Raw genomic sequence first — 60,948 nt, 5'->3', positions numbered from 1 at the left:
TTTGTGTATAACTTTAAGTTATGAACTATTCATTTTATAGCTTCCGACTATAATATTATTTTGTATAACTTCCACTTATACTGTATAATTAAAAATAAATAATTAGAGATCATATACATAACTTTTGGTTATGTATTTATAATTTTGTAATTTTCCCATAACTTTTGGTTATAGGGATTGCACATATTTTTCATAATTTCTGGTTATTAATTTACCCTATAATTTATAATTTATCCCATAACTTCTGGTTATAGAAATTGTACATATTTATGCATTTGAATAAAATAAGTGAAAATAGAGAGTCAAATGATAATAAAGTAGAAAATTATGATATAAATTTATCACATACCTTTTATGAGAAAGAAGAGAAAATGGCATTTTCTAAATAAAGAAAAATCTTTCTATTATTTTTATAGAAACTATTCGTACTTGTTGGCAGATCGGAGGGTTGGCCGCGTCCATCAACTCCTTTTGTATTCGCTCGTGGGCGCTTGGGTGAATGCACTATAAGGTTAGGGTATGCGCATTTCCTACAAGCAATTGCTTTTAGGAGAGTTGGTAGCACCTGAGGTCCTACAAGTGGTATCAGAACCGAGGTCACGAGTTCGAACCCCAGGGGTGTCGCTGGAGGGGAGATTGTTGGCAGATCAGAGGGTTGGCCCGTGGAGCCTTTAAGGGTTCTTCCATTTTATAGGGAGTTATACAAGATATTTATGAATGATCATCCACAAGTTACCATAGTGGTACAAAATCTCATATTTTATAACAATTTAAATTTAATAAATTATTTTTATATATTTTTTAATTTTATTTTACTTATTTCTCTTTATTATATAAAAATAAAATAATTTAAGTATATATAATTTTTTTTTTTACAAATGTTAATTATATTTGATTTTCTTTTGCATTTTTTTTTATGGTGAAACAAAAATAATTTTCCTTAGCACTTTTTTTTTTCCTTAATACTTTTTAAGGATGAAAATATCAGTATTGATAGATATAATAGTAATTTGATTTTACGGATGTGTCGGGAGGTGAATATTTTGACACAAAAATATTGGTGGTTGACAGTTGATTAAAACTTGTGAAAAACATTAATAAATGATATAAAAAGTAATAATAGATATTTTGAAATTGTTTTGTTAAAAAATTGATATATATATATATATATATATATATATGATATAATTTATCATATTCGATAATAATGTGTTGATAAAAAATATGAATTTTATAAATATACATTCATTATTAAGTTATATTAAATATTATTTGAAAATAATATTGTAAGATTTGATTATAATATATCTAATTTTAAAATATATTTAATATTAAAAATTCTACTTAAATAAAAATTTTAATATGATATATGTATAATTTTTTAAAATATTTTTTATATTTAATAAATATATAAATGATATAAAAAATACCAATTAAAAAATTATCATGATAAGCTTTATATTTTTTGTAATCAATTAAATACAATTTAAAAATAAAATAATTAGAATTAATTAATTTATTAATGTACTCTTTTAATATTTTTTAAGAATGAAATTTAATATATATATTGTTTGATCATATATAACATAGAAGGTAATCTTGCTAGAGTGGTTGTCATGGATCACTTGGAACCTTTTGATGATTACATTTGGTTGATGTGAAATGATAGAATAAGAAATGCATATTCTACATATCATATTCCATTGAAGAAATATGTAGGATATAGTTTCTAATGGAATATGATATTCTTAAATATATATGTATCTTATAAACATGATATTTAAAGGTAGTATATCTAATGAAATATATTATATTATATTATGTTTGTATTTAATATGTGAAATGAATAAAAAATATGAAATATATATTATTTTTAATATTTAAAATAAAAATTATATCACATTCAAATTTTGATTTTTGAGGCTTGACTAGGTTTGGCTAATCAACGAAAATATGGATATATGACCAATCAATGAAAATATTGATATAATATTGATAAAACTTCAACAATATTTCACAATTTTTTCTTGAAATGTCTTTGATACTTTCCAAAAACCAAATACAACATAAAACAAAAAGTGATTTTTTTCTACTAAATTTCATATTTATCTTTTTTGGTTCTTTTGGCTTCTTTGTTGTATTTATGAAATCCATTTTCACCAACTATTTTTACAATAAAATTTTGTATATTTAAAATTATGTATAATAAACAAAAATTTCAAATATACAAAAAAATCTCAATAATTATGTTACAATGGTGAAGACTCTCATTCTCTTATCAATTATGGTTTCTCTTTAACAAAACTCTAAATCATAAGAGGGGTTAAATATAATAGGGATAAACACATTATTCAATAAACAAATAAATAAAAATATCTTGAATATGTTGCCCTCTTCAACCCTTCCGGGCTTGATTCCGATATCCTTTACATTGCACAACAAAACTGATTGAAACTTTACAATCCCACACTTTCACCATATTCCTAAAAGCACCAAATTCTCTCATTATTAGTGAGACTCAACATTCTCCGCATTGGCACCCAACAACGTGTGTTGAACCATTGCGTTGTAGTCAAATGGATTTGCGAAGCATCTCCATTAAGTTCAATGGGATTAGACTCTTCAATGAAATGAATATATTCTTAAACTTTTATCATTATAAATATTTTTTTAATGAATTAAAATTGTGTATTTATTATTTTTGTAATTATCTTATAAGCATTATTGGATTTACACGAGGGCCGAGGAGGCTTTTGCCCCTATCCAACCTTCACTGCACCTTCATCGCTTGGAAGAAACCATGCTCCCAACCTTGAAAAGCTAAGTGAGTTATGAATTAATGATTTGATATATACAATCAATATTAAAATTATTGATAGATTTTTAACGAATTTTTTTTATCGGTATTTTAAATCTTTTCAAACTATTGGAATTGAATTTGGGTGTTAAGTGAGTTGAAAATTTACATATGATACACATAACACGATAAGATTTTCTTGGAACTATTTAAATATGATTGAATGAACTTAACAAACATAGAATAGACTCGAATAATTTACAGAGACAAATTACCAGTCATTTATTGTAATCAATTACTAAGATGCCACCCATACCCGAAATGAGAAGGTGAAGAACAATGACTGTTTGGGTTAGAATAGTAATGGAATGGTATGATTTGACAAATCAATAGTCTCCGAGGAATATTTTTTTGTACAAAGGGAAGGAGGGCCAAGCAGCTGGCAGGCATACAAGGAGCCATAGCCATAGACCCATCTTGTAGCAGGCCGGGTGATAGTAACTGTGGGCTAAAGAACAATGTTGTACAATGCCAGACTGGAAATTCTGTGATCCAAATGAAGGGTTGCAGAGGGGTGGAGCCTTTTCCACACCAGTTTGCCATCAAACTTAACCCCAAATCCAAATAAACAAGGGGTCTCTTCTTAACTTCATCATGGTGGGTCGGGTCCTACAGCCATCAATTGAATTGGGATCAAGTACCAACATTTACCTTTTACTCGAAAAGTGAAAACAGAGGTTTACAATTTAGGCCGATGGTTCATTTCGAGTTGACCTATGAAAAATTAAAAGCTATTTATCAAGTTAATAACACAAAAAGTTCATTAATTTTTATAATATCAAACATCATAAGGTAAATGGCCCGTACCTATTGTTTGTACATATTTTTAGATTGCATTATTTATATTGTTCTACTTCGAACGTATTAGTTTGTCATTGTACATATTCAACGGTCTGAATCTTTTGTTCATTAGATATCATTATATTACCTTAGCATTTTCAAAAGATAAAATATGATAGGATGGTTTGCTACACATTTTCACAACATTTGCCCTGTAAAATCCTTGGCATGGTTGAACATGCTAGGGTAGCATCCAAAAAACCTTAGAAACAAGTCAGGATTCATGATGTTGTGTTGTGTTTTAGCCCCCATTCAGTTTGGTGGACTATCCTATCAAACATTTGGGTCTCATTTGAAGTGAAGTTGCACTTGAGAGAAGAATCAGCAAAGGAACTCCTCGTAGATTTCCTCAATGACTTTGCTTTTTGATTTGATTTATTTTTATTTTTGTTGGGGATGGATGAGCCCACAGACTGATGAAAGTTAACAGCAAAAGGGAAGCTTCCCTCTAATCCAAAGGCAACACCAGGACATTCAATCAAATCCAATCACATTCATCTTTACACACTTTTTGATTGGCCCAAATGCAGCACAGATGTGTCAAATCAAACAAAAACAACTCCTCATTCCTCATGGCTTTCAGCCTTTTGAAAGACAACAGGAAGCATCCCAAGCTCCCCCATCAAAGGCCATGGGGTCTCAACTGGTGCTTACACAAATATAAATATATTCCCCCCATTCACAAACAAAAGAAAACAATACAACAGACTGAAAAAGTGGATGGGCAATACTAGCATTCATGAACGCAAAACAACTGCTAGAATAGGAATGAGATAAACAGTCCTGATCTTCAATCTCCTTCCACTTCAGTCAGCTTCTTACCTCCTTACTTACTGTAGGCTAAAGTGATCCTTCTTTATTTATTTACTTTCCCTTTTCTCTATCTGCATGGTTGTCACTGGCTGAGACTTTTGTTAGGTATTGGAAAATGGAAACAATTCCCCAATCAAATTCCAAATCATACCATGAATTGGCAGACAACACTCATTTCATCTATAATCCAATCTATAACCAAGAATCATTTTTCCAGTAAAGAACTTCCTATATTCCAATCAATTAACACAAATCAACCTTTACTAAACAAATCAAATTCTCGCCTAATCATCGATGACAAATTTTAGCAGACTGGCAAACTTCATCACAGTCATTGTATATAAGTCTCCTCTTAGAACCAACAGCAGAGGTGAAAGAACTCTCATCAACATCAATAGAGCTGGAATTATCTGATAATGACAAATTTGGGGATATCAGTTGTTTGGGTGTCTTGGATTTTCCCATCTCTATTTCCTGCAGAAGACTATAACAGGAAAAGATGTGCTCCTGTTCCAATGCAGTAAAAGATGAAAATCAGAGAAAATGACATTCTTCTTTAATATCTAAGCCATGATTACATTCTTCCATAAACAAAGATGCATTGCCTGCTGATTAACAAGAAAGAAAAAACTCACATTTTCTCGAGAACCCCATAATGAGATCACACTCATCTTGCAATCCATTGTTTTCCTAGTTAATTGACCATCAAAGGCAACTAACACTGCAGCTGCAGCAATCACTGAAGGCCGATGATCCATCAAGTTAACCTCTGCACAAAATATGAAAAAAAAAAAAAAAAAAAGTTAGTTTCTCCACTGATAAGCAAACATAATCATTCATAACTGAATCAGAAATCAATCCGTGTTCTGTTGATTACCTCTTGTTATAGCCAGAAGGAGTTCCATGGTTCTAGATACCAATTCTTTTGATTTGGATTCACCACAAAATTTGTTGATGAAGCATGGGATAAAATCAAAAGGAGTGATGGAAAGCATTTTCCATTCCAAAGTCTCCAAAACCATCAACTCCATTCTCCGAATCACCTTGTTATCGAAATAGTAGCCTTCAACCGGAAATTCAGACAGGTTTGGTACTCTGAGCTCTTCCATTTTGGCCGCCAATGATAAACATGCCACTGATAACAGTCTAGTAGCCCAAAACTTCTCGTTCTATCAACATTCATAACATCTCAAAATCACCATACACAATGAAATATAAGAAAGAAAAAAATACAAATTGATAGGGAATATCGGTTTGCTTACATCAATGGATCGCCTAGAAAGAAAGAGATCGAAATAAGCCACACATAGGTATGCTGTACGGTACTGAAACCCAAAGAACGCTCTAGTCTGGATCAAAACACACAACTCTTAGCAACCCAATCAAAATACATATTAGAGGAATATAGCAGATATGCAGGGAAGAAGAGGAACAAACATTGAGAACCCATTTGATGGAGTCCAGGCGAGCCCGTTTCAGCCAGCTTTGGTTGGTGATTGAGCGATTATCAGAAGACATAGTGCTTTTAGTTTCTCTTTTGACCAAACTTTGTATATATTCATCCTCTGACTGTGAGAAAAGACATGGGTCCAAGTTCATATACTGGTCCTGTTCTTCCTCCCCAAAGCAAGCTTCATTTTCCTGGCACAAGAGACTGGGGAGAGAATATGAAGTCTCTGAAGTGTCTGAGTTTTCCATTGCTCTTCCCTCTGCGTCCACCGAGGGAAAAAACAGAACCTTCAACTGAGGATGGTATTTCAAGATTTGAACCGCTGATTCCGGGGTTTGAGATTGAGAAAATGGAGAGAGATAGAGAAGACGACTCTGGCGTGATATGGTAAAGGCTTACTGATGTGTGGCGGTTTGGGGGGCGCCAAATTTAACGGAAGAGATATAGAGAGGCGCTTTTTAGCGGTTACACAGTATCTACAGTTGCACCCACGTACTTGCCCCTAAATTTCTCCAAATGTTTCGAGATTCTGGTATTTGGGGTGTGTACTGTTAAGGTAGAATCGTAGATAGTGTGGCCCCTAAAGATTGCAACCTTATGGGAGGGTATTTTTATTGTCTCATCTCATCCCTTGACCCGAATGCCATTCTACAAAGAAGATCATGGGAATTGCCCAAATTACATGTTCAATTAAAGATTTAATAGGGTTTAATTCAATTTGGCCTTGAAAACAGCAGAGTCTGTTTTATTTTTTTGGGCATGGGGATTGTGTTTGGGGAGATAGAAAATATTGGAGCGCGTAGGGTTCCCAACAAGAAAACAGAGGCCATCTGCTTGTGTTGCATGTGACATGCCTGGTAAATTGTTTTTAACTTTTTACTGAATTTAGTTCTTTGGGTTTCACAATATTGGACCGTTGTATTGTTTTCGTGGTGGGGAAAGCTCCCAGAAACTCAAAACAAACATAGTCAGTCGTAGTATGTTTTTACGTACCAGTGTTGCAATGTCAGTGTTGGTGAGCTCCTAGAAGCTCAGTAAATTGGAACTTTCCAATAACATTCTTGATCTCTCTTGTACTCTGCAATACTTCTGTTCCTCAAACTATGTACTTGATTTTTATGGAAAGAGACGTATCTCAATCTTATATTGACATCTTTCTCTCTTATCATTTAGCTAATTATTCTTTACCACAAGCCAGTCAATTAGGTAAGTAGTACTTTTTGGGACCAACAACTTGCACAGCCACAAACTTAAATCATATGACTGGAAAATTTTAGCAAGTTTTGTAGAGTTGGGTGCTGCTTTGCTGGCCATTACATTGGTCATTTATTATCAGAGCAGTGGATTTCTGCAAATTCATAGAGAAGACAAAGTGGGGTAATTCTAAATGGAGCAGTGAGGGTCTAAAGCTAATGCATTACTCCAAAGGGGAGCTGATGAACTGTAAGAAAGAAAATAAATGATGAATGGGATCCTATTATTGATTAAATATGGGCTATGAGTGATCCCCTTTTCTAATAATTTTGATGGTCAGTCATGATTATATACCATAATAATACCCATGGAATGAATATGGTGTTTAATATGAACTAGGTGTAACATCAGTAGAAGTGAGTGGTGGAATGAAAGGGAGGCAAAATGTTGAGGTGGATGGATGAGATGTGTCATCACTCCATGGGAGAATTTGGGAAGAAAAGGCTTGGCCCACGGCATAGAAGCTAAGAAAAGAATTGATGATGGTGTGTAAAGACACGTGAACATGATTGCTGGGAGGAGCGTCTTCACGTGTGGAAAGGCTGGACCACCCCAGGTTGTGTGTGTGAGGAAGAAGACGCTCCTCCTGTAAACAAAAGTTGCAGGTTTCAGATTAAATAATGAGAAATGGGAACATGTGTATTCAAAGTTGGAGAAGTGGGGGTCTAAGATATGTGGCTTGGGGCTGAGTGCAGCCACTGGAACCTTTGACTCGAAAACCCCATATGGTCAGCAGCTTTGACTGTAGTGCTCCATTACAATTTACACACAACCTAGGCTAGGGTGGTGGGTTGAATCATGGTTTGAATCCACTGCCAAAATTCCAAATTTCCAAACATGGGTTTATGAGCAATAAGAAGATGGCTTCCTTTTCTCTGCAATTTGGTTAGCAGTTCAGCAGAGATGCCCATGAGATTTGAAGGTACCACTTTCAGAAGTTTCAATTCTATTTGAATACCCATTTAGATTTCTGTAGAAATGTCTCTCTTTTTTAGGCCTTGTTTGCATATAAGAGGCCAAGACCTCCTTTTTAATCATTCATACATGTACTAAAACTTTTACGATATTAATATTATTGTTTAAAAATTATGACTTTAACTTCAACTTTAACTTTGATTTAGGATTACATAACTCCACAGTCTAAAATCCCTCATGCCCCTGTGTCAAGGCTGGACTTCAAAAACTAATGAAATCAACTCCAAGTTTCAGGTCTCAAAAAAATAAAGAAATTGGGGGAGTTAGGTTTGGCTCCTTTTTGTTCTTGCAGTCCAAGAATGAGATGGGGGGTTTTTAAATGTAGTGCGAGATCTATGCTGACCATGCTTCCATAAAATAATAAAAAGAATCACTCAAATAGATATTATTGCTCTTTTTGTTTCTTCTTTTTGCCTTTGAGCATGCTGTAGACAGCGCCCATTTGCAGGACAAATAGGATCAGAATTGGCCCAAACTGAACCTTCACAACTCCATTGCAATGCATGCTTGCATCTGGCCAAACCGGATTTAAAAAATATATAGCTTAAATATGACATCTAAAATATAACCATATGATATAAAATTTGTATGAATTGGTCAATGCACATGTCCTGGGTTCGGATCGAGATCGGGCCGATGGACCTTAAACCAAGCCCAAAGAATTCATGGGTGGGTTGAGATTTCTGAATCCAAAACAGGCACTTGTTTTTATGGGTTGGGCCTGAATCTGGCTCTAGCCATGAAATGATGTATTGGAATGCAGACACCCAGGCTATTTTGCACTGAGTTCAATTATTTCACCTCATGTACAAAGGAAAATCAAGATTTTCTTCCGACTAAATACCCCAATTGTTAAGTAATGTAATTAGTTACATTTCCTGAGTATACTTAGTTATATAAAATATTCTTTTGTCTCTACCTTTGACACTCGTATAGTCTGCCTCCATGCTTGTTTTACTTTGAGTTGGAATTTCTAAAGCCTTCTCTATTCTATTTGTTTTTCTTCCCTTTCTTGCCTGCAACTCAATTTTGGTATCAAACCCGAAGATGTCCAATATAGTTTCTTCTACTCTAGAAACCCTAACTACAAATCCCCAAAATTTTAACTCAACTCCAACTCTTAATTTGAATATTACCTAAACCAATTACCTATCTCTTTCTTAACCACTCGCTATCAAATGTGATGAGATGAATTTGCTACTCTAGAAAAACCAACTTTTGAATGTGATAATAGCCAATGAGTTTGAGGATTTCATTAAAGGAGATATGCTTATTCTAGCAAATTTTTGGATGATGCCTACCTCCAAAAAAAAAATATACTCTTCATGTAATGGAAACAAACTTGTCATGAATTGAATTTATGTTTCACTAACTCTTGTCATGGTGGGAAGAATAGTAGAATACAAAACTACACGGGAAATAAGGGTAACTCTTAACAGAGTTTATTAATTTCCTTCAATTACTATTATGCCTGAGATAAACTCTCATCCTTTCTACGGATATTACTCTATTAAGGAAGTCCTTAATCTAGTATGGGTGAGCCATTATCTTACAGAGATAAGTTCATATATACACTTTGAATAGAGGACTAAGGAACATGTTAAGACTTGTGATCTTTATCTATAATAGATGAAGAGGTTCATAGTCTTTTTTACACATGAATACTAGTTGGAACAAAGGAATATTGTCCAACAATTCAATTTTCCGCAAGCTAACCTTATTGTTTATCCACCAAAACAAATTTCAAAAAAATCAGCATCCAAATTTTCCTAGATATGCACAAAGTCCATATCCATCCTCTCCAAACAAGCTCACTAATTCTTATCAACCTTTTTGCAGAAACTCTTAACCTAACATCCTTGAGGTTTCTCAAGGACAACCACAATCATCTTTTAAATTATTTAAGAAAGAAGGTGAAAATTTTGGACTAGAGCCGCAATGTCTAATTTATTTTCAATTGTTATCATCAAGTCAACTTAAGCTATCAGTCACAGTTTTCAAACTCTTAACTTAAGTTCTAATCTAAATCAAAATCTCATTATGCAATGCTCACCACTTTAGCAACTCTTACTATGCCCTCTAATTATTGTAATAATTCTTAATATATGGATTCCGAAGCAACAAATCATTTTTCACCAAAGTTTGACAACCCGACAAATCTATTTGTATTCTTCCGTGATGAAAGACAAACATGTCTTGTACACTCGTCATATTTTTTTTCTTCCTTCTTTAACATATTTGAACTATTTTTTGGTATTCATAAACACTAAAGTACAATCTTTTTTTAAAGGAACTTTTAGAAAATCGTACTTCAAAAAATAATCTTAAAATCAAATTGAATTTCACATGAAATTAGCATTAAAAAAAATGAACTCTGAATTAATAAATGAACTCACAACAAATAAATTCAATATAAAACGAACTCATTTTCACTGTCAGTTCAGACCTCAAATCATTTTCACTGGCAGCTCAGACCTCAAATCAACTAGTGGGAATAATCCCTAATTTTTTCACCTTATTAAAAGCAAGCTTTTCATTAGATTAAATATACTAATACCCCCTATTCTTGTCCCTTGGAATAATTCTTCTATTTGTGGCCCCCTACATAGACCCCATTTCTGACTCCGCCAACGGTGTAAATGCGCAGGAAAGAGTACTGGACCCAGAAAAGGTTATATTTTTGTATTTATTCTTCAAATAATCCTTTTTTAAATGGGCAGTCGGGGGTCCCAGCGTTCTCTTAATCAGGCCGCAATGATGCTAAACTGCCTTCATACACTAACCTATTGCCGTCTCTCCTTATCTTGAAGCTTGCCACGATGCTCAAACGTTTCTCCTTATCGCCGCGTGTTGACGATGAATTCGCCACATCGGATACACGTCAGATGATCAAATTTGTTTTCTCTTTCCTAATAAAAATACTCATGGGCAAGTTAGAAAAGGTAATCTCGAATTCTCCACTCCCCACGAGAAGCCAAAAGGGAAATTGACTAGTTTCGAACCATCTTTTCTTAGGATTTCAGGCTCCGTTAATGTCATGTCTGTGTCTGGCGTGGACAGGTAGAAGCTGAATCCGGTGCGGAGATCACGAATGGTTTTCTAAAAATCAAAATAACAAATCATTTTAAGAGTAGTAGAGTACTTACTGATTATTTCTCCCTCTCCATGGACTGGTTGGTTAAATTGACTGGCTATTCACTGGCTGGCGGCTACCTGTTGCCACGCTTTGCCAACTAAAAAAAACACATGAAATGGTAGCCAGAAAAAATACAGCTGGATATGGGTTTCCATTTTTGTTGGGAATCGTAAAGAGGAGAGAAGATAAATTATGAGTCTGTTCACTGCCCAATCCATGGACGGTCCTCCTTCAACTGAACGGCAGTTGGACGACTCATGCGTACGCGGGAAAGCGCGTGAACACATTTGCATGCCGATATTTTCGTATCTATATTTTTTTAAAGCTTATAGCCGCACGTTCTTCATTTCTTCTATCGCTAGTCCCATCTTGTGATAAGGACAGAAGAGTTGGGGTTGTTTTAAAGTTCTTATTCTTCTTCATCTTGCTCAACAATCTCATCCTTTCTCAAGTCTCAATTCTCGACTCTATTTTCTGTTAGTCTTCCCTGTTTCTTTCTTTCTTGTGTTTGATCGAGGAAGTTAAGTGGGTCTCGCTCGAATCCGGGTTCTCATTTCGGGTTTCTGTTCATCTTTGCTTCGGAAAGGTGTGTCTTTGTTCTTCGTTTCTGTTCTTAATTTGCATTTGATCTTGATTGTTGCCGAACCCTGCTGAGATTATAGGAAGAGGGCGTCGCCGTAATTTTCAAATATCGGCTCTTTGAAATGTTGTCGGTGTGGAATTTCAGATACTTAATAGAATGTAATAAATGAACAGGAATTGAATTATGAAGATTTTGATTCTAAGTTTTATTTGTTGGGATTTGGTTTCGGATATGTAGAAGTGCTAATCAAAGGATATATCTTCTACCAGAGTTGCATTGGTGAATTTTTTAACAACTGACAAGTACCTTTCACTGTCGAAGCTATTAGCACTTGGGTCTCCCTTGATCTGACTTTTTGCATTTGGGTGATCTAATGCACTGTCTGATCTAGTAAGATCATCATGGGAAAGTTAAAATTGGAGCAATTCTTTCGGTCTGAAGATGATAGGTTTATGATGTGTACTTATTGCATGAGACCAAACTTTTTTTTTTCTCCCTTCGAGGTTGTTTAGGTGCGAGAATGTGAAAGGCATTTCTAGGGTTTCTTGGATTTAAGCACCATGATTTCTCATGGATACCTTCCTTCCAGTAACTGGGTTTTGAAGAAAAAGACCATTTTGAGTTGTTGATCAAGTTGGAAACAAAAAAACCAAAGGGATCTTTTCTAGTTTACATGATTCATATTCTTTCTTTTTCATTTTTTAATTGCCCCTGATCTAAGCTAGAAACTGAATTCTTCTGATTTCATGCATTTCTTCACATCCATTTCCACCCATTTGTCATCATACAATGAACACTAACTAGATGGGATCAGAGAGGAACTGATGAAAATTTAGCATTATTTAAGAGATATAAAAAAGGGAAAAAGAAGGGTTCCATCCAAATCTTTTTCTTTGAATTTAAGATCTAAGAAATTTAAAAGCTTCTATATCCATGTTGTGGATGTAAAAAGGTGCTGATTTTGATTTTTGTATTAACTCTGCAGAAGAGGACCTAGAAACTGATGGGAAAGGCGGACAGCATCTCAGAGGGATCTCCTCTGCTTGCCAATGGAGTTCCCCCAGTGGCACCTCCATTACCAGGTCCTGCAACAACCAGTTATCGCCAAAAGGGGCTGGTGAAGGATGGAAGATGCAGCTGTGTCAATGCAGCAGTAAGGGATTTGTGGGATCGCCTCTTCGATGAAGCTTGCGGAGCAGATGTCACTATTAATACTGATAATGGTGGCATCCTCTATGCACATGCTAGCATTCTTGTAAGTTCCTCCATTACATCTCAGTTATATGAAGTAAAAGCTTTTCTCCCTGACTAATGGCATTCCTCACTAAGTAAAAAATACGATAGTAGCACAATTTTAGCTGAGGATAGAAGAAAACATAGAAGAATCATGTCATGTGCCATTGTACTGTCTTATTCATGTTATTAAACATTAAAATGCCAGATATGGGGAAATTTGATTGATTGGGCATGTAGGCACAGTATGTTTACAAATAGATTATATTCTTTACTCACTGGATGTTTGCCAACAGGGAATGTCCTCTCCAGTGATGAAAGGCATGTTAAAGCAAACGAGAGGCCGTGGCCGCTGGCAATCGATCTCCATTCGTGGTGTTCCACATGATGCTGTTCGGGTTTTCATTAGATTCTTGTATTCATCCTGGTAAATACTCTCTCTTTGTTTGTGCTCATTTTGAAACATAAAAAAAATTGTTCCCAAATTTAATTATTGGAAATAGATTTAACTTGCCACTTTGCGAGGGTTATGGAGATTCATCCTATTAGTTTCTTAGCGAGTGGATTGATCAATCTCCCATGGATGCAGCATTTTCTACATCCCTGGAAGAACATAAAATCATAAGAAGAAACTGTTGTTAATGCCACAATGATATACCTGCTCTGTACTAATGAATCGGTGCTTATCCATGCAGCTATGAGCAAGAAGATATGGACGAATTTGCAGTTCCTCTGTTGGTTTTATCGCACGTGTTTGTGATTCCCCATTTGAAGCGAGTGTGTGAGCACCACCTAGAGCATGGTTTGCTAACCATAGACAATGTAATAGATGTTTTTCAGCTTGCATTATTATGTGATGCTCCTCGCCTTACCCTCATCTGTCACCGCATGATCCTGAAGAACTTTAAGGCTGTTGCTAATAATGAAGGGTGGAAAGCAATGAAAAAGAGCCATCCAATCCTAGAAAAAGAAATTCTTGAGTCAGTCACTGAAGCAGATACAGTAAGTTTCTGAGACTGTATCCAGCAATTCATTTTAAAAGCCCAACCCCAATTTGCATAATTATCTGGTGTAACTCTTTCACGCCACTTGCAGAGGCAAAAGCAGAGGGTCAGAAGATTAAACGAGAAGAAGATCTATTTACAACTATATGAAGCAATGGAGGCCCTTGTTCATATATGTAGAGATGGTTGCCGGACAATTGGTCCATATGACAAGATTTTGAAAGAAGACCAGGCACCGTGTAAATATGAAGCCTGTAAAGGACTGGAATTGCTCGTCAGACACTTTGCTGGTTGCAAACTCAGAGCTCCTGGTGGTTGCACACATTGCAAGAGAATGTGGCAGCTCTTGGAATTACACTCCCGTCTCTGTGCCGATTCAGATATATGCAGGGTTCCTTTATGCAGGTGAATCTCTTTACCTTTAGCTCTCTTGTTTTCTCGTCATGTGTCACTTGAATTCGTAAGGTTCCCCATTGGTGGATTCCATATGCCAATTATCTCTATGTTGTCCATATTGGTAGACAGCATGCTGTTCTTTTACTTTCCATCAGAATAATGCTACTTAACTTTCCACTTACGAAAATTCTACCATTTTTCAGGAATTTTAAGGACAGAATCAAGAAACAGAGCAAGAAAGATGAGATGAAGTGGAGAATACTAGTGAGAAAAATCTTGAGAGCAAAGGGCATTGGGAAAGCACCATTGTTTTAAACAGCAATTGCTGGGTTTTGATGACAAAGAGTTGTAAATGTGCAGTTACCCATTTGTAGAGAGAATCCCACCAAGAGGCCGTGGTGGGTGTTCCTTTTGTATCTCAATTTGAAATTATGAAGCAGAGGATCAATTCCATTTCCATATCTTTGATTTTGCAAGTCCCAGGGAACTTCCCAAATAATGCTATGGATGCTAAACCATTTTCACCCTACCTTTTCTTTTTTTCTGTTTCCATTTGCCTAAAAAATCTCGTGAAAATGATTTTTTAATGGGCCTTTTGGGAAATGTGCTTCTCCAAAAATTGCCAAAAAAAATCTGCTTTTGGTGGATGGGAGATTGGTCTGCTTATGAAGCAGACCCCCTAAATATATGGTCCTCCACCATCACCTTGAAAGTTTTATTTTATTTACTAACCCCACATTGGTGGAGCTTTGGTTTGCTTTTTGCAGTAGACAGTAGTCTTTTTTTTAAAAAAAAATTCAAAACCATTTCTACCAAGAATATTTCTACTACATAAAATGATTCTGAAACTACCTTAGTTTAGGATTTTACATAAAAACTATCAGTATAAAAAGTTAACTTGCCTCTAACCCTTGTGGGTTCTGCACTGAAAAACTTCCAGAGAGAGGAAACGTAGTGGTTTTGAAGTGCTGGCCATCCCCCCCTCCTGCTTCCCAGATATGTGCCCCATATTCAATAGGGAATCTTTTAATTATTCACCTTCTTCCCCATGGCTCCGCAAAACTGTAAGAATCAGAAAGGATCCCTTTTTTTGAGTCTCTCTTGGTATGTCTACAATTTCTATTTCATCTGCATTTTTTACCTTTTCAGACTTAGTTTGGTTACTTGTATTCTCCAAGGAAAATCCATTTGAAAGTAGAATTTCCAGATTGTATAATTCTCCTGGTAGTGTTAGGTACATCTTAGGAAACCATTTTGATTATAGGCATTTGATGCTCATAACAATGGGGTGATTGAGCTGGAGCTGGGAACATGTACTTTTATTTCTCCATGGCTTCATAAGCAAGAACATAACATTTGTTGGATTAATACACTCAAAACAGTACTGGTTCCTAATGGCACTAAAAAAAATGCTGCAAGTGCTAATTATTAGTAATAACTATCAATCAAATGCAGACTGAAGCAATATAGATGACATCTAAAAATATGTGTGGGGATCTGATTGAAATTAAGAAGACTATCTTAACTATAGCAACCTGTGTTGAATATTCATTGTAGGTGTTGAATGTTGGAAACCCTCAGTGTTGTTTTCTTTTGAATGAGTAGAACCATTCTGGGTGTCTTATTCTTATTCCAAGCCGTGGACTCTATGCCTCTGCTGTCCTCTTACATTGCTACAATGTTGGCCTCTGATATCTCTCTCTGTGTGGAGTAGGAGTTTTTTTGGTAATGAGCGACTGGGTTCATATTGAGACCATCCTACTCATTTGACATGGGCCTTGTCATGTTGCTTCAATTGAAAATGAATCTGTAAAGGAAGACTTGGGAGTATCTGGTAATTGAGAGTCTTGGCATATTTTCATGGAGATGAGCTTTCCTCGTCTGAACTTGTATCTTGTCTCACATTGTACCTGCTGAGAACTGGCAGTGAAGCAGTTGCAGATATCCGGAAGGATCTAGCAGAACCCACCATTGTTCTGTCCTGCATCCTTCCCACTTCCTTGCACACTTGATCCAATATGGAGAGAAAATCTCTTACGATCATGAAGATTCTGAAAGGATGGGCTTCTTCCTTTGCTGCATCACCATGAAAATATTCTGTGGCCTCTTTCACAAGCAATAGTGCCTTTCTTTCATCGGTCTTAATCTTGATGATTTCTTCTTCAGCCTCTTTAAGAAACAGCTTCATTGAGTCGAAGAATTTCCCCGTGACATTTGGATTCTGATATTGCAAAACCAATTTCACTTTTTCAAGGCCTACTTCAAGTTTAGACACATAGCTGCTTAAGACATCTGAGTCCATTCCTGCTGCTTTTTTCACATTGCCGAGGTCCCGGCTCAGCCCAGCCACAACCTGCAATCCTTGCTTCTTGAAGTCATCCTCCATTTTAGTTTGTGACTTGGTTTGAAGATTCTCATTGGTAGGATCAGAACCTCCATCTTCAGACCTGATAATCTCTTGCACCACAAAGTGGAGCAACGTTGTCTTACCATCTGTTCCCTTTATGTCTACTAATTTCAAGAGTGTGTCGAGTTTAAAAGCTCTAGCATCACCCCTGTTGGTGCCAACATTCATTCGATTTCCTGTCCTGAGAACAGCTTCAAGGAGTTTAAGGAACAGGCGGCTGTTCTTCAATTCCTCACTTGCTGCCTGACAAATTTGGAAGATAATGAGGTCTCATGAATAGTTCTCTTAAGGAACAAGTATAGACACTTGATCTAGCCATTTCTAATATACACTATTCCAGGTTTAATATTTGAACATAAAATATGTAGAGTTTAGAAGTGAGTTCATGGGATTGCTGGAGATCAAGATAAAATGAGGCACTGAATCTTGTTTAGCATAGAATTTCAACAGATTCAATTGGGCTAGAAATTATTGTTGACAATACCTCTAGGGTTTGAAAGGACTTCCTCAGGTATTTTACTTCTGTATCAAAATTGGCTCTGTATAGCATGGCTTCAACTCTTTTGAATGCATATGGGATATCGAGTACTGCTTTGAGAAATCGTTCCGCAGTTCCTAGTTTCGAGATGTCACCACTGTAGTCTCGAAGTTTTATTTCTTCCTCCTTGGTGGGAGCCATCTTTACTAAAGTTTCCAAAAGCTCAGCACCCAAGCTTTCTGGGTTACCTGCCACAGACAAAAATATTGCACTTACGATCCCCACAAACAATTATTTGCAAAGCAAGCATTAAATGAACATTAATGGACATACAATCTGTTTTAATTCATTCTTTTCTTTTTGTCATTTGTAACATGCTCATATCGTATCTATAACAAAGGAACATATATAGCGTTAGGCTATTCTCTCCCAGGTTATTACTTGTGCTCTATGTGTAACTTCCTAATGTTAAGCTCTGTGTGTGTGTGTAACTTTGCATTTGACTCAGAAAAAGGAAGTCTGCAGAATGTGGAGACAAGCAGAATAGATTGGTTTGCTTAAAATAAACACCGTATCGATTTTGATTGTTAGTTAGCTCAACTCATTGGGAGGGATTAGAAAGGATAACCCCATGGGTGATATGGTTGAAAGATGGATAGAGAGGGACAGGACCTGTGACTTTTGGAACATACACACTTTTAACTCCAGTCTCATGAGTGCTTGGGGTCATTCAGACCTTGTTATCATTTTGCTGTGCCATTTATGACATTAGCATCAGCGTAATGGTGTAAGCCTTGTATGAAACAGAATCTGCTGGTGCTGGTAAAGGAGAAAGTTATCTCAGATGGGCCAAATCTATGTCACTCTCAGAAATAGGATGCTAATGTAGCTGAATGTAACCTAGATGATGATGAAGCCAGCTGCGTAGTGGCGACCATAGAATCCAGGCAAGTGAATGAAATGATATGGTAGCTTAGGCATGCTTAGTGGTGCCAAGCACCAAGACATTAGAACTTTGGTGCAATACTTTGGACCACCACCAAAACAAATCATTCAACATGTACAAAGGGATTGAAACAATTAGCAAGAAAAGAAAAATAAAAAGAAATGCACTTATTTGGCCAAGGATTTTTTATGGAGAAACAAAGGATTAAGACAGGGTGTTTTCAATTGGAGCAGAAGCAAAATAATGCTCCAGAATATAATATTATGATATCAAAAGCTTATAGAGTGCTTTGAGAAGTAAAATTATTGATTGAAGTTCAATAGTTACAACGCAAATATTTCACATGGAACCTTGTTCCAGAGGCTTTTGGGTCTTAATGAAAAACTCGACTCACAAGATAGGAATAAGAGAGTACAAAAAACTAAGTTGTAGTTTGATTCTGATGAAGATGGATCTTACTGATGAAGAATTAGCAGTAGAAACTTAATCTCGTAATGCTATAGATGTTTAGTAATTTGGCATTAAGTGTATCTATTATATTTTCTGCTAAGAACTATCTTCTATCATCTGATCTAAAGGGTCTTTGGACAACAGTTCTAGCAGTCTTCTTATTTTCCTTTTGAAAACCAGCGTGTTCTTGAGAATGACCCCTTACCTTTTTTTTCTTATATTTCCAATTTTGACATGTAATACCGATATGATTTTTATGGTCAGGACTTGCTTCTTGTTTGTGTTCATAATATAGATTAATTTTGCTACTGTTTTGGTGGGCAACCAGGTGCTGCAATGCAAGCAAACCATGACTTAAGCTACAAGAATCATCCTACTTCTTATCATCGATGAGTATGAAGAATGAAAAGGATATTGAACCTCAGATAAAGAAGCTGGAGTTTTTCCATGTTTGACACAAGGTTTAGGATACATACCATCCAAAAGAGCTTCGGAAACCTCATCTCGTGTCACATTCAATGCCCTTAACAAAATAGCTATGTTCTGTGACTTCTTTGGATCCAACACTCTGTTCTCCTGCTCAACAGGGGGGAGAACTGATTTTCTAGTTGCTTCTTTGGGAATGGAAACCGCGGAATTGCAGCCAAAGAGAGTCTCCATCATGTCCTCATTTAATCTGAAAAAACAAGTGAGTTATACCCAAGATCAGAGTCTGTATATCAATGTTTGTTAGCATCTTCCAACTATTAATGGTTTACTTACTGAAAGGAGCTCGATTTCAGTTGGTCCCACACTGTGGCTCTATCCGAAGTTGCCCGTACCTTGTCCCAGTGCAGAGGCTTAAGCTTGGGTTTCGCTCCATCCACATCATCAGCATCAAGCCTCCCAGAAGAACTTGCGCCTCCACTGCCATTTTCAAGGGGTTTTATCTCATTCCCAGGAGTGGAGTTTGTTTTAAGAATTCGAGATTGTGGAGTTGTCAATACTTCAGATGGAATCAGGGGGACACTTGATTCCGAACTCCCCGATTTCCTGGGTGTTGTTAGTGGTGGAGGAGGAGGCGGAGCTGGGATTGTGGATGTCTCTGTGAATCGGTTGGTCAATGCCTGAAGTCGCGCCACATTCGGTGGGGGTGGAGGTGTCGAAAACTTTGGCCTTTTAGGGGTGTGTGCAATTGCTAGTTGACTGGATTGAGCAGTGAGCTGTTGCGGTGGCCGTGACGGAGGTGGCGGAGGAGGAGGAGGAGGAGGAGGAGGTTGCTGCTTTATTGATGGTATGATAGCATGCTTAGTCTCCGGCGACGAAGCTGAACGCCGCGATTTGGGAGAGGTCCTCTTAGAATGAGGAACAGGACTGGTACCATGAGATTCAGTTTTCGCAGGAGTTGCAGAGCTGCTGTTGATCGAATTACTATTTTGTCGTGAAACCGGAGTGTAAAAGCCTTCGTCATTGCCGATGGAGGAGGCTTGCGGCGTGTAGAAGACTGTCTCATGACCCTCCTCATCCGACCACGACATAGCCTGAGGTGAATTATTTCTGACCGGAGGGTTGTTCAGTGGTGGCAGTGGCTGCAGCTCTGGACTAGGCCGATACCGATCCGATCTTTTGATCGAATTCAGCTTATGATAAGGCGATCCATTTGTTCCATTGGCACCATTCGCCTCATTGCCCGATCTTCTCGACGGCTCCACCGTCCCAATGTACAGAAAACTCGACGGCGGCACTCTCGATTCCTCCTGAGAACTCTGCAAACCCCCACCGACAAGCTTCTGTGACTCGCCAGGATGCTTCACTCGGTGGCGATACAAGAAGAAAGCCAGCGCCGATAACATCCCAAGTGTGACGATCCCAACCGATATCGCAATGGCCACTTTCTTAGTAGGCTTGGTGGGTTGAGTTGCGGTGGGAATTGGGGCTGTGCCATTGGTAGTCGCAGGGGGAGGCTGGCTGGCATCGGTAGTGGGTCCGGTGGGAACCTCCGGGAAGAATGGCTGGTCGGGATTAGGAAAAACCTGACTGTCAGGCGGTGGAGGCGGCGGAGAATCTGCACCAGGGGGCGGCGAACTGTCTGGAAATAAGGGCTGATGCAGAATTCTTCTTTGGCTAAGAGCAGTAGCAGCAGTATGAAGTGAGAATGATAGAAGAAGAACGAAAAAGAGGTAGAAACAAACAAGTCTCATGACTAATTTTCATGGGCCAATCTTAAGTTGTTGTCTTCCTCCCAATTCATCTCTGGTTTTTGTGTTCCCAAGTTGCAAGCAATTCCCTCTGCTCCCACTCAGACTCAGACACAGAGAGAAGAAGCTTCTTTCCGCTGCAAGATCTGGATGCCCGGCCTAGCTGATGTCAGCAGTAGCCGCATTTTCTTTCTTCCAAAATTTTATTAATTTTAAATCTAATAAGTTGGTAAAAGAGTAGTGGGGTATTCCATACCCTTCTTATGGTCTGGGGAATTGGGAATTCCAAATAGCAGTGAGAATCTGCTTTGCCGTGGGGTTCCCTTCATTTTATTTTTCTTTTAATTTTATAAATATAAATGGACTATGATACGGTGAGACTAAAGAAACCACTTCCATCTCCTTTCTCCTCCACCTTTTATATTATTTTTGTCCTAGGTGGTGACGGTGGGACACATTCCCGTTAATTTTCCCCATTTTGTGCCGTTAAATCCCGCCTCCATATATATTTTTAAGGGCATACAGAACCCGTACGTTCAAAAATAGTCTTTTACGGGTGACAATAATCCTACACAAATCTAATAAAGCAGAGATTTGGAAACCCAAGGTGAGGTTAAAGCTGTAAATTCGATTGAAAAAGAACTTATAAAAAAAAAAAGAGTTAACGTTATCTCCATCGGCTTTGTCATTGATCCACCGACCAATTCGCCCCATCGGACAAGCACACGTCCTCGAGCATATGCTTTTCGCTTTTCTTTTTCTCGCCTTTCTCTTTCCTCCCAACATTCTTTTGCAATGACAATACTATCCTTTTCCTTTTCTTTCCCCCGCACCACTCCAACTTTACCCATATTTTTTTCCCATTTCTCGCTTGATGGATGACAGAGAGGAAGCTGAAACTGGTTTGTATGGTCTCATGTGAGAGTGCATGGATTGAAATCTTTCCAAGGGTCATTTTCACTCCGACTCATCATTTCATTCGCTGGTTGAATTGAACAGGTGGAATCATATGTCTTGTTGTTTGTTAGTGCTTTTAGTGAAGACTGAGGCAAACAAATGATATGGGATTTTTCCCCCCACTTGGGTTCCTAACAGTAGAGGAAGACTAAGCTTTAGGACTTCTGTATTCCACACTGATAGCAACCATTTAACCGATTGATTCTCAGTAGAAAAACAAAATAAACCCAACATTTAGTCACCTTATTAGTCTTTTCTTCCACCGACAAAAGCATTCTGATTAACAAAACCCATCAAATTAATCAACTATTTTTCTAGACTATCCTATGTGACTTGCTCTTCCTTACCACTTTTTAACTGTGTGGAGCTTATTGGTGACGTTTGAGAGGTTAAGATACATAATGAAGATTCATCTCCTAATTGGATTATCCCCCACGCCAAGCATCTGGCTTTGCTTGCTGGTATTGCAATCAGGAATATGTAGGGCCATGGATATGTGCCTTCCTTCTCTCTTGCATATTTACATATGCTTCTCAAAATCACAGAAAGACTCCTTTTTCAGTTTCTTCTTGGACATTGACGTTGAAACACTGGCTTCCCATGAGCCTAATCAGTAATCACACAGTCCTTGTCTGTCTCCTTGTTAGGGAAGACTAATCAGTCCGAACCCCAAATAATTAAATCAAGACTAATCCATATGGCTTGTCTATTAGAAGAGACAGATCCCATACTAACATCAACAAGACACAGGGTGATAGAGCTCAATTCTTATAAATGTGACAGGTCTTATTGAATCACGGGTTGTGATTTGGATAAGGTGAAAATTTAAAAATTTTCTAAAAGTCATGTATTGGTTTATTGATAAGACTAGAAAGACACTAGTGGTTTGTTTTTTGACTAAATAAAAAAAATCAAAATATTTAACTTTTTCTATTTAACTAAAAATAACTCATTGATATCAACCAACATAATTAAACTAAATTTATTGATAATAAGTTCACTTTAGTTAAATTGGTTAATATTAACAACATACTTTTAACTGAATGAAAAAAGTCAAATATTTCGATATTTTCTATTCAACTAAAAAACCAAACATCACCTAGACTTCCACAAATAATTAAGGAGAATTTTCAATCATTATGTTATAATGATTTCCATTTCCAGACAACCTCGTCTTGTTATATCTCCTCCACAATTTAATAGCTTCCTATCTCTTTCTTCTACAAGCTACATGAATGGGTTCTTCATATAGACACATAATTAATATCAGAGCAACTGATACATTAAAAGATTACCCAAAAAAAAAAAAAAAAAACATCTAGAGTGGCATTAAGAAGGAAGTGAATCAAGGTACGAGTAGTGGTGGGGCTACATACTTGATCTTGTATCAATTTCATGAAAAAGACTAAAGCTGCATCCAGTCCGAAGAGAGGAAAAAGCAATGATAAAAAATGATAATACACCATGACGGGGCAAAAACCACCAGTGACTTCGGGCGAACATTCAATGGCTGTATGGATAGTAATAGCAATGACATGGAGCCACTTTCATGTGCCGCAGCTGCCAGAATTTTAGGTGTTTTTTGTCTTGTCCACTGGCGTATAGTTTAGCATGGTTCATAATGCCCCCACAGGCGTATAGTTTAGCATGGTTTTGGCAGCTGGGTTAGGTTTGAGGACTGTCAGGTATGAATCAGAGGAGAAGCTTTGGTAATTAGTAATTGAAAAATTGTTGGAAGATAGTAAGATAGTAAGATATCGGAAGGTTGTTTATCATAAAGGTTATATTGAGCCAAAATATCATAGAAGATGAATGAAATCGACCCATCCAATCAAATTTATGATGAGATGTAGATAAACAAGATTAGGACATCAGCAATAAGACGAGAAAACATCTAGGAGACCAAATTGGTTTTACCTTATAGATAGAATAAACTTAATAATATAGGCAAACCCCTCAATAATTACTTTTTTTTTTTTAATGATGCTTATATTTTAACAAATGCCCCATGCAAAAGTTGTTGCCTTGGCCTTTAGTCAGGTGGCATACAAGATTGTATGAGTAGGGCCCATTAGAATTATACTATGGGTGCTCCTTTGTTCTTGAATGATCCAATTGCAGAGGGGTAACTCAAACTGGGAACCAGATGAAACGGCGTCGTTTTAATTTTCCCAACGGTCATTCTACTTGGAGTGATTCCAAAGGACGAGCCACGGTTCCACAGAAGAGATTGTGACCATTCCCTCTAAGGGGTTAAGAGTAAGACACTGTTGGGTATCGGGCTTCACAGATGTTCACACTTCCCACTCCAATCTGGCATTCAGTTCCAATTCCCAGAAAATTGTCCTTTCCCACCGGGAAAATGTTTTCTCTACAACCGTTATCCTCCATGGTGAGCCCTTTTTTGTTTGGTCCAAGGGCAATTTCGGTTCAAATGTACATCCTAGAGCAAGGATAGTTTCAGGGATTGTAGGCAATAAAACTAGTGCCTTCCCCTGCACTCTAAAACCCCACTTTTTTATATGACATTGCACTATTGCAGAGAGAGGGGTTTAGGCTCTAGGTTTAATGTGATAGATAGCTATCGGTCCAAACTCGGCTCCTCTCTTCTCTGGGTTTTTAAGGGTTTTATCTGTGTAACAGACATGTTGAAGATGGGGTTCCTCTTTCATATTATTATTTTCTTTCTCACTTTCTTGGTTCTCACTGGTAAGCCAAACTGTTTAATAACACTCTATTGCTCTATCTCATTATGGGTTTCTTCTTGCTTTTCTTCTTTCCGCTAACTCCATCCCACTATTTGCAGGTTCCAGTTCAGAATCTGTCGAACTCTTAACCCTCTATGACTCTTCTCCAGTGGTTCTTCAAGCAATGTCTCACACCGGTGTTCCTATAGCAGTTTCTGTCAGTGAGGATGACCTCAATGAGGTCTCCGGGAGTGTTTTAATGGCTGAAAGTTGGATCAGAACCCATGTTTTGGCCCACTACCCTTCTACTAATATCACCACCATTGTTGTGGGGAACACCGTTCTCTGTAACAAAGACAAAGAAGACAAGTTGAGGTTGGTTTTGCCATCTCTGAGGAACGTCTATTACTCCCTAACAAGGTGGGGTTTGGAGAAAGCTATCAAAGTCTCAGCCGCTTTTTCTTCCAACTGTTTAAACCCTGACTCTGTTCTTGATAGAGATGACTTGGCTGACAAAGTTATCAAACCTCTGCTCTCCTTTCTTGAGCTTACAAACTCAACTTACTCTGTCAACCCTCCTACAAATTTCTCTCCTTTGTCAGATGAGAGTGCAGGTTTGGTGTCTTCACACTCAGAGTCAATGAAAAAGCTTGGAACTTCAAAGCTTAGGGTTAATGTGATAGTTCAAAGCGCAAAGGAAGGCAAACCCCAGAGCAGGAAGCTCTCATTCATGCATTCCAAGTTTGTAGAACCATACCCAGCGAGACCAACCCCATTACCAGAGCTGTCACCATCCCCAATCTACTCCTCCATTGGTTTCTCTGCTCCTGCAAATGTAGCCAAAAACCCTCTTCCCCCACTTCCCCCACTCGAAGGAACAGCTTCTCCACCGCCAATGACATTCCCTTTTGCCCCTGAAATGCCGCCTATTGTAATTCCAGCAAGCCCACCTTATAGTTTCTCATTGCCTCCTTGTAGTCCATTTGAGGCTGGTGCACCAGCACCGGAGACAGGCGTGAAGCAGGGACTATGGTGTGTGGCTAAGCCTAGTGTTCCTGCAGATACATTGCAGGAGGCAATGGACTATGCTTGTGGGGGTGGGGGTGCTGATTGTGAAGAGATTGAGCCTCATGGGAACTGCTATTATCCTGATACTGTTCTTGCCCATGCTTCCTATGCTTTCAATAGCTACTGGCAAAAACACAAGAAAAATGGAGGCACCTGTAGTTTTGGAGGGACTGCTATGCTCATCAACGCTGACCCAAGTGAGCTTCAACCCTGTCTGATATCATTTTATTATTATCTTCATGAATGCCACTTGTTATACTTTGATTATCTCTCTCAAATTTTAATCTTTTGGTGGTTTTAGTAGAAGTGTCATAACCCTTGTTTGGTTGCTGAGAAAAAAAATGAGGAAAACAATAACTTTAAATTTTGGTTATGTTATTTGATTTCCAAAAGAAGATAAACCTAGTCTCAAGTTAGCCAAATGGTTGCATTATTCAGAGTTGAATGGGGGCTTCTATTTTATAGGGATACATATTAAAATTTTTTATTAAATTTAAGCATTTCCCCTTAATTTTTCTAAGCAGCCTGACACAGCAAGGAATATTAGTTTTCTTTAATGACAGAAAGTCTTTGTTGCAGGTTTTCTACATTGTCGGTTCCTTCATTCTTAGCTAAAGACAATTGAGGAAGCCATTATGGAGACAATGGGGTTGTTTTGCCACAAGTTAGTATTGATATTCTGATTTCAAAGTAACATGCTCTATTTTATCGGATTATCTTTATTGATTAGAATAGTATTTACATGTAGTAAGTAGGAGGTAGGAACCTGGAAAATTTTGTTTCTTTCTTACTAATCTCCATGGTCTTCTATGCACAAAAGAAAGACTCTTTTTGACTTCCATCTTATATATGGTATGCCCTTTTGCTTTTGCTAGAAAAGGATTGCTCTCTCTCTCTCTTTGGGTTTTCTGTCAATTCCCACATTTGATTATGGATATGAAAGGGATTAGCTTGGGAGTAAATGGCAATTCATGGAGAGTCTTCTCCATGCACAACCAACTCTGGTTTGTGAATAAACGACAACTCATGAAAAATCGAAGTGAACTATTATAAGTCTTGTAGGAGTTTTTGGTTTTGAAGCATTTCCTAATATGTCCTATTCATAGTTCCATTTTCTCATCAAACAAACAAAGCCCTTAATTTTCTGCAATGGCCAAAGCTGAATCCAGTTTGAGCTCAACAACAAACCAAGACCTAATTCAGTGAGGTCTGCTTTGTCAAAAGCATTTTGCTATGAGTCTTCTACTTCATCATTCTATGATAATAGTCCTCTAATGATGTGCCAATCAAGATTCAAAATTGTATAAAGCTAGTTTATATCATTCCAACCAAGAACTTGAACATCTCAATACTTTCAGTCAAAATTGTCTACAGTATAAAGATACATACAGCAGGAGTTGGCTGCAGAGTCATCTAACATTGGATCCCTTGCCACATGGCCCAGTTCATTCGGGCTGTCTGATTCTTTTGTTGGTTGCTCTCATCAATTTCTTTTACCGATTGTCTGTTTTCTGTCAGCCATGTCACCTGCCCATGTGGTGAGACCCACATTGGCATCAAATGGCATCAAAATTTGATAGGCTCTATACTCAATGAGTACGTGAGTGCACCAAAGTTATATAGAGGATTTTGGAAAGAAGAAAAAATGCATGAAAAAGATGGCAAGGAAGCAACTCTTATCAGAGCCAGGTTTCGATCCTGGGACCTGTGGGTTATGGGCCCACCACGCTTCCGCTGCGCCACTCTGATTTGTTGTTATAAGAGGCTTTCTAAATCAAATTTATTGTTATGATTCTTTTGAATGCCTATCTACATCAAGTTATGACAGCCGATAGGGATAGAAGTGTTGATTTTGTCAAAATATTTCTCAGAAGTTTCTGCAGCTGCTTTTTTTTTTTTTTTTTTTTTTCCCTTTTTCTCAAATTTTTCTTCAATTCTGTAGGCACCCTAAAATGGCAGTTCTGCTTCACTTCATAGTCTCAACTTGGGTTGGCTAGTTTGGTGGCTAATCCAAGCTCGATCAAACCTAACTTCTAACTCAAAGCATGCAACCCAACCCAATTTCAATCTTTTAAGCTCAAGTTGAGCTTGAATTGGTTGGATTAAATTCTAATTGGTCGGGGTTATTATATGATTTTTAGATCCATCACAATGTTTTCTATAATTTTTTTAATATATCTATATAAAATTTTAAATAATAAACAAGGTAAAATTTTAAGATAATAATTAAAAAGTACAAATAAATTATATATACTTATAGAGAAATGAAAAAACATATGATATAGTTATAATTTGATATTTTATTAATGATTTAAAAAGATAAATAAAATTAATAAATTTTTTTATAGGTAAAGAAGGAGAATGTATTAAGAGCGCTTGTAAAATGGTGCAACAAAATATACATGGAATATACAAAAAATGCCATAAGGCAAGCAAGAGGAGAAAAAAGTAGAGCAAAAACCTACCACCCTTTGCAAGACTACCAACCCCATCCCAAAGCCCACTAACAGTAAAGATAAATAAAATTAATATTATTATATAAGATAATATCAATTATTAAATTAATATATATATATATATGATGGGGTTGGTAGTCTTGTAATTAGACTCAAGTTAAGTTTTTTGAGTTAAAACTTCTTTCTGATTGGACCTTGTCAAAATTCTTATAATTCAATATATATATATATATATATATATATATATATGATGGGATTGGTAGTCTTGTAATTAGATTCGGGTTAAGTTTTTTGAGTTAAAACTTCTTTTTTATTGGATTTTGTCAAAATTCCTATAATTCAAGTCTAGCTTAAACCGATAATATCAATTATAAAATTATAATATATATATATATAATCGGTTTAGACTAGACTTGAATTATAGGAATTTTAATAGGGTCCAATCAGAAAGAAGTTTTAACTCAAAAAACTTAACCCGAGTCTAATCTAAGTATAAAAATTATTGTTCAAACCCACCCAAAAATCAGGTAGGACCAACCCATCCAATTGCACCCTTAGGCTTAATTGGTCTCAAAAATAAAAAAACCAGTTGCATTACAAACGCTCAAAGATGGTAAGTGTTTTTCCATCTGGAAGACTAGTCCTAGTTCTGCCATTTTTTTCTTCCCCTTTCTTGCTCTTTTCTCTAAATGTGGGGAAAAAAATCCTCAATAGTTTCCATGTTGTCAAGCAGGTTAGGTAAAGTGGGTCCATTATTCATCAATTTGGATGAAAAGGGCCTGAAGAATTAATGAGGAACCTGTCTACAACTTGTCTCTATATCGTGTCAAATATGCCTTAGAATTTTAGACCAATAGAGGTCAGGGCAAGTTACAAAATGGGCCCAAAAGTGCAGAAATTTGAGAAGAATTTGAAGAATTTTTACCACTTAACATGGAGGTAGACTTGGAAATGTGGGGGTAACCCCGGTTACTTTCAAGAGCTAGTAAAATAGTTTTAATAAAGATTAATTTAGCTAGCTTCCTGCTTTATATTATGGATTGTTTTAAACTTATAGAAAGAAATTACGAGGATCTAAATAGAATCAACAAAAATTTCTTATGGTTGTCAAATTTAGGGTCTAATGAATCTAAAGAGTTTCCTTTGATAGATTGGGAAGAGGTATGTAGACCTAATTTAAAGAAGGTATAGGAATTAGGAGGATGAAGAAGGTTTATTTAAGCTAGGGTGGAGAATCCTCACGGACAATAAAAGCATCTGTCCTATGGTTGGTTATTAGAGATGTCCTCGCTACTTGCAAGTATTTAATAAATAGAAGAATGGAAATTATAAATGTGTGTTATATATTCAGTCAGAGCATTGACAATATTGACCATACTTCTAGAAAACGCTCTTTTGTTCAAGGAATTCGGGATCACAAAAAGTTTAATTGTCATACACCTCTATTGTATAAAGGCGAATTTTTATCTTGCCTTGAAATGTTGTGTAAAAACTATAAAAATGATTGGAGGCATATGAGTAATGCATCAATAATTATTGCGGAACGTATGATTTTAAGAGATAACGTGATGGTTGTTAAGATTAGTGGGTTCTTGAACCTAGAGATTGTTTAGCCAACAAAGGTATTTATAATATTGAGTATATCATTAAGAGATCAAGGTTTTCTAGAGATGTTATATAGAGTTGGCACATTTATTTATTTATTTATTATTATTATTAAATTTTGCACTCAAACACAACTCTCAGATGCCACCACCAGTGTCTCTAAACTAGACCCTTTCCAGAAACAAACGTGATTCAAAATAAATTGTGTGAGACCCTTGTAATCAAACCTCCAGTGTGTTGTGAATGGGATTTGTGGGGGCCTAGAAATCCTCCTATTAAACATCAAAAGGAGGGGAGGCACTGGGTGCTAGGTTGCTTTTATCATATCTGTCGTGCTGGACCATCATTGATTTGGTTTCCCTATAAAGGAGAATGATGAAAATGACAAAAAGAATGGACACATATGCAGTACAATTGCTAAGCTTTGTTGCAATGGAATTATGTATTTTAGCAGCCCCGATTTTGGGATTCCAATAATTGCCATTTCATCATCCCTTCTCCCCACCGACAATTCTCCACTTGCATCTCCTTCTCTTTCAAAATTGCCCCTGTTCTTGATACCATTTTGCCCATTCAATAGACTCTCTTTGGACAATCGGGCTTCTCTCTCGCTGGCCTTTTGTGGTTTGAGGGTTTGAGGTTGGACAAAGTTTGAATGGGCCATGGTCTCAGGCCCATTATATAAACAGCCCAGGCCATGAATGCTGGTTGCAGAAAATGGCAAGTTCCATCCACATCCATGGAGAAATGTAAATTTACACTAGAAAGTTTAAGATGAGAGGCTGATTGATGAACCTCTCTGAACTAATTCTTTGGAGTCTGCTTCTGGGTATCATGGGCATGACTGGTGCTGGCTTCATCCTGAAAAGAAGTACACCAAATCTTGTGAGTTGTGACCCTAAAAGCCTGGAATTAAAGAGTTGAAGACTAAGAAGAAATAAGAACTGAGCATACCTTCTCAGCAGAAGCAACTTCACACAACTTTTGCATTAACATCTCTTCCTCCACCTGCAGCACATCATAGAATCATTCCTATCCCCATTCCCATACTCCAGTGTTAATAAATACACACTTCTATACAATAGTTTCAAATCAATTTTTTTTCATGTTTGCCCCAAATCCTTTGCAATGCAAACCCCTTAAAAAAGAAATTAAACCCTAAAAGCCCTTTTTAATAAAATTAATCTTTTGAGGAAAAAAAAAAATTGAAATGGGAATTTAAAAACATTTTACCTGAAGCTTATGCAATTCATTTGAAATTGATTTGTACGTCTCCATGAGCAGCTCATGCTGTCTTTCTAGATGCCTGAACAAAAGTGAACGATTAAATAAAGTAATAACAAAAGTGAACGATTAAATAAAGTAATTATGGAAATTATTATAATAAAAAGGGGAGAAAATTTGATGGGCCTTACTCCAAGATGTCTCCTGTAATTTTGGTATCCATGACCCAATTCTACTTTGATCTGCCAACACCAAACACCAACTTGCAAAATAAACCCTAGATGTCCTCTAGAGGTTTAGGAGGAACGACGCCGTTTCTGAGGTCGGTGATGGGTTTGTGTTTTGGGTTTATGGGGGTGGCCGGTGGGACCGGATTTGGAGATGCCAAGTGGCATTAGGTGTTTTGGCGTTTGCAAATAATGTTAATATTTAGTTTATTTTTGGTTATGAAGAAAAAATTGGGGCAGAAAATCCATTCTATGGGTGTGGAGCTTTGACAGAATTTATTTGTGGTGATTGACCGTGGCCCAGCTGGTTTTGGTGTGGCCGACTTGCCGACTGGCCGCAGAATCTGTATTTTGGGGGAATGGATGCTCGGAAGGACACTATATTCTTTTGTTGCAATAACTAAACAATGGATGCATGACAACCCTTAATTTGACGGGGCACAATCTAATTGAAAAACAGCGTGTGAGCGTAGGCCTCAGAGGTTCTCACTTTTCATTTCTTGTCTTCCATTGAGCAGCCTGCCGTGATCACAAACTGACTGAGTCATGGCTCATGAGTCAATCCGTGGCCATTGTCCCAACCACCACGGTTATTAAGCCAAAAGACCAGATTGCCATCTTATTAAATAAATTGAACATCACTGCACTCACTGTCATGGACTTGGGAAGATTTATTCAATGGTGGCTAAACGGTGAGCAGGCTAGCATTTAGCCATCAGATGCTTCTTTTTGGGACTAGATTTGCAAGAGTGGAGGAGTTGTGTGTGAACTGAAATATTATTTCTTTGTAAAATAGCACATGAGAAGGATCTAGTTACAAGCATTTGATTGGAAGATTGTTCTTTAGTTTAAATGCTGCAACTTTTTGGGGTCCTCATGCCCCAGGCACCATGTGTACAGGGTGGTGGCGAAGCCTTTAATTGCGCCACTCTGGTTGGGCTAAGCCGCCGGATTACAGTTGGGAGTCTTTGTCACGCCGCGTAACCCGACCTAATTAGGCCTGCACCAAAAGAGAAAAAGGATCGGATCAAGAACCTACGCTCTACCATCCTCATCAGCCTGTTGTTGCTTGAGCAACACGTGGGCTACCCACAGGATTCCCTGTTTTTCCAACGAACCCCACCAGCCCATTTGTTTTCACATGACAGGCTGCACCAATCCACACGAATGAGCCATGACTAATTAAATTAAGCTTCTTCTCTGGTCTCCCAACTCCGATGTTGGGCCCTCGCTAAACTAAAATTTGGTCATGTAGTCCAAGAGTAAAGCACAACTAGGCTGTGCTAAGTGTCAACTGTTAAAAGAGACTTGGTAATGGTACAAAGTTGGTGTACAATAATCTGAGTTTGTATTTCACTTAGTATTTGTAAACCCAATTAATATTAATTTTATAGACAATAAGGCACAAAGTTGGTGTACAATAATTTAGGTATTAAATTTGGAATGTAGAACACTGTGTGGGGGTTGTCAATGGTGAAACACATATTTGTTTTGACTTGGAACTTGGAACTTGGAAGTAGTCTGGAGTCACCACTCCCCCCACTCACAAGCATGACCCACTTCCGCTTCAAACAGACGTGCAACCAATCTTCATATAAACCTCCATACCCCTCCCCTTCTTCTCATCAAATTTCTCTCTTCCTCTCCCCCCGTATATAATCCTTCTCTCCATCTCTTTCTTTCTCTCACTTACTCACTCGGCACTCATCGCTCTAGCATAGGATGGCTCTGGAGACTCTGAATTCACCCACTGCAGCCACCACGGTACAGTTCCACCATGACTCTGACCTCGAGTACCTTGAGCCATGGACCAAGAGGAAGAGGTCCAAGCGTCCTCGCCTCGACAACCCACCTACTGAAGAAGAGTATCTGGCTCTCTGCCTCATCATGCTCGCTCAAGGAGGCCGCGGCGATGTTGCCACCCAGCTCCGCCACCACTCTCCGCCGCCCCCGCCGCCAGCCCTGACGCTCAGTTACAAGTGTAGTGTTTGCAACAAAGCCTTCCCGTCCTACCAGGCGTTGGGCGGACACAAGGCCAGTCACCGGAAGCTCGCCGGAATTGAAGATCAACCCACCACCGCCGGCGCCTCAAACGCGCTTCCCTCGGTCAACACCAGTGGTAAAATCCATGAGTGCTCCATCTGCCACAAGACTTTCTCCTCAGGTCAAGCTTTGGGCGGGCACAAGCGGTGCCACTACGATTCCGGCAGCAACGGCGGCAGCTCAGGAGACGGCGCAATTACGTGGTCGGATGGTACGCGTTGGAGCCACAGTCACCGTGACTTTGACTTGAATCTACCCGCACTGCCGGGTTTCTCGCCGGCTCCATGCGTTGACCGTGGAGGAAAAAGTCAACTTCCCTGCGAAGAGGAGGTGGAGAGCCCATTGTCGGCGAAGCATCATCCAGGAATATAGATTCCGAGCACAGAGAAAATGGATTGGAGTGGACTTTTGATATTTAAAATTAGTCGCTGAATTTCCTATTTAATTACTGCAACTAGTGTATTGCCCTTGTACAGAAAAGTTATCAATTTTGGTAATCACTTTGATGTTGAATTGCTTAAATCATACGCCCATTTTTACTTTATCAAACTCCCAAAGTCAATATTTGTATAATGGCATCTGTATTAGCACCAATTTCTGTGTTATAATGGCCACCCATGTGGTACATGCACTCTCCCTCTTGCCAAACAAGAAAAAAGTAGGTCATACTGCATCTGCATGCATATGATCAGTGCTTCCGCATACTCCAATTTCATGTTTTACCCACATTTTATTCATTCACGATCATATCTACTCAACCAATCAAAGGACTAGTGTGAAGGTAGGGTGAGTGTGCTCATTGTTGGACTTGGGCCCTACTAATCATAACCATTGGTCGTCCGGCCTCCACTGCCTGCTGGAGATCCAATTAATACTCGGCTGCCACTTATCAGATTCTATAAATTAAGCTTCATTTATGGGTCTTCAGGGTTGTGGCCCAGAAGTTTTTGGACCAGCGCCCATAGGAACTGATCACTCTTCCGTTTTATTTTTATATGAATAAGCAGAGGCGTGGTAGAATTCGCTCTGTTCCGATGTTGATTGAAATGTAACTAACGAATTAGCTACCAATGTCTATTGTAGTGAATGGCATCGTATTCCACCTAGTCAAGCAGCCCAATTTGGTTTAATCTATTACCTATTCAATAATGTTGAAAGCAGCCTAATATTTCTTTTCTTTTTTTTTCTTTTTTTTTTTTTTGGGTTTTCCCAGTTCTATCATATGAAGTCAACTATAATTGCGTATATCATCGGTGGCACCATTTTCGGGAGTACTTGCTTTTATGCTTGGATTGAACTCTACAAAGTCCAAACTACCAACTACCCTTCTCCCCAAGCTTTCCATCAGAACCATTCTTTGTATCATTGATGGCACTCGTATAAATGGTCGGCCTGGTGCTCCAATAGAAATAAGTCTGAGGGAAGACCAAGACTAGAATGATGAACAAGTGGCGTTTTGTGGGTCTAAGTCTACTCCTATCGCTGGTGCCGAGACTTTTCTGTTTGGCTTCGAGGAACCTACTGTGTTTTCAAGTGATGTCTAAGTTCTCCCCCTTTGATTAGTCGATGAAAATTCTTTAAGAACAAGTCTTTGTCTTTAGTAATGGGGTTATCACTTTGATGGGTTTGCATTGGCGCAGTGATGGTGGAATTTGAGGCTGCTACAGGGCTTCCAAGATTACACTCAGGATAGGATAAGTTGACAGGGGAAAAACTTAAGTTTCAAACTTGGAGGGCTTATTGGTACCAGTAGGCAGTACCTTTATAATCTAGTGATGTCACAAAAGCAGTTAAATACTAGAGTATATTATTAGGTATCACCTTAGAAGGAGAAGAAAAATTCGGAAACATTTCTTAAAAAAATAAAAATAAAAATAAAAATAAAATAAAATCCCCCAACTATGAATATATTTACATTCCCATCCGGAGGAAGTATGAGATGTTGCACTCATTACATGCCTACATAATCAAACATGTACTATGATGATGCTGATAATTTTTTTATGGAGGAGAAGTAACATATCTTATATCATATGATATGTTCTTTTATATGAAACTAACAGCTTTTATGTCTAAATAGTTTTCACAATCTCCTTGAATAGCTTAGTCCATTAGGGTTTTAATTCTGAATAAATTTGATACATTCAAAAGTTTTGATTTGCAGCAACATCCATATCTATTTTTCCCAGTTTCCAAAATAAAGGCTACTCGTTGGCTTAGCACTTACCCTTTTGATCGAATTGAAAAAGAAAAAAGGGTGTATCATGGGTTGGGACTTTAGATTTGGGCTCCCCTGCCCCATACCAGGGACCAGCTGGGCTTGCTTTTAACCATGAGCAAAGCTAGCTAGGGTCCAGCCCTGTTCAAATTGAAAGCAGAAGGGAGTTGGGCTGGCCTTTGTTTGAACGGATGGCCCTGAGGGCAAGAGCAGGCACCTCCAGCTCCATGATTGAAGGCTGAGAGTGGGGAATCGATGGGCTGAGACATGTCCTGTTGTTTTTTGTTTTTCCACATTCAAGTATAATGTGACTGCATGGTCATCATGGACAACAACGCATATCAAACTAGGCGTGGGCTTTCATATTCCTCACATTTGTCATATTGCATGAGTAGATTCTCGTACGTGTAAGTTGTAACCACCACCCTCTGTCTCTCAACACCATGCTCTATACTATAGCAGTCCACTATAGGGCTCTAGGTGTAGTTTCAGCCACAAAATCCAGAGACAATCATCATACAATGCTGCTGTTCATCATCACGCAAGGAGATGAGTTGAAGACTTGAGAAGCTAACTCGCTCTCAATTCTGAAAACCCAGACATTATTCAGATGCATAACTTCATGTGGGGTTGTGGGCACTTGGTTTGTTTAGGAGCTTAAATTCATTATGAGTATGATTCTGCAGGTTCTGGGATATTGACATATGAGAAAAAGCAAATCAAAAGCTGCAAACCAAGACCAAACTCTCTCCAGGTATGGACCACCCAATATTTCTATTCTTCAAACCATTATTAGGGTTCGTGCAGGTATCATACCTTTACTACAACAATGGCAGTGGAATCTATGTTAAATATAATCCAATCCCACTTCAATACTAGAATATGCAGCTAAATTTTTGTGGTTTGTGAAGGAGTTTGATCAGAACTTCTTACTCTTTTCACCTCTCAATCATCTTGTTTTAATTTTTATCTATGGTACTTGTTGAATAATTTCACTTGAAATTAATGTTACTATGATTTTGCTTGTGACAGTGTAAAAAAAAAGTGGTTTAAAAAGATGTGATGAGTAGTCACAGTCCATTACCTTACATATGAAATTATTGTAAGAATTGCCTTTTCCATTGAAATGAAATGTTGAATGATTCAAAGTTGGTTTTTTTTTGTCACAATAATCATCACATCAAGCAAGGAGAAGTTAATTACTTTTGAAAGTGGTTTGGTGTCTTTAAGATTGATCTAATCCTAAATCATATCATATATTTATAATTTTTTTAGAAGGAAATGAGTGAGAGAGAGATAGAGAGAGGGCAAAGATGAAGGCAAATACTTGCATGTTCATTGTATTGCAAAGATCTCATTTTTAAACCAGGAGTCCTTTAGAACACTGATCATCATGGTCAGTCTTTTTCTTTTTTGCAAAGATGTCATGAAGGATGTCACCAAGGCCTTGGATTTAAGCTATATATTACTTGGAAACACAAGCTATCATGATTAGTTTGTGTCCCTTGGGCAGCATTTTAGCATGGATTACTACTGTCCAGTGCCATTAACCACAACATGAGAATCTGTGCCCATGTGCTTTCTTACAGTCATCTGGCCTCCTCTTTTATCTCCACGTTCATTTTCTATCCATTGACAGGACTTCAAGCATCATCAGGGAATATTGAAGAAGATCTATTAATAGGATTTAGGGCAGTACTCTTAGGAAACATCAAGGCAATAAGACACTGAGATCATCCCATATTTGTATTCAGGGATCTTTCATTCTAGATTTCTCAACAAGAAGAAAAGAAAAAGAGGAGAAAAAGTATAGGATAAAGATGGGCAAGGGCCTTGCAGCTAGCACGGCCACATGTTGTGGGTCAAACTTCACTTAGGCCAAACACAAGTGACATCCACAATGACACTCTTTTTTTTCCGGTGGGTACATCCCCACAAAGCTTCTGAGGTATTCAATTAAGATTCTACAAATCCATTTAGTATTATAGGAACTATAAGCCCTTAGGAAGGCGACATGTATTAAAAATAATAAACCCTTTGATGAAACCACTTTGAGACATACATGCGAAACGAATTAACCCTCAACCTTACTCCATTCCACACCATTTATCCCGAGTAATATCTTTTCCGAGATCATGATTCAACTTTATGTCAAAACTTAAACTAAGGGTAGTACCTAACCTTTTTTTTTCTTCTCAAGAATCAATCTCATCTTCCATTGCTCCTTCATACTAAAATACCTGAAACCAATGCTTGAGTGGTCAGAGTCTGAATGCAAAGTAATATAAATAAAGCGAAGCATTATTATGGGGATGTGTTTAGAGTTGAAAGAAGGAGAATATGATAAACCCCATGTAATTGTATATGATTTCCAGTGATTTTTGGTGGCATTGAAGTAAGGAGATTGGAGCATGGCATGTGAGGTGGAAGGAACAAAAGATTGGATAAGGAAAAGGGGTTGGAGTTGTGGTCACAGTTTGTCCACTAGGTGAAGGGGAGATGTTCATCATTGTGATTCAACCAATCCATAAAAACAAATGGGATCATCATATTCAACTTTGCAAGCTACTCTATTAAGCTACATCTCATCCCCTCAATGGTCCATTCCCCAATAATCATCAATTAATCTTAGATTATTGAATAAGCTTCACAGCATATTAGTAGAATAAGCGTATTGAAGACGAAGTGGGGAAGCGTGGCCAAGTGAGAAGCCATGAGTAAGCCACGTGACAACCACAGTATGGGACAGGGCCCATATGTTGATATCACGATAAGTTAGTTGGTGATATATCAGGAGAATCTGGGAGACAAACAATCTCTAGTCTCTACTATATTTATTATATATATTTTTTTGGGAATAATAAAAAAAAATGAAATGGGTAGCATTATCATCAAAGTACGAGAGGGTATGGAGGAGTCGTTTTCTGGGATACAGGGGCTGTTTCTCGCACACAAAAACTAAGGCAGTAAAGTTGTATTTGATAAGGGGAGCATCGATGTTGAGTTTGTCAGATTGGCGTGCATAACATAACATACCATTGAGATTTTGTGTAGAAGAGAGAAAATGGGGAATAGGAAAAGGTTGTTCATGGCTGTTGAAGTGAAAGAAAGTGAAATTTAGATGGTTTGGAGGGTGAAAAAGGGCGGAGAGAAAGGTGGAGGTGTGGGTGGGTGTAGTGGTGGTGCTTATTCAGACGAGGGTTGGGGGAACATTCTGAGGTATGGGTTTTTGTGTAGCTGGGATGGCTGGCAAAGATGAGAAACAGCTCATCCTTTTGATGGGGTGTGGTTTTTTGGGTTTGGGTTCTGTTGGGTGGTTTGTGTGATATGTGGGGTTCTGCTGGTCCTTGTCCCACAGGTATAGTGCTCATGCACTGAAAAACTGAATATTGTGTTGTTCTGCCCACTCACATTGGTTCCTCCTACTTTGCACAGTTAAAAGAGGGAAAGATGCATTTTTTAGGCCTATCAAGGCTGGAGTGTCTTTCTTTTCCACTGTTTTTCACTGGATTTTGCTTCATTTTTTAGATGGTTCCCACTTCACTCAATCATTTAGTTTTCCGATATTGTTGGGTTTGCTTCATTTGAGGTGACTTTCATTTTTATTTATTTATTTGTTTTGGTGCATTAGTGTTGATTGTTACTTGGTAAACATGGATGATCTTTCTGACCTAAGATTTGGGCTGTGTTGAATCTCTTGCTTTTAAAGCGAAATTGACAAGGGGAGATGTTTTTGGGTTGTGTTTTCCAAAAAAAGGATGATGAGTTTTTGTAATGGGTGTTTGGTGTTTGATTTGGTAAGAACATGGGTATGTTACTGGATTGATTGATTTCTGTGTCACTCTCTGGTTTGATTTGTTTTGATTATCATAGTTTCAATGGCAACTTAGCCAGTTTTCAGTTTGCTTCTACTTTGAAACCATTTTGTCGGTCATGGTGTTTAAGATGCTTGTTGTCTATATTCTTGGTGGTTTCTTCAACTCATACCGAGAAATGCTGTTTTCTGCTGCAGGTGTTCTAGCATCAATGGAGGAGAAAGGGGAAAGAAGATTTGGAAGGGAATGTGGATTCTAGGGTTTGGGTTCTGAAACTTTGTGGACCAAAACAACTATTGGCGGCGTGTGACTATTTGAAAAAGGAAAATAAAGAACAGGGAAAGCAAATACATAGAGAAAGATAAACAAATAAGGGTTGGGGTGTGGTGTCAGTGGTGGCGGTGCAAGTGGAGGCCTGGAGGGTTGTTTCTCTCTGGTTTTGAGAATTATTTATAGTGTTTGAGAAAGCATCTGTAGGCAGTGTCTCCTACGCTTACTTTCTGTGCCCGGGGTCCATGGGCTCTGCTACCTGACCAGGAAACAACCTCTTCTTTGGGTCTCTTGCCATTCAAGAGTACATTTTGTTACAAATCACAAAACCCCCATTTAGTCCCTCTCTTTTGCCTCGGTTCATGGGAAAGATTCGGTCATACTAGAACAACAGATCAGTTTTTTCTTTGATCAATTCTCCCTTTTACTTTAAGACCATAAATTTGGTTACCTTTAGGAATTCAATCCTGCTCCAGGGGGTTTTCATTTTCTTTTTTTCGGAGGTTTATGTTCTTGATTAGGGTTCGCTGAACTTTTGTGGATATAGTGGAAGTTGGGAGTTGGATTTGCAGTGGGAAAACGGATCTTTGCTTTGGCGAAATGAAGTTCATGAAACTTGGATCAAAGCCTGATTCTTTTCAGGCTGATGGGGACAATATTAGGTGAGTATGAGATCTGTATTTGGGGAGCCCACTTGTGTTTCCTTTTTTTCTTTTTATTGAAAATTTATTTTGTTTTTGTTCTTGCTATTGTATTGGTGTTTGTTAATCTTAATCAACCGCCTGTTATTTAGTGTTTTCTTTTTCAATGTAAGATCTTTATTTCGATGATATTTTGGTCTGGGTTCCTCCACTGTTATCCCATTGGTTTTTTCTTTCCTTAGAATAAAAGGGTGTTTTCTGTGGCACTCTGGAATTCCCAATTCTTCTCTGAAACTCATCCTGGTTGTCTTGTTCTCAAACCTTATCCTACCCATATTGTGGCAGGTGTTGCTTACGTCAAAGATATGTGGCTAATAGCACCATTCATGATGAGTGTTCTGGTTCCCAACTAACTGAGTGACTGGACGACTGTTCTTTTTCTCTTGAGAAGTGTTTCACCAATTAGCGTAGATCTCTGCAGTTGCCTTGTGTTTTTCTGAAGATACAGTTGGTTTCTAGCCGGCATGTGAAAAATGAAATTATTCCATTTTATTTTAGCAGTTGAGATAATGATAATAATAATAATAATAATTTGCTCTTATCACATTGTTATTTCATTGCAGCTACATGTACCTTTTAGGAAATTTCAAGAAATGACTAATTTTTATATATGACCTCCCACTTTTGAAAAATCCCTTGTAAGTGTGGATTTGTTTCTTATAGAGGATTAATTTTATTTACACATGCCACTCAAATGCTGACCCATTTTCTTTTGGAGGGTCATCTTGATTAACAGAAAGATTGCTCTGCTTGCTTTCTTTTAGGGGCCACTGATTTGGCATTCAGATGGATGTTCAAATTTAACACTACTGGTTGAAATAGGAAAGGAAAAAAAGGGGAAATCAACAAAATGGAAAGGGAGGGGTTCTTTTGTTCATTTCTCTCATTTGGCACCTGAAATAATTCAAGGGAGGAAGTTGATCATTGACACCTTTTTACTCCAAATATTATAGAAGATGGGGATGAGTTAGTAAAGGAATTTTTCTTTTTCCATTCATTTTCAAGTGGAATTAGGAATACTGAGTGAATCTACCTATAAGAAAAAGGGAATACTGAGTGAATCATTCCAAATCCTTCTCATGATCTCACTCTGTTTTTCCCATTCTAAGGATTCCTTCTGTGTCAAATAAAGGAAGGTTGTGATTTTAATCTATATTCTTTCTTTCCTCCTTGAGCTCTATTTGCCTTCTCAGATCACAAAGTTCCCATGAGGGAGTTGTCTTCTGTCACTAGTGATATTTTGAGGAAAGTATGATAACTTCTGTCTTGGAAGTGTTTGGCCTTTTATCCAATGCCTGTGGTTCCTGCCAATGAAGTTTCTATTTCATGAATTTGATTCTTGTGTTTAACATTTCTTATACAAGTTTTTGGTTCATTAAGTATGATAGCATTCTCAAAGGAGCTACCACTTGGAAGTTCTTTATGTAAACATGGCTTTTCTTGAATTCTATCTTGTTAGATTCGAAGAGAAGACAATATTTTATCTTTTTGGATTTTCTGAAAATTTGGCCTGGTGCATTTTGAAAAGAAGGAACTTTTTACTCTAGCTATTGGATCCTTCATTCATGTTTGATTGACAGCTATAAAACTCAGATTTATTCTATGTTGAACAAGGATTTAATTTCCCTCTTATTGAGACTATATTTCATATCATGTTCTTCTAGTATCTCTTTGGCAGAGTTTCAATTTTCCTTCTTTTGAGCAAACTAATCACCCAAAGTGATTTTGTAATCGCATAAATGTAATCTCCTACCTTAAGATGAATGGTCATCCAAAAGCAGAAAGGTTATTTGCTTATTTAATATGCAGTGAATGCCTGTGCTAGTATTTTTTTTTTTACAATTTGAAAATGAGAAACCATTTTTGAATTTCCCCTATAAACATCCCATTTAAGGTTGTTAATTAAATATTCAGTAAATGGCTGTGTTTTATCATTTCGTTTAAATGTGTGAAACCACCTTTGAACATCATATTAAACATCCCTCTTGGATCCATGTGTGATAACGTCTATGACTAGTTTTCTAGTGTTACCTCATGTGTGCTCATTGAGATATGAATGTATTAGTGAATGGAGGCAGCATGTTTAGATTATCTCTATGTATTTTGATAAGTAATTATACAATATGAGGAAATACTATTTTAGGTCCCTACAAGGTAGGGGTGTGGACAATGTGGTGGAATGAAGGGGCACCTTACCTTGAGGGTAACTAGAACTGATTGAAAGGGCCCAAGGGAAAACAAGGGGGAGGATATAGTAGTGGGTGGCCCTTTGTCTTTGAGATCAAAGGCTTCTGAGCCAGGCTAAAGATGCAAGATCAGGAGTTTTGGAAAATTATGCCCAGAGAGATTATATAACTGATTTGGTACTTGTGGTAACCTCTAGTTGGCAATCTAAAGCACAATCCCATTTTGCTGTTAATCCTAAGCCCCTACAGTGACCGGTCAACAAAGGTGTTTTAACCCTATTCCCTAACTTGTTCAAGGCTCCTTCTCATGCTCTCTTACAGAGTAAGGTTTCTAATGTTGAAAGTTAGAAGTATCAATTTTCACCTGTTTTCAAGGGAAACTGGAATACGAAGACTCCTATGTAATGTTAGCAAAAGCTTGGGCCCTGAGATTTTTTTTTCCTCTTTCTTTGGTTATTTGAATTTTGATCAGTTTTACATCTAAACGCTTCAATACTTACATTTTGAGTGATTATAAACTTTGAGAAAGTGAATGCAACTATATAAAAAATTCCACAGCTTTCATATATCAAAATTAGGAGCAAATGGCCCAGTTTGAATCGATATGGAATTATTGCTTCATGCTTATTCTTTATTTTCTCCCTCATTAGCAATAATAAGCATAATTCTGATAACCAACATGCAGCTTCTTGTGGTTAGTGTAATTTAGGGTGAATAAAAATAGCCTACGTCGTCTCTCATATGGGTATTTGAAACCCATATGAGGATGCAAGAAGAGGCATTAACTGCAATGACACACACGTATATATAGCCTTAAATTTTGACCAGAAAAAAAAAATAAAAAATTTGTTTACTGTTTCTTTGCTCTTTTGAAATTGAAATTAAAGTTAAAGAGTCGACATTCTCTATCAGTGTTAACCTTTGTTTTCAGCTCTGCTTGTGCTTTTGTTCTTCCAATTAAGTATGTAAGTAGACATTTACGTTAGGTTTATACTGGCACAACTAAGCAAACATTTCAATGTCCAGGTACGTGGCAACCGAGTTGGCAACTGATATTGTTGTTAATGTTGGAGATGTGAAATTTTACCTGCACAAGGTACAAAATCTATCCATACTTGAAAAGAGTGCCATACCATGATTGATGCATCACTGTGAATAAACATATTAGAATTTACACCTAAGATAGTAATAGTAATTGTAATAATAATAAACGTCAAAACATTTACTGGTCAGAGTATAACACAGCCAGGCACATGGTTGATTCTACCTGGTTCAACTGATTGATCAGTGTAATTTAACCAGGTGAAATTATCTATGATCTTACCTTCATTCTGAACATTAGTTGAAAGGTGTAGAAGGGGAATGAGAGTCTACTGGTGAATCAACTGGATCATTGGGATTGTTCTGTTTCAGCCGTTCACACTTATTTACACAGGTTTATTGGACAACCCAATTAAAGGCCAAACTGTCACAATGGGAACTGTTTATGGTCTGACCTATTTGACTGGCTAAATCATCTGGGTTTTAGTGACATTTATCCAAATTTAGCACCTGTAATGTGATCTGGCAATTCATGTTCCACCAAATCAGGTCCAATTCTGTGTTGATATGCTCTTTAATTGCTTCAGATTTGTTTGGTAATACTAACATATGGTACACAATTTCTGTAGTTTCCCCTTTTATCCAGGAGTGCTCGCCTGCAGAAGCTTGTTGCAAACACAAATGAGGAGACCAACGATGAAATTTATATCCAGGATATTCCTGGTGGGCCTGCTGCCTTTGAAGTATGTGCAAAGTTTTGCTACAGTATGACAGTCACTCTTAATGCGTACAACGTAGTTGCAGCTCGTTGTGCAGCAGAGTACCTAGAGATGTATGAAACTGTTGAAAAAGGAAACTTAATCTACAAGATTGAAGTTTTTCTCAATACTAGCATCTTCCGGAGCTGGAAAGACTCAATCATTGTTCTTCAAACTACCAAGTCTCTTCTTCCTTGGTCTGAGGAAATTAAGGTGGTCAGCCACTGCCTAGACTCAATAGCTTCAAAGGCTTCCATCGATACTTCCAAAGTGGAGTGGTCATACACCTATAACCGGAAAAAGCTCCCATCTGAGAATGGAAATGATCCTCACTGGAACGAAGTGAAAAAACACCAGATGGTTCCAAGGGACTGGTGGGTAGAAGACCTCTGTGAGCTTCAAATTGATTTATATAAGCGTGTCATAACAACAATCAAAACAAAGGGAGGAATTCCTGCAGATGTAATTGGAGAATCTTTGAAAGCATATGCCATGAGAAGGTTACAAGGTTTCAGTAAGGGTATGGTCCAATGTGGTGATGTCCTAAAGCATAGATCATTGGTAGAGACCATAGTATGGCTTCTGCCTACAGAGAAAGGCAGTGTTCCCTGTAGTTTTTTGCTCAAGTTGTTGAAAGCAGCAATTTTATTAGAATGTGGAGAAATGGGAAGAAGAGAGCTGATGAGGAGAACCGGCCAGCAGCTGGAGGAGGCTATAGTGACTGATCTTTTGATTCATGCCTCCCCTGGGGAAGCAACTATATACGATGTCGATATAGTACAAAATCTGGTTGAGGAGTTTGTGATACATGACCGGAGTGCTCCTGGGGAAAATGAATTCCAGGAGATTAGAAGCCCTGGGTTTGTACCAGAAGCTTCCAAGTTGATGGTGGCTAAGCTGGTTGATGGCTACCTTGCTGAAATTGCAAGAGATCCCAATCTACCTCTTTCTAAGTTTGTTGACCTTGCTGAAATGGTATCAGGCTTTTCAAGACCATCTCATGATGGACTTTACCGCGCCATTGACATGTATCTGAAGGTAGGTTCAACGATTTAGTTTTAGCTATTACCTTTTGAACTGTGATCAATCAGTTAGATTTGTTTTCATGTCTCCTGGTATGAGTTGGTTCTGCTGCAATAACCAGATATATGTTCGAGTCAAAAGTCCCATTATGAAATAGGCACCATTGAAGGGATATTTTGTTTTGAAACTGGGATTATCTTTGTATAAAATAGCACTGGTAGATTGTTGGATGGTCAAAATAACTTGATAATTAAAACCTGGAGATATTTTCATAGAAATGACATGATAGACTATTGGATGGTTAAATTAACTTGAAGGTTAAAGACTGGAATAATGGAAGCTTCCCATTTCCAATGCATGTGCCACATGCATAGCAGGTGACATGAATTTGCCATTTGACTATAGGACAACCCAAATGTTTCTCAGTAGTTTGCCCCACTGTGTGTAGTGGCAGGTTTCAAACAAGTCAAAAGATCTTTGCATATTTAAAAGGATGTTGTTTGCTATAGCTGACTGTGTACTGGTGCAGGAACACCCTGGAATCAGCAAGAGTGAGAGAAAGAGAATATGCCGGCTGATGGACTGCAAGAAACTATCCACAGATGCTTGCATGCACGCTGTGCAAAATGAGCGGCTCCCCTTGCGGGTTGTTGTGCAGGTCCTGTTCTTTGAGCAGGTTAGGGCAGCAACATCATCGGCAGGCAGCAGTATGCCTGATCTACCAGGGTCTGTTAGGGCCTTACTCCCAGGTGGATCCCATGGAAGCTCCAGGTCTGCAACAACGAACACAGAAGAGGAATGGGATGCAGTGCCAACAGCAGAGGAGCTCAAGGCTTTGAAAGGGGAGCTTGCTACTCTAAGGTTAGGGGCCGGAGTGGGAGGTGGCAGTGACAGAAGTGGCAATGAAGTGAATGATGGTCCTAAGAGCAATGCTGAAAATGTTGCTGCCAGTAAAGTGAAAGGTTTGCTCATGTCAAAGAAGATATTTTCAAGACTCTGGTCGAGCAAAGAAAAACTAGGTGAAAACAGCAGTTCTGATACATCAGAGAGCCCTGGTTCAGCCAATGCAGAGGAAACAAAATCGACTCCTTCTAGAAGTAGGAGGCATTCAGTATCTTAGTAACAACAGCATGAGAGAAACTTGAGGGTTAGTTGGGCAATTGGTGTAAAATTGTATCACTAACATTAGGAAGTTAGAACCAACTTACAGCTTCCAGCAAACATTGGGACGAAAAGAAGGGAAGGATTTTCCACTAGCATGCACTGAGCAAGAGAAATATGCTGTTGAAAAAGAATTTGACTTGGGAATTCATATGTATTGCTTCTTGTCACCTTATCATTCCCCAATAAATGTGGAGGGTCTCTCTTACCCTTTCCAGGTTTCTATGTTTTAAATATGGGTTTTAAAAATGACCCAGTTTTGCTGTACTATAAGCAAAAAGAGGAATGCTAAGAGTTTATGGTTTTTGTATTACCCTTTTCTAGCATCTGAGGTTTTTTGACATGAAGTGATGGGGAAACCCAAAGACCTATCTACCCAATGTAACAATGTGCATTTCTCATCTTTCAAGTTGCAGTACCAGCAGATGTGGCTTGTGTTATGGTTCATTGAAAACGGGTCCATTAAAGGTGTTGTCCATTGAAGCCCACAGAACTAAAATATTTCTTCTTAGGTAAGGCACAGAGAAGAAAACCAGTGAGCCAATTTAGCTGGTGTAAGTGGGCTATGGTATGATATTGACATCTTCTTGCTAGAGGCTTCGATTTACCACTTCAAACCCAAATGAAATTGACCTTGACTTTGCCCAATAGTAGCCTATCATCACCCAAAAGCACCAATCCATATCCATTACCCAAAAGATTCAACAATGCAATTATTTTACAGTGGGGGAACATCCTATGAGTCAATGTGGGTAGTTCTAAAATTCTCTATTGCTCCCATCTTTTTATTCCAAAGAAGAAAAAGAAGGCATACTTACAGACAAAGTGCACTACCTAAAAGATGCTCTTATAGACATTTTCTTGACATCTCTCACCACCTAACACTAATCTGCAAAATGTTATAGGATAAACAATTTTAGCCATTCATACGTTTGACTCAGAGAAGACTAGCATCCATGAGAAAACAAAATGCCTACCAAACTTGACTCTTATGGCCACTGTTAATTTCCTCCCCACCTTCCTAAAGACCTAAACCCAACCACATCCCTTCCCAGTCAACCCAACAAAGAAATGTGTAAAAAGGGTGTCGATCATCTTTTTTGTTGGGAACTCCGCTTTTGAGGGAACATCTTTTGTGGGTAAAGTGGATAATGGGACTTGGCAGGAGCGGCGTCCCATACTTGGATATGTTAATTAATTACAATTAGGTATAGCTTGGCATGCATTACTCAAAAAAGCTTCGGTCAAAGACATGCCTAATCTAGGAGATATTATGATTGTTATTCAAAGGGTTCAGACCCTAGTGACTGCCCTTACATGCTAATTCTCTCCTCTCGTTCACACTCGTTTGTTTAATCATATCTACCTCACAAAGTTAGCGAGACTTTGAATTTGAAAAAAAGACCATGGCCCCCATGGCTCCCATGGCTCCTTTTAACTTTCTGAATGTCCATCATGTTCACATAATGTAATTAAATGATTGAATGATCCATAGGGGGGCTTTTACCACAAATTCCATGCTTTGAAGCAAAAGCCCAAAATCAAAAGACCCAATGAAGAGTGGTCAAATGAAAGGCAGGGAGAGCAGGTCACCGACACGAGCAGTGGCACTTAGCATTCACATTTATTTGTGAGCTCAACCATACATTTACCTTCCCACTCTCATGACTCGTGATATTTTAGTGCAAATCCCGTGAAGGCCAGATGCCTAGTAATTTCCTTTTGAAAAATTATATGTATATTAATGTCACAATCTGAAAACCTCCTTGTTTAGGTCCAAGTCCAAAACCGAAACCAATAAATATGGAGAAAAAAGAAGTAAAATGGGTTATGGCCTCGTCTGCTATGTTCCATCTTCCACTCCAAAACCAGAGCAACTAAAGCCAAATCACACCCGTCCATTTCAGCACAAAAGGTGAACTTAAATAAAATTAAAAGAGATCCCCATCAACAACCCACCAAATTCACATCCCCATCATATTATGAATATATTGAAAAAGCCAATGAGTATGAAGGCCACATTGGAAAGAAAATATGGGTGCCCCATTTTAGTGGACTGGAAAAAACAAAAAAAATAAAAAAACGAAACAAAAAAAGGAGAAAACATCAAAGGATATTCGTATACACATGATCGCCTAGACTTTATAGTAAGTAAAAGATAAGGAAACCCCACATGAAACTAAGGCTGCGTTTGGCTGAAAGAGGATCGAAAAAAGCAACATCCATTTACAAAAGCAAAAAAAAAGGGAGGATATTCCCTTTCACAACAAAAACCCATATCTTCTCATTCTCTCTTTTTCCCACTCCCAAATCGTTACAAAATTAAAGAAAAAAAATACCCCTAAAAAAACAAAAAAAAAAAAAAGGATGAAAATAAAGTTAGAGGAAAAAAAAGTTACTTTTTTTCCTGGTTCCTTTTCAGCTCTAATCTAAGATTTTTTTTCTTTTCTTTTGTTCTTTTTTGAAGTAGTAGAGGGATAATCAGAAATTAGAACTCTCTGGGGTCAACAAAAATGGAAAGGCCAGGGGGTGATTTGGTCCAGTCACCGACCGAGCCGTCGCTGTAGTCTTCCCCGAGCCTCTTCATGCACCATAGGTCCTCGGCGCAGGATAGCCTCTTCCAGTGTGGGATTCCTAATCTGAGAGGTTCGCGGCTGGACACCTCCGTGGCCACCACCCCGCACCCACGGTCCTTAGCCAGGTTGTGCGCGTACCCACACAGCGCCTTCACCAACTTCACCGCGCGTGGGCCTTCTCCCCCCAGCCCATACATGAAGTGTAGTCCGAACGGCCTGAACACCTCCGGCACAGACGGCAACTGCAGCCACGGGAGCGCCCTGTCCACCAAACGAGTCGTTTTCGCGAACCCCCGTTTCACGCGCGACGCGCCACGCACCTCTAGCGTGAACACGTCCTTGCAGTTCCAGACGCTGAGAACCGCCCACGACTCGGGCTGGTCCGCCAGGAACGAGTCCGATCCGGGCCATGATTGGGTGGGGTATGACTCGGAAAAAACGGCCACGAAGGTGCCGAGATTGAGCTTATTGTTGAGGACGGAGTCAATGTCACGGGGAAAAAACTCTGTGGTTGAGAAGCAACGGCGGTAGAGCGCCTCGGCGTCGGAGGGGGAGAGCTTGAAGATGTGGACTCGTTTAGGAAGACGGACTGTGTGAGCAAAGACGGGGTTCACCAGGATGGAAGGCGTACGGAACTTGGAGTAGCCGCATTTGTCGGTGAAGAGCTTAACGGAAGCTTGATTGTCGTTTTCAGTGGCTATATAGGAATATTCAGCGCCATTATCTCTAAACCACTCCTCCATTCTACAAACCAGCTTCAACCCAATACCCATTCTCCTGCAATAGAAGACCCCATTAATAAATTCAATGCCATATTATATTATAATCCAAAAGGAGAAAACAAATTGAAAGGAAGTTATTTAAGAGGCAATAATGAGATGTGGGGGTCAGTTTGTAAAGCCCTTGAAAATGGGTCATAGAGAATAGGTCTTTTCTAATACCCATATTTGGTAAAAATTTGGATTCTTGAAAGGGAATAAAATAAAGAAATAGAGAATAAAGTGGGAGTGTACCGGTGAGAAGGAGAGACGCGAAGGCCTAAGATATAGGCGAGTTTGGTGTAAACAGGAAGGGGTTTGGTAGGATCATTGGAGGTCCTTCCATTTCTGGAGAGTTTCTTCCCACATGTAACGGTTTTGATGCAACCCCTTATCATCCCTACTATCTCCTTCGCTTCCTCATTCTCTTCGCCCACCGTCTCAGCTACCTGATCATCAACATCACCGTATTTTTTGGTAAGTCACTTTGGATTAAAGAGCAGTGGCTCAACCACCGTCACTTCCCACTTTACCACAAACACAGAGGGTTAATACCTGATGGAATGGAAGAGAAGAGGGGGGGATGAAAAAAGAGAGAAACTTTACCAGCATGCGGAAGGCGGGAGAATGGCGAACCCTGCAAATTGGGTCGCCCAACAGGTCCGTGAAGAGGGAGAGCTCCCCACTGGGTCCAACCTCACACCTCCTCTCCACTTCCTCCACTCTCCTGCAATCCTTTTCAGGGTGAAACTCCCTCACCACTACCACCACCCTGCCTCCTCCGCCACCGCCACCGCCACCCTCCTCTCCCATACTCTTCCAAAACCCACAGTCAAAATTCGAAACCTCACTCTTCCCCGACTGCTGACGAGTAGAGGCGACTCTAAGGGAGCGAGGTTTTATAGAAGGAGAAGGATCAGCAGAAGGTTGAATCGCAGCTTTTTCAAGGCTTCAAACTAGCCTGAATAACGTGTGTTATAAGCAAGGCAAAGACACCAGCAAATCTTCGAAATTAGAGAAACGAAGGGAAGAGACACAAGCTCATATGTATCTATGAAAAGAGATAAGAAAAGATAAGGAGATTATTTAAAATATATATATATATAGGAAAAAAGCCGTTGAGCTTCTTCTTCTCTTCTTAGGTAGTGAGTAGTTCATCATTGCGAAGATACAAGTGCTCTAATGGGGCCTTTATATACCTGATTCGTGGCCCTTTTTTTCTCTCTCCAGAATCAACCCCACTCTCTCCTTCCCTCTTTTTCCTCTTTTTTATGTAATTCAGTGCTTTTTAAACATCCTCTCTCTCTCTCTCTCTCTCTCTCCACCTCCCTCTCTCTCTCTCTCCCTAGGACTCCCCCTCCTCCTCCTACTAATAATAATAAATAAAAATTAATCATCACAAAAAGGGTGATGAAGAAATGGCGGCTGTGGCTGCGCAGTCTTGTATTGTTGTTCTCCTTGATTTTAATCATTTATTTCTACGGAAGGAGGCGTTGCCATCATGACCCCATTTGTAATCATTACCCACCCCCCACCCTCCCCTTCTCCTTCCCTCCATTCATCCATCATACCATCAACCATCAACATGCACCCACCCCCCCCCCCCATCATTCCATCCATCACCACCACCACCACCTCCATCATTGTCATCATCATGGTCCGTCATGGCCATGTCATGCGGTCCTCATGTGGGTCATGGAGGTCACGATGCCCTCCTTTCCTCCTCCTCACTCCCCCTTAACACTCATGCGTTTGATTAAGAGAGGAGCCTGTATTATACAATGCCACTGCATGTCATGCACATGATTATGGCATCAGGAATTTCCCTTTTTATCAGATTTTAAACCTTTATTTAACGGTTGCTGAAAATTTGCAACGTGGCGAAACGGATACCGTCAGTTGCGCGAGCAACTCCCTGGATTTTCGGCCGTCGATTTACTGAATGAGTTGGCCTGCAAAAGCGGCTTTCTTTTCTACGTCAATGAATAAACCACTGGTTGCGTCGCTTCTCCGATCATTAATCAATCTTGATGGACGGTCGTGATCTCTCCATGCTTTCTAAGCTAGATTTCGCTACTCTGTTGATATCACAGGCCTATGTTTATACATATCCAAACGCATATTTTTTTTAAAAAAACCTCAGTGTAACGCCGCTCCATCATTGCTGCTGTTTCGCTTTCACCATCATCCGCATCACTGAGGATGCACCGCCGTAGCATCCATCATTAGAGTCTCTTTCATGAGGAAAGTTACGGAGGGGGTGGGGCGGTTTAATTGTAAGGAAAACAAAACGGTTTCGACAATGATTGGGTTTCCGAGGGGAGTGGCCACGTCATCATAAATATGCTCACAATTAAATAATTTAATAATTCAAAAAATTAATTAATTCCTCACACAACATATATATAGTAACTGCATATGGGTGTGACTGGGGCCGGAGGACCCTTTCATATTTTCCTCTGAAATGCCTTCAATAAAATAATTTCGCCTGAAAATGACCCAAAATTATTGGCCATTATTAAAAACAAACACTTGGCAGCAAGGAAAATGAAAGGAAAGGCAGTGACTAGGTATTCCAAGTTAGAATTGAAACGAAGCTTCCTTGATTTGGGTTACACATCATTTTTTATAGCACTCCCACTCTCCCAACCCAAAAATAATATATACTTCATAGACTATGCTATATAAAATTGCTTATTCACACTGGGAGAGCATCTAACAGTTGAGATTGTTACGTTTTTTATTCTATTACATATTATTAAAAACACTAGTAGTTAAGCGGGTCCATTAAGATAAGAGTACGTGGAATGTAGCATGTCGCATGTAATGTTCATCAAATAAAAAATAAAAAAAATAAAAATATTTTTATGAAAATTACTTTGAAACGTTAATCTCCTTTATATTCTTGTTTTAAAAATCAAAATCAAGAAAAGCGAAGCAATCTGCGTTGATGCATTATAAGATAAATAATGAAAGAAGATAAGAATATGATAAATAAAGAAAGAAATAATAAAACTAGTGGTAGGCAAACAGGTCCACGCTTAGGAAGGAAGGACAACAAGCTTCCAATGGACAAGTGAGGTTGTAAATCCCTTCACACCAACCTTTATTTTCAATATCCTAAGTTGGAAGATGCTTTTTCTGGGTATCCAAAGAAAGATATTGATCTCCGGTCCAAATGGAATGCATTTCCTAATCTTATAATCTATGGTTTTAATGGGGAAAAAAAAAATACAAGGGGACATCATGTAACATTTCACATGCCATTTCGGATACTCTTAATAAATGGATATGAATTTACTTAAGAGTTGGAATGTGAAACATGGGTATTGATAATTAAATCAGATTCGAAAGTGGGTGTTTGTTTAATTAATAGGAAAGTTGGTAATTGGATTAATGCTCAAAAATATTCAAATATTATAAGGCTATCATGATCTCATTGGAGCAAGTTGCACTTGTGAATAGAGTCTCCCACACTCTTTTGTGAAGATCAACCCTTAGGCCCCATTGATTAGAGAGTAGCACCCCATGCAAAATCTTTGAACAATCTTTAGCCTAATCTTTGTTTAATGGAATCAACATGATTTTGGAGATTAATTAATTAATTAGGTTCATATATTCCATAACCCAAAAGTCTAATTCTGTTACCATTCAATAGGGTCGATTCAGATATCTAATAAATATCACAAATGATCACTTTATTTTCACTTCCTTGAAAAGCACTACAACGTGCTTACACACTTTAAAAATTACAGAAATCAAGTATCATGATATAGAAATAGAATTAAGTGATCTTAAAGCTTAAAGGTAGATCTCATAATGTATTTAAACATTTTTAAACTTATTTTTTCCTTTTAAATGTTGGTGCGGCTCACTATCATAATGTTTTAATATAGGTGGAGCACACGTACATGTTCATATAGTTTTATTAATACCTTGTCTTTCGTATCATATAATCTCATATGCTCCAACAAATAGAAAGGCTTTGTATGAGCAAATATTTTTTTGTTTCTTTCTATAAAATTTCCTTCGTGACAAACAAGATGATTCTCGTAGGTACTCCAAATATTGGAAGAAGATGCTTCGCTTTGATTAAAACAAAAATGAGGGGTCCATGTTAGTAACCATAATCTTAAATGTACGATGGTGATTATGCTGATGATGACACTGATGCTCACGATAATGATAACAAAAAATACGATGATTATAATAATAATAATAATTGATTTTTATATTAAGCATGATAAGGATGAGGTAAGGCATGATGAAAAAAAAAAAACAAAAGAAAGGAGAATTAGTGAAGTTATTTATACTCGTAAATAATTAAAAAGTGTCTTTTTTCTTTGCGCTTTTAAACACTATTTATTTCAAATGATTGGTGGTCAAAATAAAGAGCATATTACGTAAATATGCTTCAAAAGAAGAAAAAAATGGGATTAGAATAAAGTGACAAGGAAATAAACAAGTGAGGATGAGATTCTTGTTTATCATTAATTAATTGTTTTTGGTCTGAGGCGATCCTAAGAATCCACCAACATTTAATTGATTGTAATATTCTTTGTCTAGACAAATTTCGAGGCTCCATTAGATTTGGAATCAAGAGAGATATTTGGGGTGATTTTTGTAGTAGAAAAAGGTGTTTATTGACTAATTGGCAGCAAGGAATAATTCTAGGATAGCAACAGTAACTCATTGTGAAGATATGGTTCGGAATCCTGGTTTAAATTACAAATCAATCAACCGGCCATTATGAGAAATGGCAAATCCGATTGAAAAAGAAGATATTTTGATTCGATGACGAATGCGGTGATGAAAACGAAAACAACCATAATTGTACACATGACCTCCTGCGAGTTTTTTGGCTCTTGTTTCATGTTCAAGCTTCATCTTCTCTCTCTATGTATATATATATATATAAACATTGATTTGGTCAATGATGGTTTGGACATAATGAGCTGTAACAGAAGAAGAGGAGGATGAGGACCACGGCATCGTTTGAATGAATCTTGAGACCACAAAAATAAAAGGCTCTAGTGTTAGTAGTGGTAGTACCAGTTGTGATGTCATTTTGGCTTAGAAAAAGGAAGAAAAAATATTGAAAGGAAAGAGAACATGGGTCCTTAGGATTAACCTGGATGTAAAAGGGAGGAAAACAGTTAGAGACAAAAGGAGAGACAAATGCATGGATAGGATGGTGGGAGGGATCTTGTTCCCTTTTTTGTAATGTTGCTGAGGGAGCTCCGTACGTGCCCTTTTAACCCACATCATATTCTAATCAGGAATGGGCGCCAAGCACAACTAACGTTGTAGGCCCATTCCCAAACAATTAGTCCTCAGATCGGGCAATGTCCCTTCCTCAACATCACATGTTGAAATTGGAGAAGGATGAGATGAGATGGGATGGGATGGGATGGGATGGTGTGCGTGTGAAACCTTGAGAGGCCACCCACCTAATGAATATGCCCCAACCCCAACATGGTCGACTAAAATATAAGAGGCAAGTAGCCAACATGTTTACAATCATATTACCATTTGTCTTAGCCCTCTAATGCCTATGGTCGCCCCCTTTCATATTGGGGTTTTTTTAAAGGTTTAAGACAGTTGGAAAGTGAGGCTTGAATAAGTTGACCCAACGGCATTAGAGAAAATTATGAGTGGGTGGTGTGGCTCGAGGAATGGTATATGTGGGATTAGTTAAGCGTCCCTCTCTCTCTCTTTCCATCTAATTTTGTTTTGTTTTTATTCAAAGACAAAGGTGTCCATGATTTGGACAGGCTCCATCGCAGTCTCTTTGTCATCGAGACCTTCAATTGACCCCCTGGCAAAACTGATTTTTCTGGTCTAGAACGGTATAGAAAATTGCTATTATTTTAACCCCGAAAACTCCCTATTCCATATTATTTTTTTAAGGCTGCGTCGGTGACCAAAACAGAAGCTTGATGTTGCAGCGCCACTACAAGAACCTGCACCAGGATGAAACCACCCATCAAACCCTAACCTACCCATTTGTCACTTATAAAAATGTTACTGTCAAATCAATGTCATATTGCCATGGGGATGACACCAAATGACCAAGTTGGCCTTGAATGAGCCCAAAATGCCCTCGCCATGTCCTTTGTTAGAAATGGAGTACAGCTTTGAATGCTGGGGCTTGGCAGAGGAGAGAGGGAGGGAGAGATAGGATGGTTTTATCCTCTTTTTTTTTTTTTTTTTCTGTTCATTTAGATTTGTATTTTTGTTTGGGGTAGGGGCTGTACTTGTGGGTGGGGGGACGTATTTGGGAGGGTGAGGAGCTGTCATTTCTCACTAGTTTTTTGTTTGGTTTGGGGCATTTGTACGCTAAGCGTCCGACACTAGGGTGCGGCCCCTGGCTCGGCCGAATCCCCAAGATTATGCACCATGTCTCCTCATTCAGAAGTGCCCTTTGCCCATCCCTCTCTCCTCCTCCCCCCCCTTTTCCTCTGTACATACCTTCAGACATGACCTTTCACTATCACGTTATCTTTACACGTGGGGAACATGTATTTGATCTCATTACCCCCTCCATCATTCCATAATCACCACCTTTCATTTCTTGGAATCTGTGACCTCCCCCGTCTCCTCCATTTCATTTCCCTCCTCACTTCAATTTCCTCCAATTACTTCCTACCAACTTGACCCCATTCCCCATCTCACAATTCTTCCTAATTCATAATTTCCTACCCTCCTCCTCCTTTGTTCTTTGTTTGAACCTGTCAATTTCTTCTAGGTCATGCTTGGCTCATCGCATGCCGACTCATTCCATCAACCCCACCAAAATCAACTGATCAGTAAGATTTCTCTAATTAACTCCATACAAAGTCACGACTGCTTGTACACCTTTTTTCTAACTTTAGGTCGTATCAAAATTGGGTTAGGATGGAACAGGTCTTTCATATTTTAAGGAGTTGGTTCCACTTGACTTTGCTGGACTCAAAGAGCAAGTCTTTTTCCATTATCTGTGTGTACCTTATATTTTAAAGATGTATACTCGAAAACTACATAGTACTTTCGTGGAAGGCAAAGATTTCAATCAAGTTGTCGTCTACCTTCCACATCTCTCTCTCTCAATACGTGTAGCTTGCTCTTTCCTTACCGAGCCCATTATGTAGTCCTCCATGCAGGATTTTATATTCATTGAAAAAACAAAGCTTACAACTCAAATTGAAGTTGGTATCTGCAAACAAATGAGTTAGGATGGTACACATAAATTTTACTCTACTTCAAAGATTTCAACCCCGGCAAGATCTAACATCACCCCCATAAAAGGGGAAAGGAAAGAAGAAGACTAGGACTGAGACCATTGTTTTAGCCCCTTGTCGTGTGCCACATGTCTTTGAATAGCTCAACGCATACTTGGAAATTTCTCGTCTTGGGCATGGAGCCATCGTGAAGCTCTCTTAGCCATCCCACTGTCCAACCCCAACCATAATATTCCGACTTCCATCCATTTCTGCTCACCTTGTCTACCTAGCAACTCTCTTCTGCCTTCCATTTCATTATTCTTCTGCTTCATTATTTCTCCTTTCTTTCCCTTTCCCTTTTAATATTGTGCGCATGCAGGCATGCAGGTTGGTTCTCAATCATATGTACACAACCATAACGACTATCCTCCTTTTTATAAATTTTTCGTGACACGTCATATAATATTTTCAGATTTTATTCTTAGTACGTTAGGGCAAAACTTGGTTCACTTATCAGTTATCACCGTGGCTGGAATTTTCAAAATCAAATCCGTACTATTATTTGTATTTAAAAAGTAATAGTCCACGTTGACAAATTATTATTATTATTATTTCCATTATTGTGATTGCGTGTCTTAGGTTAGAAAATTGACGATAGTGCCCCTCTCATAGATATCTTTATGGGTGTTTATATTTTAGGAAAAGACAAAAAGTACTGAAACGGAAAGCATGGGGCTCGGCCCTTCCGGATAAGAACAAATTCAGAAGACCTGACACGTCATCCTCACATCCCATCACATCATATCAGCCATCATCATCATCATCCTCCTCCCATGTCTCGTCCATCATGGATCCATGATATGGCGGCCATGGATGGAAAAAAAAAATGAGTGGAGATTTATCTGCTACACGCTTCCACACTGTAAGGGAGTGCAACTGGTATGGACCCACTGGAGTTCTGAGCCTCATCAGACAGAAATATCCGACTGGAGATTTACTACTGCCGTCCGATTGGAATAATTTGCCATTTATCAAGGGCCGAGTGATATATTGACCAGTGCACCTTACTTACATTTGAGAATTTTTTTTTTTTTTTTTCTTTTTGTAATAGGATTATTATTAATTCATTGAATAAATAAAATAAAAGAGAAAATTTTGAAAAGACTAGAGTGTATACGAGGTGGATGGTCCACTGGTCCCTTCCTGTCCCAGTCCATATGGGATGGGATGCCAAATGTCTCATAAGCAAGGAGACCTGGGGATTCCTATGTCCTAACTTGTCTCCAATTATTATCTTCCAGGATTATCCTTACGCTCGCGAGGAGCAGCGTGGGGTCACGCGCGGCCAAGATGGGCACGTGTAAATGAGTTCCATTGAGTGGAGCCAGATGACGTGGCTGAAGCGAGTGGGGTGGAGATATAAGCGAAGAAAATGGGAGGATATTAAAGAAGAAGAACAAAGGGACACATCCCTTAAGCTAGTGGATTTGTGGGGTGGGGGTTGAGATTTGGAGGAACCCCCCAAAGCCCTAAAAACAGTTAAAAGAGAAGGAAAGGGCAGGGGTTGCTTTTGTGGGGAATTCTAGGCAAAGCACAAAGGAGAAAGGACCCATTAACTTAGAAAGCTGTGGACACTTGGCCCTCAACTAAATTTAGGTAGAGACCATGTCTTTTCACTTTCTATAAACTTGGGTGGAGGAGGGATCTTTGTCTTTTTAAGGGTCAACCCCTCCTCCCCTGTCTGACCACTTTCCCACACCAGATTTGTACCCTTTTTCCAAATTACACATAAATGATAAATCATCACTCACAAATATGCCAAAAATGTTGGCAATTATTTGAAGGTAATAAAAACTAAAAATGATTCCTAAAATAAACACAAGTCAAGTTTGGAGGGTTTACGAGAATGGGGCATTTCCATTTTATTTGCCGAACTTTTGTTTGTCTTTTCATTGACACACAAGGTTATTCCTAAAATATCATCGTCTTAATTTTTGTCTTTCATTTTGCTTGGGCTCTTATATCATGTTATTTTTTCCTTTACTTTATTTAATTAAGTCATCCTCATAGAGTCTTTGAAAATGAATAAACTTATCCTTAGCATGATGTTGTCGCTTCAAATGTCAACGTAAGCAAAATTATTTCATCGTAAAATCATTTTTCTTTAACGATGATGACAACAAAGTGGATTGAGATACAACGTGTGTCATTTTGTACACAAATGCTTGATAGAAGCCGTTATATATTGCAGAATTTAAGGAAACATTGAACTTGTATACTAAATTAAAGTGAATCCAAGTATCACAAGGAAACTGTCAATTGATCTGTTTTGCAATCACGTGTATTCTAGTGATGGAGATTGATTTTGATTAAAAAATAATAATAAATTTTCTATTTATAAAAGAAATAAATGTTCATGTAAGATGAATAAGCTTATATGACATATAAATTAGTTTATATTAAGAAAAACTTCAAACTTGATCATTTAAACTTGATTAAACCTAAAGTAGGAAATTGAAAGAACTTCCTTGGCCTTGATGGTTGGCCAAAGACCGGTCCTAACTCTAAGCTTCAAGCCTTTTCAATAACTTTTTACTTTCAATTAAATGAATAAGTGTCCATCAAACCACTCTTTTGTATATTAACTTCAATGATTCCTTGTCTCTAGATTTACTTTTATTATTCACTATTTTGATTCTACTTTAATTTTATACATACTTTAACCAAAATCTTTTTTATTAGTATGTAGAGTGTGTTGGTAATTTTAGTCCAAGAAAGAACAATCATTGCCTATGGATACTTATTATTGACATTGATTTTGATAAATATATATATAGAAGACTAAGACTAGGGCTTGAAGCCTCAAAGCCCTTTTGATTGAGATTATACTTTTAATTAACTTTGTAAATGTTTGTCTAACCATCCTTTATATATTGACTTTGAGGCTACCATAAATCCCTAATTTCAAGTTTAGTTTTGTTATTTAGTGCCTTGATTCTATTTGAATTTTGTGTCAACATTAATCCAAATATCTTTTTCCAATATTCAAAATGTGTTGACAATTCTACTCCAAACACCCATTCAAGGACTAACGATATTTAGTGAAAAGTTTGGCTTTTAGGGAAATACTTATTCAAACGCTCCTCCCTCTAGATAGTTCCTAATATTGAAAAATGATGGTCTTTTCATCATTACTTTATTATTAATAATAGAATTATGTGGCATGAATATAAACCATAGTAGTCTTGTCATCTTTGTCATAATAATGTCTTAACAAATGGAAAAAGTTGAACTAAAAAAGTTCTTTTTGGATAGAATCATCCTCAGTATCCATTGTGATTAGGATAGTCAACTTTTTTCTTGCAATTTAAGTCACAAATGTCCTAGTTGTCTAAATTAATCTTTGTAATTTGCTTTGTTTGTCTTAATTTTTTTTCCACCTTTAAGCCTCACATCTTCATCCATTTCTTCTTCTTTGTTATTATGATATGGCTCTTTGCCTTTAGATTTAACAGGATCAAGAAATTTATTTTTCATGCATGGTTTCTTAACAATAGAAACTTTCATGTAAGGTTTAAGTCAAAATGTAATCGCTTTGAAAAACCGTTTGATCTAAAATATATTCATTTATTCAAGATTTTTCAATGTTTCTAAACTCAAATGGAATTTAGATTATCATCATTTTAAAATTATTTAAAGCTCCATTCAAAGTTAATTGAACATTTTAACACTTTTTTCAAAATGTTTCCTAGCTTAATAAAGGTTTCAAAAGTCAAAATAAACCATAAAAATTCTCCAATCGTCGATCAATCGATTTCCGTTAATGAGCTAGTAGCAATAGCAAGTGACTAAAGTGTTGATTCCTCAACGAGTTGAGTTGTTATGCTAAATGATCACTTGCAACCCTCATTTAATGCTAGTGATCAATCAAGTGTCACATAGATGATCAACCAATAGGATAGGAAACTACGCC

The 60,948-nt window shown here is 38.1% G+C and overlaps 7 protein-coding genes and 1 non-coding gene across 11 annotated transcripts; 4 read left to right on the top strand and 4 right to left on the bottom strand.

The window, feature by feature from the left end:
• Positions 1–4,237: 4,237 nt before the first annotated feature.
• Positions 4,238–6,427, bottom strand: LOC117918954 (cyclin-D5-1-like). The gene is made up of 5 exons (XM_034835952.1): positions 5,948–6,427; positions 5,773–5,859; positions 5,388–5,679; positions 5,146–5,279; positions 4,238–5,017 (listed from the first exon to the last, which is right to left on the bottom strand). The coding sequence occupies exons 1-5, from the start codon at positions 6,206–6,208 to the stop codon at positions 4,799–4,801; spliced, it is 993 nt and encodes a 330-aa protein (XP_034691843.1). The 5' UTR covers positions 6,209–6,427; the 3' UTR covers positions 4,238–4,798.
• Positions 6,428–11,580: 5,153 nt separating this feature from the next.
• On the top strand, positions 11,581–15,012 carry LOC117917938 (BTB/POZ and TAZ domain-containing protein 4). Of its 2 annotated transcripts, XM_034834416.1 has the most exons (7): positions 11,581–11,911; positions 12,138–12,187; positions 12,894–13,163; positions 13,438–13,568; positions 13,837–14,143; positions 14,237–14,550; positions 14,745–15,012. In XM_034834416.1, the coding sequence occupies exons 3-7, from the start codon at positions 12,912–12,914 to the stop codon at positions 14,854–14,856; spliced, it is 1,116 nt and encodes a 371-aa protein (XP_034690307.1). In that variant the 5' UTR covers positions 11,581–11,911; positions 12,138–12,187; positions 12,894–12,911; the 3' UTR covers positions 14,857–15,012. The 2 variants fall into 2 exon arrangements, with proteins under 2 accessions (XP_034690307.1, XP_034690306.1); XM_034834415.1 differs by lacking the exon at positions 12,138–12,187 and having other exon boundaries at positions 11,585–11,911.
• Positions 15,013–15,833: 821 nt separating this feature from the next.
• On the bottom strand, positions 15,834–21,244 carry LOC117917937 (formin-like protein 6). Its single transcript, XM_034834414.1, has 4 exons — positions 19,585–21,244; positions 19,299–19,498; positions 17,433–17,674; positions 15,834–17,191 (listed from the first exon to the last, which is right to left on the bottom strand). The coding sequence occupies exons 1-4, from the start codon at positions 21,000–21,002 to the stop codon at positions 16,400–16,402; spliced, it is 2,652 nt and encodes an 883-aa protein (XP_034690305.1). The 5' UTR covers positions 21,003–21,244; the 3' UTR covers positions 15,834–16,399.
• Positions 21,245–24,241: 2,997 nt separating this feature from the next.
• LOC117917575 (glucan endo-1,3-beta-glucosidase 1) lies at positions 24,242–26,590 on the top strand. The gene is made up of 3 exons (XM_034833892.1): positions 24,242–24,665; positions 24,763–25,908; positions 26,291–26,590. The coding sequence occupies exons 1-3, from the start codon at positions 24,479–24,481 to the stop codon at positions 26,320–26,322; spliced, it is 1,365 nt and encodes a 454-aa protein (XP_034689783.1). The 5' UTR covers positions 24,242–24,478; the 3' UTR covers positions 26,323–26,590.
• Positions 26,591–27,388: 798 nt separating this feature from the next.
• Positions 27,389–27,460, bottom strand: TRNAM-CAU. Its single transcript has one exon. It is a non-coding gene; the product is annotated as a tRNA-Met (tRNA).
• Positions 27,461–32,768: 5,308 nt separating this feature from the next.
• LOC117917639 (zinc finger protein ZAT10-like) lies at positions 32,769–33,815 on the top strand. The gene has a single exon (XM_034833979.1). The coding sequence runs from the start codon at positions 32,946–32,948 to the stop codon at positions 33,636–33,638; it is 693 nt and encodes a 230-aa protein (XP_034689870.1). The 5' UTR covers positions 32,769–32,945; the 3' UTR covers positions 33,639–33,815.
• A 4,570-nt stretch (positions 33,816–38,385) lies between these two features.
• On the top strand, positions 38,386–46,786 carry LOC117918297 (BTB/POZ domain-containing protein NPY4). Of its 3 annotated transcripts, none has more exons than XM_034834832.1 (5): positions 38,386–38,842; positions 39,497–40,231; positions 43,483–43,552; positions 44,127–45,293; positions 45,808–46,786. In XM_034834832.1, the coding sequence occupies exons 2-5, from the start codon at positions 40,170–40,172 to the stop codon at positions 46,396–46,398; spliced, it is 1,890 nt and encodes a 629-aa protein (XP_034690723.1). In that variant the 5' UTR covers positions 38,386–38,842; positions 39,497–40,169; the 3' UTR covers positions 46,399–46,786. The 3 variants fall into 3 exon arrangements, with proteins under 3 accessions (XP_034690723.1, XP_034690725.1, XP_034690724.1); XM_034834833.1 differs by lacking the exon at positions 38,386–38,842 and adding an exon at positions 38,899–39,073; XM_034834834.1 differs by lacking the exon at positions 43,483–43,552.
• Positions 46,787–48,391: 1,605 nt separating this feature from the next.
• LOC117917649 (probable N-acetyltransferase HLS1) lies at positions 48,392–51,047 on the bottom strand. The gene is made up of 3 exons (XM_034833990.1): positions 50,380–51,047; positions 50,029–50,222; positions 48,392–49,792 (listed from the first exon to the last, which is right to left on the bottom strand). Exons 1-3 carry the CDS (start codon positions 50,584–50,586, stop codon positions 48,928–48,930), a joined length of 1,266 nt encoding a protein of 421 aa, XP_034689881.1. The 5' UTR covers positions 50,587–51,047; the 3' UTR covers positions 48,392–48,927.
• Positions 51,048–60,948: the final 9,901 nt, after the last annotated feature.

This window comes from Vitis riparia, chromosome 7, assembly GCF_004353265.1.
Source record: "Vitis riparia cultivar Riparia Gloire de Montpellier isolate 1030 chromosome 7, EGFV_Vit.rip_1.0, whole genome shotgun sequence".
NCBI lineage: Eukaryota > Viridiplantae > Streptophyta > Magnoliopsida > Vitales > Vitaceae > Vitis > Vitis riparia.
Note: the sequence above shows the minus strand (reverse complement) of the source record. Positions and strands in the feature narration are given on the sequence as shown.

What these genes read in the sequence shown, in the direction of transcription:
- LOC117918954 (XM_034835952.1), bottom strand. Translation starts at nt 6,208, where the DNA reads ATGGAAAACTCAGACACTTCAGAGACTTCATATTCTCTCCCCAGTCTC. An exon ending in CCATCAAATGGGTTCTCAAT is followed by an intron (nt 5,860 to 5,947) that starts GTTTGTTCCTCT and finishes GTTTTGATCCAG; the next exon opens with ACTAGAGCGTTCTTTGGGTT. An exon ending in TATGGGGTTCTCGAGAAAAT is followed by an intron (nt 5,018 to 5,145) that starts GTGAGTTTTTTC and finishes GCATTGGAACAG; the next exon opens with GAGCACATCTTTTCCTGTTA.
- LOC117917938 (XM_034834416.1), top strand. Translation starts at nt 12,912, where the DNA reads ATGGGAAAGGCGGACAGCATCTCAGAGGGATCTCCTCTGCTTGCCAAT. An exon ending in CAGTCACTGAAGCAGATACA is followed by an intron (nt 14,144 to 14,236) that starts GTAAGTTTCTGA and finishes CGCCACTTGCAG; the next exon opens with AGGCAAAAGCAGAGGGTCAG. An exon ending in TGCAGGGTTCCTTTATGCAG is followed by an intron (nt 14,551 to 14,744) that starts GTGAATCTCTTT and finishes ACCATTTTTCAG; the next exon opens with GAATTTTAAGGACAGAATCA.
- LOC117917937 (XM_034834414.1), bottom strand. Translation starts at nt 21,002, where the DNA reads ATGAGACTTGTTTGTTTCTACCTCTTTTTCGTTCTTCTTCTATCATTC. An exon ending in CTGAAATCGAGCTCCTTTCA is followed by an intron (nt 19,499 to 19,584) that starts GTAAGTAAACCA and finishes TTGTTTTTTCAG; the next exon opens with ATTAAATGAGGACATGATGG. An exon ending in AGTCCTTTCAAACCCTAGAG is followed by an intron (nt 17,192 to 17,432) that starts GTATTGTCAACA and finishes CAAATTTGTCAG; the next exon opens with GCAGCAAGTGAGGAATTGAA.
- LOC117917575 (XM_034833892.1), top strand. Translation starts at nt 24,479, where the DNA reads ATGACATTGCACTATTGCAGAGAGAGGGGTTTAGGCTCTAGGTTTAAT. An exon ending in CACTTTCTTGGTTCTCACTG is followed by an intron (nt 24,666 to 24,762) that starts GTAAGCCAAACT and finishes CACTATTTGCAG; the next exon opens with GTTCCAGTTCAGAATCTGTC. An exon ending in GCTCATCAACGCTGACCCAA is followed by an intron (nt 25,909 to 26,290) that starts GTGAGCTTCAAC and finishes TCTTTGTTGCAG; the next exon opens with GTTTTCTACATTGTCGGTTC.
- LOC117917639 (XM_034833979.1), top strand. Translation starts at nt 32,946, where the DNA reads ATGGCTCTGGAGACTCTGAATTCACCCACTGCAGCCACCACGGTACAG.
- LOC117918297 (XM_034834832.1), top strand. Translation starts at nt 40,170, where the DNA reads ATGAAGTTCATGAAACTTGGATCAAAGCCTGATTCTTTTCAGGCTGAT. An exon ending in GCTGATGGGGACAATATTAG is followed by an intron (nt 40,232 to 43,482) that starts GTGAGTATGAGA and finishes TTCAATGTCCAG; the next exon opens with GTACGTGGCAACCGAGTTGG. An exon ending in CCATTGACATGTATCTGAAG is followed by an intron (nt 45,294 to 45,807) that starts GTAGGTTCAACG and finishes GTACTGGTGCAG; the next exon opens with GAACACCCTGGAATCAGCAA.
- LOC117917649 (XM_034833990.1), bottom strand. Translation starts at nt 50,586, where the DNA reads ATGGGAGAGGAGGGTGGCGGTGGCGGTGGCGGAGGAGGCAGGGTGGTG. An exon ending in CTCCCGCCTTCCGCATGCTG is followed by an intron (nt 50,223 to 50,379) that starts GTAAAGTTTCTC and finishes GTTGATGATCAG; the next exon opens with GTAGCTGAGACGGTGGGCGA. An exon ending in CGCGTCTCTCCTTCTCACCG is followed by an intron (nt 49,793 to 50,028) that starts GTACACTCCCAC and finishes CTTCTATTGCAG; the next exon opens with GAGAATGGGTATTGGGTTGA.